This window comes from Tachypleus tridentatus, chromosome 8 (assembly GCF_004210375.1).
Source record: "Tachypleus tridentatus isolate NWPU-2018 chromosome 8, ASM421037v1, whole genome shotgun sequence".
Taxonomy (NCBI): domain Eukaryota; kingdom Metazoa; phylum Arthropoda; class Merostomata; order Xiphosura; family Limulidae; genus Tachypleus; species Tachypleus tridentatus.
The window spans coordinates 136,051,663-136,112,610 of record NC_134832.1 but is presented as its reverse complement, the minus strand read 5'-3'; the positions used below and the strand labels follow the sequence as shown (position 1 = coordinate 136,112,610).

The following is a 60,948-nucleotide window of genomic DNA, read 5'->3' as shown; positions in this document are numbered from 1 at the left end:
GTGACGGTCAATCCCACTATTCGTTGGTAAAAGAGTAGCCCAAGAGTTGGCGGTGGGTGGTGATGACTAGCTGCCTTCCCTCTAGTCTTACACTGCTAAATTAGGGACGGCTAGCACAGATAGCCCTAGGATAGCTTTGTGCAAAATTCCAAACAAATCTAATCTTACCACTAAACCATGCGACATGTTGAAAAACCCTATTTCATAACTAGAACTGTGAAACAGTATTCATATAATGATAGTTCTTATTATCGCTTTTGATCCGTTGGTATAGAATATTATTCTCTATGGTTGGTTTCCTTCATAGACACACACAAACTTACTACAATAAAAAAAAAACAACTAAGTAATATTCATATCCATCTAAAGACCCATTAATTTAACTTACTACTTCTTTAATGAATAGTTTAATTATTTGTTGCTAAACATAAGGTTACACAATGGGCTGTCTGTGCTGTGCCCACCAAAAGTATCCAAACTAAGTTTTTAACGTTTTATGCCCTTATATTTGATGCTGAACCACTGGTGAACCCTTAACGAATGGAACGTTTAGACATATTATGAGTTGTCAATTTAAATGTTTCTAGATTCGATTCAGACAGAACAACAACTGATGTTTGAATCTTAACTACATCAACAATGGTAGAGCAACATTCACGTGGGTCCGGCATGGCTACGTGGTTAAGGCATTAGACTCGTAATTTGAGGGTTGCGGGTTCCAATCCCCGTCACACCAAACGTGCTTGCCCTTTCAGCCGTAGGGGCGTTATAATGTTACAGTCAATCCCAATATTCGTTGGTAAAAGAGCAGTCCAAGAGTTGGGCTCTTACACTACTAAATTAGGGACGGCTAGTTTTGCGCAAAATTCAAAATAAACAAACAACACCATTCATGTTTATAATTTTTACCTTGCTATTGTGGTACGTTGAGTAACAAGGTCATTCAGGACTATTTCTCTTCTATATGTCCACGAATCCTTCACGTTTCCTGTGAAGGAAGTTTGAATGTTTCTAACGCTTAAAAGTGTGTAATATGTGAATCTGTCTTCTTCAGAAGTAGAAAAAAGCGAAGAGTCCACCAATCGAAAGAGCTATGGCTTTATAATTGTTTATACGATTGAAAAACTTCTTTTTAAACTACGTTAAATGTATTACCACGAATGTTGTTTTGTCAACTAGATCTCAACTGTAAATGTATAGCATGATTCAGGGACGTTTACGAGCACATACTCGTAAAACAGAAGCTTTTATTTTGTTTTTGTTAAGCACAAAGCTAGAAAATGAATGTGTGTACCCTGCTCACCACAGGTATCGAAACCCGGTTTTTAGCGTTATAAACCATCAGACTTTACAGCTGAACCACTGGTGGAAACGTTGTTAAGCGCAAAACTAGACAATGGCTCTCTGTACTTCGCCCACCACGGGTATTGAAATCAAACCGGTTTTTGGAATTACAATCCTTCATATTTTACGGCTAAGCCAGTAAGGGGGGAAGGGGAAAACAGAAGCTAAGAAGGTCATGTCAAACACTACGATTAACTCCGCCGAGTTGAATTTTTATTTGTAAACTTAAATCGGTAATGATAAAACACCTGCGTATAAGGGCATAATACGGTTGTAAGTAGCGCATACACCTGTTCAACTGCTACCTTGAATGTTCACGTCCAACGAAAGATTTATCTCAACGCCCAGTTCTTGGTCGCACGTACTGTTGCCTGTAGCAAAATGTTCTATAAACCTACAATTCATTGTGATGTAACTCTGCTGGTGTTCCTACTTCATCTGGGGGTTATTGTCTTACGGGGTAAACCGTGTGCTTTCATAGAATTTGGTTTTTAAAAGATCTAGGAAAAACATAGAAATAAAAAGGCAGTAGAAGAGTCGGAAAGTAGTGTGGGAAATTATTTTATTGAACACTCAATCACGTGATCAACAGTTAGGTTCTCGTGAGAGAAATACGTTTTAGAAATTGTAATTTTAACTCGTCTGTTAGAAGGTGTTAAAAACTCGTATGTCTAAATAAAATATGCGATTCGTTGATGTAGTGTATAGTATTACTTTTATTATATCTCCTCTTACGTTGTTGATTTTGTTCCAAATACTCAGATAACGAGTGTCTTTCCGCATAGTTTAATAGGCTTTAGTTTTCAGGCTGGAATAGGTTTTGAGTTAGCATCTCTAAAAGAAATTAATAAAACATGACCTTTAACTTGAATTTTCACTAATGACATATTTTTCTTTTAATTTTGTTCGTTTTTGGATTTCGCGCAAAGCTGCACGAGGGCTATCTGCGCTAACCGTCCCTAATTTAGCAGTGTAAAACTAGAGAGAAGGCAGCTAGTCATCACCACCAACCGCCAACTCTTGGGCTACTCTTTTACAAACGAATAGTGGGATTGATCTTCACATTATAACGGCCCCATGGCTGAAAGGGCGAGCATGTTTGGTGTGACAGAGATTCGAGCTCGCGATCCTCAGACTACGGGTCAAGCGCCTTAACCACCGGGCCATGCTGGATCCTTTCCTTTAGTTAGAAAAAAAATGATCCTATTACTCAAATAAATACTCTTTACACGTTCCCATGATCTAATACTTTAAGTATCAAGTGGAAGTTTCTATAAGTTATGTTGAAGTACAATAACGTATTCAGTTTTACTTCTGTAGTTGGTAACTATTTATACGTGCGGCAAACTCACCCAATTAATTGCCAAATGCAAATTCACAGTTAGACTTAAGTTACATTTCTTCCGAGACCAAAAACGTTTGTTTGTAGTTAAGCGCAAAGCTACACAAAGGACAAACTTTGCTTTGCCCACCACGGGTATCAAAACCTGGTTTCCAGCGTTGTAACTCCGTAGACATTTTGTTCTTCATTAATTCGCCCTCGTTAAGGGGGGTATTAATATAAATATAAATGTATCATATTCTTAAATAATATGTTAATAGTATTACGTAACAAAAATATTTGTTTGTTTGTTTTGGAATTTCGCACGAAGCTACTCGAGGGCTGTCTGTGCTAGCCGTCCCTAATTTAGCAGTGTAAGACTAGAGGGAAGGCAACTAGTCATCACCACTCAACGCCAACTCTTGGGCTACTCTTTTACAAACGAATAGTGGGATTGGCCGTCACATTATAACGCCCCCACGGCTGGGAGGGCGAGCATGTTTGGCGTGACCGGGATGCGAACCCGCGACCCTCAGATTACGAGTCGCACGCCTTAACACGCTTGGCCATGCCGGGCCTAACAAAAATATACACAACTGATTATAATATTCATATTATAATACACTGTCCAGATGAACAGTGATGAGACACTTATAAAATAACAAGACATTAAACATTCACATGAAGTATCACTGTAATTTCTCACACAGTACGTATCCCTGTAGACCATCACTCACCAAATGGACATGATCCCTGTAGATATTATAAAAGTCTGATAAATTGTCTTTGAACTTTAACCGTAAGTAATCAAAATATATTTTATTTTTTAAGTCGAGCTTTAAAGAACTTTAGAAAACGTGCACGAACAACACATGTCAAAATATTAGCGCGTGCAGAATATACCACAAGTTTTGCATGTAAAAAGCGGAACAGCTTACTATGATGTGAACTTAAACCAATTAAATATCCAACGAAAACCACCAATCGTTTCTCCTGATCCAATGAAATACGACCCAAAACTACAATACTCTAACAAACTAAACACAAAGTTCACAAATCCTATGGATTGGGACATTGAAGAAAACAACAAATGAACTATTGTTTCTCGAGTACGAATAGAGAAAGAACACAGCCCAGTCGGATGTCTAAACATGTGAACTAATTTAACATTTGTAGTCACCACATGATGCCAAAGAAGATAGTCTAAATTGCAGTATTGATAATTGACAAAAGAATCAAAATATCCCTTCCAAAGAGACGACCAATCACTATCAGATATTCTAAAACTCATGTGGTGATAATGAAAGATATTCTGCAATTCACAAAATATTCTTCTCAGAGAAAGACCCTGAAATAAAGTAAAATCTAAACCATCATTGTGTGTAAAATACAAAACATGAGTAAAATAACACACACATGAAGGTAACACAAAGTAAGTAAAGATATCCAACCTGTGAGTTTACACTGAATAAATTTGACAGAAACGCTTAGTAAAAAACTTAATAACCAACTTAATAACAGCCGATTCCCAGAGAAAACGAGGTACAACTTTATAAAGTAAATGTAGGAGCCAGTGATTCCCGCAGCAACAAATTCACAAAAATAAAACGTCGCTCCACGGTTGTTCACTAGCTTAAGATTAAGAAACAAAAGTTGTTCCAGAATATCAAAAAAAAAGATCAGTTGGTAAATGGCAAAACCCACCCGAAAGAGTTTCCACCCTTTTAAGTTCTCAGCAACATATGGAAGCAAAAGTCTCATGAAAAGTGGGACTGTTTGACAAGATAAAACATCAACATGACGCTGCATATCACAATATAGTCCAAAATAAAAATCTAACAACGACCGTAGTACCTCACGACACTGTTCAGAAAAATAGTTTTGAAGCAGTTTCAGCCTATAAGTATATTTACGAAGCCTAATATCTACACAATTGAGCCCACTCTCACGAACTAGTTTAACTAATACCTGATAACGAACACTGTGAATACCACCATCCCATAGAAACTTTAAAAATTATCTCCGTAATGAAACAAGAGTAGACTTTTCCATATGTAGAACCTGAAGAGGATACCATTATATAAAAGCCACTAAGCATTAGCCAGCAGCACCATACCCTTAAAAGATAAATCTCTCAGTCACCAGTACGTTTGAATGCGTGTGACGTGTCGACAAATATCATGCTAATTTATACGATACGTCACAACATTATCAGGGTGAAACTGGATATCAAGAACGTTAAATACTGTGACTCCTTCAGAACCTCCACTCCTCGAGAGACCCCACAGACCCCACGCTTATCATAATTAACCAAACTACCCGTCGCGCTCATATACAACTGACAAATTGACAAATTGAAGCTATAGAAGTGACATAACGGAGTGTCAGAAATGTATCGTCAGCGTGTTGATACACCAGGTTTGTACCTGATGAAAATGGAAAACCAAAAATCATAATATGGAAAGGTTCCACAAAAAACAATGTACGACAAGCCTACATAGGACACCCCTGGCGGAGATCTCGAGTAATACTAATAAAGTAAGTAAAATATTTATTATATTTTACAATACTAGAAACTCTAAAATAACAAATAGTTATCCATCTGAAAAAATATCCCTAAACCCATATATCAATCAACGAGAACAAGTAACCATGTCGAACACCACCAAAAGCCTTCATTTGATCAATGTCGAGCAGAATCTCTCCCTGTTATGTTCGGTCGAGATAATCCATCAACAGCTTCAAACGACAACTACATCCCTACCCTGAACACACCCATTCTGATCCTTTGAAATGATACTACCTATAACTCTAGACAATCCAGTAGCGAACATTTTAGTCAAAGTCTTATAGTCACAATTAAGAAGCGTTAAAGTACGATAGTCCTGCGGTAATCTATCTCCTCCCTTGAGAAAAGCCCCCCAGTGGCTCAGCGGTATGTCTGCGGACTTACAACTCTAAAAACCTGGTTTAAATATCCGTGATGGGCAGAGCACATACAGCCCATTGTGTAGCTTTGTGCTTAATTCAAAACAACAACAACAATTCTTGAGAAGTAAAATAAGTACACTACGCTTTTCATACTATCAAGTAAGACAACTCGTAAGAAAATATCCTGCAAATCCACACAAAATCCTCAATGAAGGAAAGCAGAAAACATCTGCAAAATTCTATAGTGAACCCAACTTCTCCTTGAAGATGCGTTTTTTTTTAAAGATGCTTCAACTTTCCTAACTTCATCAATACTGATGTCAGTACTACACATGAAACAAAGTCCCTCAATTTGGTGGATACACAAGACAATACCTCTACCAAAGTTAAATCTTCCACACCCTCGCTCCTATAAATCGTAGAATAAAAGTCATGTAGAACAGCCCCAACAGATTTAGAACCACAAACTTGTTTGTTTGTTTTGAATTTCGCGCAAAGCTACTCAAGGGCTATCTGCGCTAGCCGTGCCTAATTTAGCCTAATTTAGGGCTAGAGGGAAGGCAGCTAGTTATCACCACCCACCGCCAACTCTTGGGCTACTTTTTACCAACGAATAGTGGGATTGACCGTGACATTATAACGCCCCACAGCTGAAAGGGCGAGCATGATTGGTGTGACGGGGATTCGAGCCTATGACCCTCAGATTACGAGTCGAACGCCTTGACCCACCTGGCCATGCCGAGCCTGAATCACAAACTAACACACCCTTCGGAGAGAAATGTTTCCAATTTTCCTGGCTTGAAGGAGTTCAATAGGTAGAAAAACTTATGTTAATGTTCGCCCTCTTCAAACCACCTTACAAGATACCTTATTATACCTTACAAGATACCTTATTATACCTTACAAGATACCTTATTATACCTTACAAGATACCTTACTATACCTCACAAGATACCTTATTATACCTCACAAGATACCTTATTATACCTTACAAGATACCTTACTATACCTCACAAGATACCTTATTATACCTCACAAGATACCTTATTATACCTCACAAGATACCTTATTATACTTCACAAGATACCTTATTATTATACCTCACAAGATACCTTATTATTATACCTCACGAGTTATCTTATTATTATACCTCACAAGATACCTTATTATTATGCCTCACAAGATACCTTATGTATATACCTCACAAGATACCTTATGTATATACCTCACAAGATACCTTATTATTATACCTCACGAGATACCTTATTATTATACCCTTTATCATTTGCACATCTAATTCCTCCAACTCAGACTCTATGATGGGACTGAAAAGAACAGGATGAAAACAAAATATGTTCACGCTCTATAGCCCGATTGAAATATACCCTATGTGTGTTACCAGCACGATCGTCGCGAGCACCATAAACTACAGTAAGTTGTTTGATAGCATCCTTCAACCTCACATACCAATGACATAGGCCAAAGTCGACTTCGTTGTATTAAAACATGAACCATTTCAACATAATCTAAATCCCTCAATAAACTATGATTAAAGTTTCAAAACCCAGGACCGCGAGAAACACTATTAAATTGAAAACCGGCCGTCATGAGACCTCGATTTGTCTGGGGAAACCAAGACCTACCAAAATTACTCCTAAAAAGGCAACACATTAGGACTAACCTGGATTTTATCAATCCTCACCATAAAGAAATCTAAACATATCTGACATGGAAAGAGTACTTAACAAGGCATTTAAACTGTGATCACGATCATATTTGACTAGAGATTTATCAAACACAATGTCCGTGACACAATTTAAATCCCTTACTACCGCCAAGTTTTTATCTGCTGTAAAAAGAGTAATTAAACTACTGGGGAACTCAACTCACTCAGAAGTACTGGAAGGAGCATACTCGTGGAACAATACAAATGATAAGTCGTTAAATGTACAATTAATAGTAACATCTCTCCCCAACTGATTCACATAATATAAACTAAGAAACTGAACAAACACTGCCAGCCCCTGTCTACCCCCATACTGCATTAAACAGAAAGAGCGACATTGGCCAAAGCTTGCTAACCAACTAAAAATGGTCATTTGTAAGAAAAATATATCTTGGAAATAAATTATGTAATAGTCTGAAATACAATATGTTAAATATTTTCACAATTTTCAAGCATCCTCAACCGCATTATGTTCACCACCCCTATTGTAAATCAAATAAAATTATGTTTCAAAGTTACAGTCTATCAGTAGTCTTTTTCACACGAGATGAACGAGTCCCAGACCGTGAAGTATCAGGAAGCCCCAAACATCTTTTCTGTTCGCTAGGTGAAGATACCACCCCCATACCAACTACTTCAGTGTATTTCCAACTCCGTGTGGTAGAGACGTCATGCTTAACATTGTTCAAAAGTGAATAAGTCGAATGACTTTCTGCTTTCTCTCTCAACGATAGGAACACAATCAACTTACAAACTTCCAGATTATTCCTGAACCTCCGTAGGACGTTCTTCACTAGGTTCAGTAGACGAAAAGTATGATTGACTTAACCCAGTATCTGTGGCAACAGGTCCATCAATATAACCAGTTTCAACGTCCGTATGTACGTATGGCCCACCTCCACAACCTCAGAATCTAATAGTCCCTCCGACTACGGGCTCTTCCTCAACTTCCCGACAATGTGACCTCGCCGATGACAATGATGACATATCAGTTGGGGACAATCCTGGTACAGGTGATACTTAACGAGACACAAATTACAGACATATCGTCAATGGTCATGTTCTGTTTTAACAAAGAGACGTTTACCCAAAGGGTCCAACACTTTGATCACATGAGACAAAGATGTATGGGAACCAGAAAAAGACACATGCACAAACTAATACCATTATAAATTATCTCGTTCCGTTTCCACACAACAATACTCTTAACTTCCTTCACACTCAATGTCATTTAATTTAAAAATGAGGCTGTCATCAGTAACGTTTGTTTTGTTTGTTTGTTTTTTGGAATTTCGCACAAAGCTACTCGAGGGCTATCTGTGCTAGCCGTCCCTAATTTAGCAGTGTAAGACTAGAGGGAAGGCAGCTAGTCATCACCACCCACCGCCAACTCTTGGGCTACTCTTTTACCAACGAACATTATACACCCCCACGGCTGGGAGGGCGAGCATGTTTAGCGCGACGCGGGCGCGAACCCGTGACCCTCGGATTACGAGTCGCAAGCCTTACGCGCTTGGCCATGCCAGGCCCATCAGTAACGTACTCTGGTACATCAAAAAGGAAAGAGTCAACGTACTGCTGGCTGCCCTTTGAGCCGCATAATTTCCACCATGAATATTCGGTCCAGAATCTACCACAAGTTCAATGTCTTCGATTAAAATAAATGAAACTTTATAACCCTCATAACAATACAAGAAATGGAATCAGGATCAAACTGAAAAAGCGCTTGTACAGCATCATCTTGAGTAACATGAGGCACCTACAGCTGAAACATCTGTAGAGGTTCGGAACAAAACTAACTAGGCCCAAGGACCTCTCCAGTCAAGAAAGAAAAAAAAACCTAAATAAAAGAACAGTTAGCGACTCGCGAAAAAAAAGCACAAGCCTAAACTGGAGCATAATGAAAACACGTCTTCTTAATCTGCAGACATTCCGCTGTGCAAATCGGCTGAGCGACGAGACCCATAAATTTTATACTGTACAGCTACATAAACAGCAACCTACAGGAATGTCGTAGATTTAGGACCACACCAGTGATTGGAGAAAATAGTCTGTATACCACCGAATTGTTGTGTATCTCAGCAGACAAATATATATACATTTAAATACTACATTCAGCCTTCAGGTGGAATTACTTTAACAGGGCAATAACAGCTATATTCATACATCCAGATGGATCAACGTAAAATTAGTTTAATGTAATGTGATAGCAACGATGAATTTTTAATTTCTAAATGACCTCAGGATAGTTTCAGAAGAAATGAAAATATCAGACTGTGAATTAAAGGATTCATAGCTCGCGATCCGTTTGTCATAAAAACGGCAGTACGCACTTTGAAATTGTGGTTGAGTTATAAGAGTGACAGCCAAATCCCACTAGATGATCAAACAAGAATATTCCAAGAATTTGCAGTGGATGCTCTTTACTACTGTCTCTCTCTAACCTATCAGTTTAAAATTATGGACTGATAAACACAGACAGCTCCTACGTAGCGTAGCTCAGTGCAAAATTCCGAAACAGACAAACTCTTTCTTAAAGTACCAGGTGGATGCTTGTTGCTGCATTATAAAGGTTTATAGATCTGTTGCTTCCGTAAGATGTTAATTTTATGAAATATGCGAAAATAAAGAAAAAACGTAAAGCTTTATTTCTTATTCATAATAAGGCATTACTTATTTATTATGTACCTATTTAATATTTTAAACTAAGTGATCAAAGATAGCTAATATGAATGTTTGAAAGTTATAATTAAATAACATATATATATATACTCTTCAAAAAAAGAAACGCAAAAGGTAAAATTTGAGACAAATTGTCAACAAGTTCATTCCGGGTAGTTCTGTATGACATGTGTGAAACTTTGCACATTCACTGCTGAACATCCAAAGTCTGCAAAGGCGAAGTCCACGCTCACTAGGTGAAGTTTAACGTCACTCAACGTCAATAACGAGTATGCCCCCCGTGAGCATCAATAACTGCTTGGCATCTCCTGCCCATGGAAGCGATGAGATGACGAATCACATCTTGTGGAATGGCTGTCCACTCAGCCTGCAAAGCTACTGCAAGCTGAGGTAGAGTCTGCGGTTGAGGTTGTCGCCGTCGCAGACGTCGGTCCAACTCGTCCCAAAGATGTTCGATGGGGTTTAAATCTGGTGATCTGGAGGGCCAGGGAAGAACGTTGATGTTGTGGTGTCTCAAGAAGACAGTGGTGAGTCGGGCTGTGTGAGGACGGGCGTTGTCATGTTGAAAAACGTCGTTGACGTTCACCATGATGGGTTGCACATGTGGCCTGTGAATCTCGTCGACGGTTGCGTACGGTCTGATCGGAAATCCTACGCAGCCCTGGTATGGTTGAGGCAGTAGACGTCGCAGTGGTGGCCCTATCCCGAAGGTGACGTAACCGGATGTAGCGATCTTGTGCGGGCATGGTCACACGAGGTCTGCCAGATCGTGGACGGTCACGAGTTGATCCATGTTGTTGGTGACGATTCCATAGCCTTGTGATGGTGCTTGGGTGGACATTCACAGCTCTGGCAACATCTGATCGAGATTCGCCTGCTTCCAAGCGACCAATGGCGTTGTTGCGTTGTGCTTCAGTCAGTCTTGGCGTAACTGTATTGCGTGTCGGTGACTTAACACTGAGCTATGGAAACCGAGAACCCGTCACTTTTATAGGGATTTTGCACATGTTGCACTTGCAGAACATGCAGATCTCTCAAACAAATTTATTGGACATGAAACGGATTTTGGCGAAAAATCCGTTGTTTTCCTCCGTTTTCAAAGTGCACAACTTTTATTGTCATTTTGGTCTGACAATCAGTGCCTTAACACGTGTAACATCACATACTCTGAGCTTGTAACGTTATTACATATATTTCTCTTTAAAATAAAAAAATATCCCTTTTGCGTTTCTTTTTTTGAAGAGTATATTATTTTCGGTGTTTTAGTTTACATTTGCGGTTTTAAAATTAGCTTACCAGTATACTGGAGACTGGTTTTCAGTATAGAGTTCTCTTGATCTGTGCTAATGTAGCGTACTAATGCGCTGAATACTATTTTCGCAAGGTCTTACTTAACGAAACTGTTATTTTCTGTCCCCAGAACTCAACAGATTCGGCTTTTCTCCAAATATTTTTGGTAGTGTTGGTTTTATATTAACTTTAAAATACTCAGTTACACAAGAGACATTATGAGACTTTGGGTAATCTAAAAATACTGGCAATAGCTGATGACAACGAGAAGGAGCTTGCACACTCGACGCTAAGTGGAGGCACTTTAATATTTAAGGTGTTGATTTAAAGAATGTAACAGTTTTTAACTGAAAGGAAGGTATCTCGTGCTGTGTTGATTAAAGTATATTCTAAATATACGTAGTTTTAGCGAGTTCCTTAATTTAAAACTAGTGTGATACAGCTAGAACTTCTAAATTCAATTAGGATAAGTAATCTAACATCGATGTTGAGTAGCTCTTGATGTTTAAATCTAATGAACAATCATCACTTAGAGCCGAAGTGGAAGGGATACAATATATTTGAAAGAACGCCATCTCAAACCTGTGTATAGCGCAGGAGGACAGGGTACGTCATTAATTCTATGTGAAGTTTCAGGCTAATGAAACACAGCCATTGTTAGAAACACCAATAAAAGATTGTTGTCTTATGACGAGCGTTTCCTCTAGCTTACTTGAAGACGGTTACTATAGCTATGCCATCTGATTGTGAAATAGGTAACCAGCTGCCTTTAAGTCCAATGTTAAACAGTAAGAAAATAACATTTATATGCTCATAATTCTGTTCGTGAAGCGTCATCCAAGAAGTGAGAGGAATATCCGATATATTAAATTCCAACAAACAAACACAATCTGTTGTAAATAACAAACAGAAACATGTTCTAACGCTAGTGACGGCGGGCCATCGTAACAAGGAGATATGTATCCCGACTTGTAATTTGCGTGTTCGAATCCCTGTCGCAGCAAAATATGCTCGCCCTTTTAGCTATGGAAGCGTTATAATGTTACGGTCAATCCCACTATTCGTTGGTTAAAGAGTAGCCCAAGAGTTGGTGGCGGCTGGTGGTGACTAGCTGCCTTCCCTCTAGCTTTACATTTCTAAATTAAGGACAGCGAGCGCAATTAATCCTCGTGTAGCTTTGCGTGAAATTCAAACACAAACAAACAAAAGAAAACTGGGGACGATAGACTTAAAACTATTTCGAGTGACATCGTTTTGTGCATCTGCCGAAGAAACGTCACTTTAATATGATGAGCAGGTGGCGCCACTAGACGATATACTAAAAAATCATCTTTAGCGTTGTTTTAATGGAGCTCTTACAGAAAATTTCAACGGAGAAACGTCTTATCTTAAGGAAAAGTGCTGTTTAATTGGATAATAACCTAAAGTTGGTACGAAAAGAAAGCACAAATGATATTTAAAAGGTGGCAAAACGTAAGCGGTAAGAGAACAGCTATTAACTCTATTGAAGGAACATAGTCTGAAACTGAAGTAAAATTTGTTTGTTTGATTGTTTAGAATTAGGCACAAAGTTACACAATGGGCTATCTGTATTCTGCCCACCACGGCTATCGAAATCCAAGTTTTAGCGGTGTGAGTCTACAGACATTCCGATATGCCAATGGGAGGCCTGAAGTGAAATAATAATAGCTTTTAACACTGACAGAAGGGCGCAATATCAAGTTAACGTTTGGCGGGAAAATATACCCTAAAAGTATTTGGAAAAGACATCTTATTCTCATAGTGTAGGTAACGAAGAAAAATAATGTCAAGCTTATACGAAAGGAAAAGAGCTTCTAACTTTAATGTATAAACACAACTTAAAACTGACGTAAAGTGACAGCATTTTGTAAAAATTGGTGAACCTAAAGCTGATGTCAACCGGATGTGATGAAGTACATCAAATAAACTATTTCATATCGATGAAATGACGTCACGATATTTTTAACATCGGAGAAGGTATACAGTTTTCCTTTACATAGAAGAATTGCAACTTTAAGTTTCAATTAGGAACATTATCTGAAAGTAATAATGCTCCCCAGTGACATAGTAACAAGCCTACAGGCTTACGACGCTAAAAATTTGGATTTCGATACCTATGGTGATCAATGTACATAAACCCCATTGAGTAGCTTTGCGCTTAACAATAACTAAAAAAATCGAAGATAGAAATAATATAAATAATGTGATGTTTTGTTCCTGGTGTTGAAGATTAATGTATCGTTTGTAAGGGTAAGTTAACACTTTTAATTCCAATGGATAGATACTACAGAAAACTGGTATGGGGAAGTTACTGTACGCAATCGAAAAAGAAAAAGCAACTTTATATGGGCTGAACATAAAAATAACTGCTTTATTTTAAATGTACGCTGCTAGTTTATGAATAAAAGTAAGGAATTATAAGTAACAATATGTCAATCACGCCATGTCTGCTGTATTAAGTGCCATGTCGTGCTAACGTAGAGGGTTTCTTCTCTTCATAATAAGCCCGGCATGACCAGGTGGGTTAAGGCGTTCGACTCATAATCCGAGGGTCGCGGGTTCGAATCCCGGTCGCACCAAACATGCTCGCTCTTTCAGCCGTGGGGGCGTTATAATGTTAATGGCGTCAATCCCACTATTCGTTGGTAAAAAGTAGCCCAAGAGTTGGCGGTGAGTGGTGATAACTAGCTGCCTTCCCTCTAGCCCTACACTGCTAAATTAGACACGGCTAGCGCAGATAGCCCTTGAATAGCTTAATGATAATTTAGCATTTGAGTGCTAACTTAAAGGAGGAACTGCTGTTTTTAATGGTGAGGATAATATTTTAAACCTAGCTAAAATGAATCTTAAATTAATGGGAAAAAGCAGTAAATTTAATGTTTCTCATTTCTTATTAATAATCCTAAAGCAGGAATACTTCTTTCAATTTTAGCAAAAGGATGCCAGCTGATGTTAATACAGATAATGAATTGATGTTAATTTCAAGTTAACATGCATAATATGAAACTTTACATGACTTTATTGAATTTTTGTCAAGAGTTCATCACTTTTCTAGCGGGAAAAATTACAAAATCTAATTGTAATATCACGGGGACTCCCGGTGACACAGAAATATGTCCGCGGACTCACACTGCTAGAAACCGGGTTTTGATGCCCATGGTGGGCAGAGCACAAATAACCCATCACGAAACTTGGCGCTGAATTACAAACAAACAAACAAAAATGTTATGGAGAGCTCGTTACATCTCATTAGAGTGTTCTACCTTCATTTCATGTTATATGGAGAACCGTGTGTTTCTGTAAATAAATAACACAGACCTCGATTTCATATTTCACAAAAGTTCTTTTAATTTCAAAGACAGGTTGTTCTATATTTCTATATCCTCATTCATACTGAATTTTGTTTGGTGAAATCAAAGCATTTTCGTCTCAAAACTTGTTTTTGAATTTCGCGCAAAGCTACTCGAGAGCCATCTGCGCTAGCCGTCCCTAATTTAGCAGCTTAAGACTAGAGGGAAGGCAGCTAGTCATCACCACCCACCGCCAACTCTTGGGCTACTCTTTTACCAACAAATAGTGGGATTGACCGAAACATTATAACGCCCCTACGGCTGATAGGGCGAGCATGTTTGGTGCGACCGGGATTCGAACCCGCGACCCTCGAATTACGAGTCGAACGCCTTATTACGCTTGGCTAGTTTCAAAACTACATGTTGTGGTTTTGTTTTATGAATTGCGTTTGGAGCGTGTCATTTCAATGACCAGTAGTAATCAGCCATCATGCTGATGTTACACCTTCCCTGATGCCTCATCTTCATTTCCCTGATGTCTTGATGAAACCTTTCCTCTTACTCTTCACTGGCGTCACGTAGATTTTTGGGTAAATGATTAGTATGTGAGTGTGAGCTTTCAAGCTCATATTACAACCCAACTCTGAATTTATCGAGCACTTTATTGGTAATATTTTCGTAATTTGTGTCCTTGTTGTTTCATAAAGATTTGTCAACATCTTTAAAGGCAGTCCACACCTTTTTTTTTTTTCAAATGACCTCATTGTTCTTTCTGACCTTTCATCCGAAGTCAGTTTTCTAATCTGAAGCCCAACAAAAACTTGTCACAAATATAACAGAATAGGTTTTATGTCGTTTACACAACCTCTTGTTGCCATAGCGACGAATAAATAATATTGAAAAGAAAAAAAAAAAACTCAAAACGTAAGCACAAACGAGTACTATCCAGAAATGATTAGCGCTGTGTTTATTTGTGGGTTCTAGAACGATTTAAAAGATTCTTGTATCGCGATTGGTCTAGAAAAATTTATAACCAGCAGTTGTCAACATTTCATGTACAATAAAATGTGACCCAAATTCAGTGAAAATGGATCACTTATATAAACGTGCATATGACGTTTTATGAAGAATCTATATGTGATGGAATGAAATAAACATCATTTTCGGATTTAGCATACAGAAATCACTGTAATATGTGTTTAAAATTTCAAGATAATGAGATCGTTGCAGATCTGTATAATTGATGACTGTAAACAAATATCATGTGTGGTGTCACAACTGTTGATTAAACAGATGCTCAGTAGGTTATAATTCACATTATAATTCCCACAATTATGGTACTGTAAAAGGAAGAGAGATTTCTCTCCCTCTCATCAGTGACATTATCTGATGGCAAATATTTAATTGAGACTTGAGGTAAGAGAAACATATTATAGATGATATTTTACAGTGTTTTGAATCTTCAACTGGGTGTGCAACGGTTGGTCACGTGAGAAATATTCTATTGGGTATGTGATACTTGATGATTCTATGGATTCTTTTGATAGCGTATTGTACTTGGTAGCAATAGGAAATAGTTATGGATGTGTAATACTTGATGACATTATGCAATCTCAGTTGAATGAAAAATCAGTACGCTATGAATCTTCTGCTAAGTATGTGACACTTGAAATTATTATGGAACCAACTTCCATTTGATGCTTTATAACACTATCAAAACGTCCTATTGTGCAATAGTTCCTGGTGATATGCATCATCAAGTTGATATGTGATACTTAATGGTTCTTTAAATCATCTACTGTATCCACCATTACTGGTGATACTATCGATTTTCTAGTTGATGTGCAATACTTACCAATGTTGGGGGTCTTCTACTGAATGTGCACTACTCAATAACATTTAAATCCTTTGATACGTATACAGTACTTCCTAGTGTTAGGGATCTTCCACTTTTAGTTGGATAGCTGTTGGTAACTGTCAGTTATTTAATGATATGATATATTCTGTATTAGATGTGCATCACTTGATAGCACAATAGAATCTTTACTGAATGGATAATACTTAGCAACTTTATCTACAGGATAGTGATAGCTGGTGACACTGTCGGTTACTCAGAAGAAATACAATACTTTCAGTAATCTTATAGATCCTCTTTTGGCAGTGAGAAACTTGATGGTATTATGGAACCTCCATATGATGTACCATACATATTGGGATTATGAAACTTTGCCAAGTTTAGGTATAATTACAAATGAATTGCTTGAAATGTTTCAGAACAATTGCATGGTTGAAAATTTCATCAGAGCGAGAAGTAATATTTACCACACACACAAAAGGCGACTTGCCATACTCCCTAAATAACAAATAAAATGAAAGTAATAAATTAACACTTAATCATAATTAAACAATAGCTGATTCAACATGCATGCTAATGTTAGACAGGAGAAAATTCGTTAAGTCGGCATCCGTGTTAATGTCACATTTGAAAAAAAAATGTGTTAAGTTGGCATGCGTACTCACATTAGGTTGGAAGGCAATGTGGAAGTCAACATTAATCCTATCAACTACTTGAAGTGGATAAACCAACATACATGCTAAAGTCAAACTGGCAGAAGTACGTTAAGTCAGCATGCATGTTGATACCAGATCGGATAAAAAATGGCAGAATATGCTATTGTCAAACTGAATGAAAGGTGGTAATGGTGATTTGGAATGCATGCTAATTATACTGGTAGAAAATCACTGAGTCAGGATATAGGATAACCCGTGAAATCAAATGTTAACTTTCGTATTTGTGAAGAAGAGAGTCATCACGAATGAGAAAATCAGACTGAAGTGGAGAGTCAACAGAGTCAACATTACAACAAATTAAAAACCATAAACGGCAGGGATCAACATTAACCCATTAACAAGCATTTCTGTTTTAAAGATTTAAAATAGGTTACTAACCTTAATGCGTTAAATAATTAATTAAACAAAATTGCGTTATTAGTACTTGTTGGCTTCTTTATCACTAGCGTTTTAAATTACTATTGCAATTCAAGAGTTATCTTTAAAAAATGGTTACTTTAATTCCTAGTAAGCGGTTTGTAAAATAATCAACAACAACAACAGCATGAAAAAGTTCAAGTGAAATTCTACATTTTATGTAAGACAAGATTTTTTGTTTTACGAAAGAACGCTGTTGATATGATTACGAAATAAAAATATCATCATATCAACAGTTTTTTCATATAATACATGAATATGCTTTCGTATATTAAGCCTTAACGTAACGTGATACATTTAAGCAACACCTTTTTTTCGAATAAGCCTAAAGTTTGGCACAAAACGAAAAGTGCCAAGTGTGAAATTGGCGACCCCTGGTGGAATAAGACAGATGTAAACTTGGCTCGCTTTAACATTACACTCATTTAAGTACGAACTTTTTTTCTTCTTTTTTAGGAAACATATATCTGAGTTGCTTTTGTTCCAAATCGTGTTCTTTTAGAATCAGCCAGTTTCACACAAAACTACTGGCTACCTAAATCCGGGCCGTGTTGATCTTGTATCTTGATAAACGTTTGAAACTGTTCCAACTGCGTAGTAATAATACATTTAGCAATGACTCAAGCCACATGGACTGACAATAATGTATAACTTTATTACACTACAAGTAAAGTGCAATAGTTGCATATTCTGGACGTTGTTAATTATTTATGTTTTACAATTACGATTAAGTTTTTCAGGTGTCTTACTACACACGGTGTTAGTTCTACATGTTTTTCACGACGTTGTACATCCGTGCAACGTTATTTCTATATATAACATTGCTGTAGCTAATTCACATCATATCAAAAAATCAAGAAAACAAATGGAAAACCGCCGTTGACTCGGAGGTGTGACAAGGAGACTTGGAGATTTAGTCAACTTTAAACATCTATTAACTGCCTTTTTAAGAGCATCAGCTTTATCCAAATGTTTTGTTTACAGTCGAGAAAGTTCACTTTCCCATTGATTCCACTTTGTGGATAAGAGCATCCCTCTGAATTGATTTTAGATAATGTTTTTGAGTCTTTTACTGTCCTAAACGCTTTGCTAACAGGAGTGTTTCATCTTCTTTAGAGGACATTAAAGGATCTCATGTTTGAAATTTTGTATCATTTGACTCTACATATCCTTCTTCAAATATGGCCGTGACATCAACTTATAGCCATAAGTATCCTGGTAGCGTTACGCTGTTGAATGGTCGGATATTTACTGTAAACCAGGCGCTACACTTCTCGCATCCGTGGCGACCCACGGCTACAATTCAACATATACAAATCGTTCTTTAATCGTGTCGTTAGCTCTCTCGAACAGTCCTTATATATGTGTTATTGCATGACAGAGCGTGTTCACTGAATTTGTAATTTTATATGGAAGAAATACGACTTCAATATCCTTTTTGTAAATGCGTATGACAGTACTTATAACGTGATATTACGGAAGTGAATATGATTATCACAACAATGAAAGTTTTTTATATAGTTATGTTGGACATAGAAGATTATTTAATGTAAGAGTTGTATTTAGTTCATTCAGTGATCTGATATTTAATGAATATTTAGTTTTCATAACAAATGTGTTAAAAGTTAATTATTTTAAAAGCGATAGTTAAGACAAGTTTCGTCACGCAACTTTGTAGTTGTACGTTACGTAATCTTGTTGACGTCATCTTTCTCAAAAGCCCCGGCATGGCCAGGTGGATTAAGGCGTTCGACTCGTAATCTGAGGGTCGCGGGTTCGACTCCCGGTCGCACCAAATATGCTCGCTCTTTCAGCCGTGGGGACGTTATAATGTTATAGTCAATCCCACTATTCGTTGGTGAAAGAGTAGCCCAAGAGTTGGCGGTGGATTTTGATGACTAGCTGCCTTCCCTCTAGTCTTACACTGCTAAATTAGGGACGGCTAGCGCAGATAGCCCTCAAGTGGCTTTGCGCGAAATTCAAAAACAAACAAAAAAAAACTCTCAAAATCTCTGTGTTTTTATGTGATTGTTGTTGCCAATACAGGGCTAGACTTCCAAGATTTTTCTGTCGAGTTTATAAATACGTGCAAATACAGAGAAGTGAAATACAGTCAGATAAAAATGTTGTAAAAAGTGAAGTTAACAGGCGCATGACTGATTATCGTTACCGGATGACAGTTTAAAGTGAGTTTAACAGTTGAGATGGAGATAAGAAAAATAACTGTCTTGTTAAAGGGTGTTCTAAAGTAATTGAACTCGTCTGTGTGGACTTTGACTGAAAGGAGAAAATTAGTTATAGTTCGGAGTACAACTGTGATAACCCATAGTTAATTCACTGAATCTTTTGTGATAAGAGGTGAGAAAAATTCGTTCTTCGTAATTGGATTTTAAGGTAACTGAATTAGCCTGTGTGGGCTCTTGCCAAGAAAAGAAAAGTATTGAGTTTTAAGTGAAACTATGATTTCATATAGCATAAAGAAGTTTTGGACATACATTTGACTTGTTTTTAAAATAATATTTCAAAACAAATGGATTATGTGCTTCCATTTATTGTATCCAAATCTATGGTGGTAATAACAAGCTGTCTTTTCTCTTAGTCTCACATTGCTAAATTAGGGGCAACCAAAGCAAATAGCTCTCGTGTAGCTTTGCGCGAAAATTCAAACAAACCGACTCCGGCCCATTCACATAAAAATACAAACCTTGACAAGTCACCAAAAATGTGAATTTTCGCGAAAGAGAATAAAAATTACTTGTAGTTAGTAAAACACTTAGTTTCCATGAGAATCTTACGATGTTGCTATTGTATTAATACGCACTGCCTTGTAAAGGAGACGCGTATCCTTGTACTCCTGTTAATCCAACACAAAAAATAGTTCAACCTAAAAATTGTAACAAAATATTTCCAACTGCTTTGTATCTAAAAACAAGTGTGAAACAACACATTTATATTATAAATTATTTCGCGCAGAGCTACTTAAGAACTGTCTGCGCTACCTATCCCTAATATTAATGTGCTATACTATAAAGGAAAGGCAACTAGGCAGCGAAATCCACCTCATCTCTTGTTATACAGATTAGAAAGACTTGACGACCACTCAAATAACAATCATAAAGAATGGAGTGTGGCATTTTAAGGTTGTTTTTGTAAGGTAGCGAGGTGCAAACTATGAAATTCGAAATCCTCAGCCCAGCACTAACTACTGAGCCATGAGCCACACTCAGCCCCTCTCTCTCTCTCTGGTGTTTGAGTATATATATTTGTATACCCAGGAGGGTCAGGTACACTAGACCTCTTCCTCCTTCCATTACTTTGTTGGAGAGGCCTGATTAATATATTACGAGTAAATATTGAATGGCTGGAATAATATGATAACTTTAGTCCGGTCCTTTTCAGGACAATGTCCATTTATATTGTTCTTTGATTGTTTTTGATAAGTCTAGAACGTAGGTGACTGTTTTATTTTAGCTCTATTTGGTTATTACTACTATTATTATTTTAAATAATTTTATATTAATGATCTGATGTACAAATTTAACGGGGAGAGGTGTTTAGGTCTCTCTTCATCATATATGCAATATCTGTCTACTTCGCGTAACAACTCATTTTTTCGCCAATTTTTATCAAAATATTTTATTGTACTCTGTAGAAGTCTATCTGGTATTGTTTGTGTATTTGAGTAATTATGCATGAACTTGGATGAAGTGGTTTTAGGTACTCTGTATGCTGATGTAATTAGTGTATTCTGTAATGTTTGGAGTTTGGTTTGTATTTGATTTACACTTACATTGATCCATGCAGGAGCTGCATTGTCTATTACAGGTCTAATGTATGTTGTATATTTTAATGATGTTTTCTGATGTTGTTTTGTAGTTTTTACCAGTTAGACTCCTAGCATAGTTTATTCTTCGCCAAATTTTTCTTTTTATGTTATTTACATGTTTTATCCATGTAAGTTTAGAATCATATGTTAATCCTAAAAATTTTGCAGATGTAGCAGTTTAGAGAAGCTTTCCGTTCATGTAGATCTGGGGTTGAACTTTTTGATGTTTCGTTGATTTTGAAAATATTACTAATTGTGTCTTCGCTGTGTTTATTTTAATTCTATATTTTTCGCAATATTCACATAATCTATTTAGTTGTGGTTGTAAGTTAATGGCTGCTATTTCTAGTGTAGGGGCACTTTTCCAAATTGCTACATCATCAGCGAACTGTGACGCGTATCCATGGTCTGGGTCTTTGAGTGGCATATTATTTAAATACATGATAAAGAGAATAGGGCTAACCACCCCTCCTTGAGGGACGCCAGCTTCTGGAGTGAAGAACTTCGAGAACATTCCCTCTATGTTTACTCTATATTTTCTATTTTCCAAAAAAGTTAGATAACCAGCGAATAATTCCACGCGGTAGACCCATTTCATTCATTCGGAACCTTAGACCATCGTGCCATACGGTATCGAATGCTTTATCGATATCAAGGAACCAGGCGACAGTGCATTCTTTTTTATTGAAGCTGTTTATTATAGTTTCAGTTAATCTAATTAAGTGATCCGTTGTTCGTCTATATTTTCTAAATCCGTTTTGCTCTTCTGGTAATTTTGAATTGATCTCCAAAATGTGGAGAGTCCGTTGCTTATTTATTATTCCTTCAAGAATTTTACCTACACAGCTGGTCAGGCTGATCGGTCGGTTACTGTTTGGTTTATTGGCTGGTTTTCCGTCTTTGTGGAACATTAAAATGTTAGCTTGCTTCCAAGAAACTGGGATGTATCCAGAGTATAGAGATAAGTTAAATATGGCTAATAGGTGATCAAATAATTTTGGAGTGCCTTTATGGAGAAGTATATTTGGTTTATTGGCTGGTTTTCCGTCTTTGTGGAACATTAAAATGTTAGCTTGCTTCCAAGAAACTGGGATGTATTCAGAGCATAGAGATAAGTTAAATATGGCTAATAGGTGATCAAATAATTTTGGAGTGCCTTTATGGAGAAGTATTTTTTGTATTCCATCATTTCCCGGCGCTTTGCTTTTTAAATTTTTGATTGCTTGTTCAAGTTCATTTAGTTTGATATTTTTGGTGAGTAGTTGGGTATTGTAGTCATATGTATTATTAGTGTTGCTGTTCATAATGTTGACTGGAAAATGTGGTTTATATAATTCTATGTTATTTGTTACGTGGTTGTTTATTTTACTGTAGTAATAGTTGTTCATGTCCGAGTCATTGTGCGTTTTAAGTGTTGTAATTGATGTTTGAAGGCTTCTGCTTTTTCTTTGTTGGTTTGTGCTAAGGTGTTGTTATATTCCAGTGTTGGGTATTTTCTTGTCGTGGGTTCATTTGTGAATCTTTTTAAGTGTAGCCAGAACTTACTAGATTCGGTTTATTCGTTTAATTGGAAGCACAAGTTGTCCCATTTTTCTTGTTTTGTCTGTTTAATTTCTCTTATTTTATTTCTAATGTTGTTAATTTGCGTTTTTGTTTCTTGTTCTCTTGTTGCCATGAATAGTCTTCATAATTGTCTTCGTTGTTTTATCATTGTTTGGTTGATTTCCATATATTGTTTGTGGTTGTATGTTGTTTTTTTTTTTGGTACCGTGTTCGTAGCTGCTTTTAGAAGGCACTCCATGATTATTTGACTGTATGAATCAATTCCAGATTCGTTGTTCGCTGTATGTTTAATTTTGTCTGGTTGTTGTCTAACACTTTTTGAAATTTTTGCCAATTAGCTTTTTTGTAATCAAATTTGTCTTGCCTACTGATTTTATCTTTATGGGGGGTGAGATCGAAGACACACCATATTGGGAGTTGATCGCTGTCAACATCTTTTCCCACATTAAAATTTATTAGCTTTTGCCTAATATTAAAAGAGGTGAGACAAATGTCTAGGATATCATTTAAATTTGTTGCATAAGTAGTATGGGTAAGTGTATTATCATTAATAAGGGATATGTTATCATTATCTATGAATTGTAATAAGTGTCTGCCATTGGAGTTTGTGGAATTACATCCAAAGTTCTTATGTTTGGAATTCAGATCACCTATTACAATTGTATTTTGGTTGTGGGAAAAGATGTATATTAGATTTATGTCTGTACACTTAGTTGGAGAACAGTATAATCCTGCTATTGTTATTATCTAGTGGTTTTCTATAAGAATATCAACCATTATTTTCATTCCTGCTGTTCATTTGGATGATAACAGATAGGTGGTTTTTATATAGTAACATAATTCCTCTGTCCTATAAAAACTGAGAATTGTTTTTGAATTACGCGCAAAACTACACGAAAGCAATCTGCGCTAGAATTCTTCATTTAGCAACTTGTCATCACTACCCCCGCCAACTCTTGAGCTACTCCTTTACCAACGAATAGTGAGATTGACCGTAACATTATAACTTCCCTACTGCTGAAAGGCAGAGCATGTTTGGTGCTACGGGAATTCGAACCCGCGATTCTCGGATTACGAGTCGAACGCCTTAACCACCTGGCCATGCCGGGTACTTAAGGAAAATATCAAATATCACTTTCGTTAAGCTTTCAAGTCAAAATTGTTTCTGAAAGCCTCGTGCATGTGGCACATCATTGGAGGTATCATTACTAGTAACACTAAAAAAAACAAACGTGTTTACAACTTCAGGTATTTCTACTGTAAGGTTCTTCACAGCTCATTTCATCTACGTTTATAATGGCTACTGAATTGATGCGACTAATTGTCATCATTATGCTGTTGAAACAACAAGACAAAGCTTGACAATTTCACAACCCGCTGAACTTTCTAATATTTTTTGCAATTACATCTTGAAGATGAGTAGCCAGTTTCACAACCGCATCGGATCATACAAAGAGGTTTACTTGATGTGGATAGCTAAACTGTATAGATTGGGTACAAGACGTTTTAGCCAATCTACTATACAAAATACTGGAGGAAACCACAACTGTGAAGTTTTCTACCATTGAACCCTAAATTTATAGTATACTCTTAGAATATTTTGTTGCTGCATAAGCAAGGAAAGTTTGTCAGAACATAGGTGGCGCTTATAGAAACTTTCTCCATAAATTTAATAAGATACAGCTTGGGGAGTAATCATTCGATTTCATATCTGTCACGACTTTTTGTTAACTGGACTCTTTCGTGAATACTTTGCCTTTGTCTCTAAAGTACTGGCTGGTCTTTTAATTTGTTCTTTAAAAAAAAGCAAGATGCTGTATTATAGCTTCTAATTACCCCATCTTTCCACGTGCAAATTTCGTTTTGTTTTCCCGCAATAAATGGGCCTCTCAGTGCGCCCGCAGTAAGTTTACACATTTTTACAATGCTAAAATCCGGAATTGAAATCTCCGCTGTGGACAGAGTTCAGATAAACCTGTGTGTAGCATTTCATAAAGAAACAACAAGCAAGTCATAATCGCCTCTGGCATGGAAGGGTGCACCCAACTTCAACATGCTGATGAATTGATGATTATTATTCTAATTTTCCATAAACAGAACATTCTTGGAACAAAGCACCATGTTGCCTGTGAAAATTATATCACTTTCATTACTATATTGTCTCCGTTTAGAGGACAATGATACTTTTGGTTCATGGGTGGTTTCCCTAACTATCGCATGACAACTACACTACTATATCTTAACAACACATACTCCACGTACAAATAAATGTTAGGTTAGTCCATAAGACTACCCCGTAAGATGAAACCTGAATCACCGTCAAAAACATGTAAACTTGTTTTCCAAGCAACTGACAAACTAGATTGTTCTGAACTGACCAGAAGTAATCAACTAATACAGCCTTGCTTGATTATGGTGGCCGTGGTAATCAAATTGGTTACCGGAACACTGTAAAGCTCATATTTGAATAGTAATGGTACTGCCTTTGTCACGTTTTAAGCTGCAGTGACGTCTCTGAAACAGAAGCTAGGGTGGAGGAGAGGTCTCTGAACATTTTAATGATAAATATTCGCTGCAAATTTGTTAAGTGTTACTGTTTGTCTTCTTACAGTTTTGAGGCTTATTACTTTTACTTGGTCAACAATTCGTATGTAGTATAAACACGAAAAATGCAACCACTTATTTCATACTTACATCACTGAAACCATTTGACGCAATTTCAACAAGATGATGGAAGCCAATATGGCGTATGTATGTCTTTGGGTTCTACTAGAATTTTACTTTCATTTACTTTTTAGACGTTGTTAGCTTTGTTTCTAATGCTATTTGTTTAAAATTAGTTTTAAAATCTACTAGACTATTGGTGGTTTAAATTCATTTCTGTATTACAGTCACCTACCAGAATATCATGTGGAACAGTTCATGGGACAACGGATCCAGTGGGTTTGCCATGTAAATTTCAATAAGTTTTCCAAATACTTCTAAGACAATAACTGACCGGTTTCATGTTCAAACAGTCTAATGTGTGTGTATATATAAAATTGATATATTCTCGTAAAGTGCTGTCTATTTAACATAACTTGCAAGTCTCCCTTCCGTTTGTAAAACACTATCTGAAACAGGCTCAGTTATTACCACAATCTACCAATCGTGGACCACAGTCGTAAACTCAAGAGGTTCAGCTCGATTTCAACTCTACACCATACAGTGAAAATCCCCCATTCTCTTTTCTGAATATGTTTCTCTTTTGCACATGGTTCTAAGAATTTAGCAATGTGTACCGAGCCGGGTAACAACATTTTAATCCTCTGTGTAGAATTCTAATCACTTTAATTTTACGTGCCGAATATTAGTAGTTTAATTCTGGTCCCACTGGTTTTTAGTTCAAATAATCTCTGTCATTTTTATGAGTTCTTAGTTCAAATGCACTATGTATTAAAATGCTGCATAAAAATCACCACAGAATGTGAAACAAATCACGGGATTACACCGTATTTATTAGTGTTTTGTTTTCTCAAACAACTACATGAAATCATGATTTAAAAAAACAAAAAACAACAAAGGTTTGACTTAACAAAACCGTGTCCAACAGTACTTAACATGTAGAATTAAAACAAGTATTTTATACAAATACAGACCAATGTACAGGTCAGATAACTGCTGCCAGGACTCCATTTTACCGCTAATTTCGATTTAGATTACATTAATACAATATAGGTAAATCTAGATACTAAAAACACGATAAAATCAACGTTTACATTTGAACAAAGTATAAGACCAACATGACTATACGTCTGGATTAAAGATATTTGTTTACTATACAAATAGATAAGTTAGGTGACATTAACATACAAGATGACAGTTTTTAATGTATCCATTTTTCTTCAGGGGGAGTCAGGGGTTGTGCTATAGAGCATCAATTTCAAGATCCAAAAACTTAGCAGAAAACGAAAATACTGATACAAACATGCGAGGTTTAACTTGAAATCACGTGTTACAAATGAAAAATTACAATCGAACGAGTGGAAGGAAAACCATTATTGGCGACTTGTGCAACCACGTACACAAACCAGAAACTTTTTTTTTTTTTTGATAGTGGGAAAGCATTTTATTACCTTTTAATTACCTACGAAGAACAAGATGAGAACCTTCCATACAAATATGGCAGCAAGTATTAGTAAAACTATACATGTCTTCAAAGTGATACATCGTAAGCTGCTTTTTACTACGTGGAAACAATCATTTTTCCCATGTTTCAAAATAAAACAGATATTACTTGGCCGAACAACAACAACAGCCACAGGCAATGACTAAGAGAACTTACTATTTATGAGCAGTTATATTCCACAATCAAATATGAGATATTTAACACGTATTGTGTGATGTTATCTCAATAATCCTTTTGCCGACAGAATACTTCAACCCAAGAATTATCGAATGTTTTAACTTTTCGTATACTAGCGCTCACAAGTAAATTAATAAATTACTCCAGCACAAAAACAAAAATACGTTGGAATTTTAATGTTTAATTGCTTCGCTGGTTGAATACATTTCACGTAATTTTAAAATTTGTAGGGACATACGAGTAATGGGTGCGTTGTAGCGCCATCTTTGTAACGTATCTAACGTGTGGACGGACATACATTCAAATAGTGACAGTTCAAGTAACGCTCACACTAGAAAATAAAGGGGGATTTATTTAATTTTTTTTTTTTACAACTGTGTTAAACCTAACGAGTACGAATAAATCAATTACTTACTCCATGTAACACGTTAATAGTTTGATAAGTGCTTTTTAAGAAAAAGAAAAATTATATTTTGTATTCCTTTACGTTTTATATATTAAAAAAATTAAAACAGAAACGTACGTTGTAAAAATGACTTACGTTTTAAGAATACCTGATTACAAATATAAACAAGCTACAAACTTATATATAAAAATATATAATTTATAGTTAAAGCGGTTAAAACACAATAAAAAATACAGGAAATCTAAATAGAATCTTTGAAAATATTAGTTAGCAATAAATCATCGTAAGCCTAACACGTGCTCATGCCATCTGATATTACTGAAAAAGTTTATTTATTCTGTTTTAACTATTTTAGACAGAGAATAAACATCGGGTGTATCAAGTAGATTTCAACAAGTATTTTAGCATAAACGTTAAACTCTGTTATTGCACGAATTCAAAATGCATCTCCTACCGGAATCACCATGTATTAAAATAAGCACCCTCTATTATTATTCATGATAGTTAATTCGTCAGAAGCTGAAATTTAGAACTTTTGCTGGACACTTCGACCATAATATACCAGACAATGTTAGATTGGAATTAGTCTTAAAATACTAAATTATAATTATAAACTGAAATCGTTATAAACCACGTTGCCCTTTTACACAGAATTTATATACAACGTATATGATTAAACAGCAACTTGTGAAGGAACCTAAAAATATTTCCCACCAATGAACTCATTTGATTCTTTGTACCCTTCTGCAGAAACTTCCTAGTAGTAAAGATGATAACTAACGAGTCATTTATCCTATCATTATTACAGACCTACCTTCAGTTCTAATTTCATATGTCTGAATAGTTATTTACAAAAACTTGGAGGAAACTTAACATTCAAAATTACGATTTCCTACACTAAGAGTACACGAAGAGTACATTAGTAACTAAGAGTTACTAATGAATAGTAGAACCAAGTTCAAGATAACTGAAACAAATGATAAAGACAAAAGCCCACAAGTACAAAGTCCGTTAGAAACAACTGTCACATGACAATACGTCTTCAGCCAAAAACCACTGAATATCATTACTTATTATCCATATAAAGCTCTGAATACAATATGCTGTTTTGAAACGTTTTCAAGACGCGAAAAATATACTCTCCAATATACAAACGTTACTATTTATTAGACACTACTATTAGACTCTGAAAACTAGTCTCACCTGGAAAATCTCTTTATAATCCGTGCTAATGTCACCTATGGGTGAACATACAGCAAATACAAGAAACGGTTATATTTGAATAGACACTAAAATATTTCTGAAAAAAACTGATTTAATGACCAATCATGGACTTTTCCAGATGATTTTGTACTTTTAAGACGCGTAACATCAAAGCACCTTAAAAAAAAACGCAATGTCTTTTTAGGAAAATCCCAATATATTTAGGGTTAACGTTCGTTCAATGTACCCACTGATTTACTGGCGTTGTAGTAGAGGAGCATGATGTTACAGTGTTAGTAGTAGTGCTTATCGTATTGACCACTTCGAAGTTGAAGTCAAGGTTTCCATCTACACTCAATTCATGTCGAATGACCTGATCTACATCACACTCGAGATCGCCATGCAGTATGTCCATGTTCAGATCCAGATCATTTGGTAGCACATTCTGATGGGGTAAAGACACTAACTGTCCAGGGATTTGACCAGGGGAGCTGCCATCTAAGAAATTGTCTACATAGAGTTGATCTGAAGTCAATGCTGCCATGTTGTCTTGAGATAAATCCAAAGAGACGTCAGACTGTGGGAGTTGCTGCTCGTTAGAATGGCCAGTAGACAAAGCTTGAATAATCGCTAGCTTTTTGGTGAGCTCTTCCTGACTGATGTGCAAAGTAGGCAATTCTGTTGTAAGCTGCTGTTGGCTGGTTTGTCTAGGAGATAATTGCTGTACAGTAGACATTTCTGTCGAGTGTTGGTGTTGAGTGGCGTGACCAGAAGATAGACGCTGTAAGGTAGACAGTTTTACAGGAAGCTGTTGCTGTCTCGAATGACCAGGAGACAAATGCTGTATTGAAACTTCTTTTGGGACTTGTTTTTGGCTAGAATGGTCAGCGGAAGTACACTGTAAATTTGAGAATTTTATCGAAAGCTGTGGCTTGGCGAGACCAGGAGAGAATGACTGTAAGGCAGACAGTACAGTTGGAAGCTGCTGCTGCTGGTTAGAGTGACCAGAAGGCAGACCCTGAAAGTTGGTGGTCTCTGTTAACTGAGGACTATGTTGTGGACTTTGCTGATGAGGTTGTAAATTCGTTAGGCCCTTGTCGTCACTCACTGGAGAGTGAAATGCTTTATAATCACTGTTTGGTTGTTTATTGTACTGGTAGTTGTTCAAGCCGAAGTTGTTGGAAGAGCTTAAGGGGCTAATGGCCGGGGACGAATCCCCTGGTTGATTTTTAGACTGATAGTCCATATCTCCTTCCCCGAGTTTCACTGTCTCAGCTAAGGAATTCCCAAGCTGGTCTGTACAATACCTGTCGAGACCAGTAGACGACTCCATGAACAGCCCTAAGTCAGGAATCCAAGGTATTGGTGACAAGCGCGGGACTTGGCTATCATGCATGTCAGTTTCCACAGCAGGGATAGGAGAGAGTCGTCCACACGAACTTGCGTTGGACGACGCTCGAGGACGAAAGTCTGGACTTAACTGAAAGCCAAGGTGTGATGGAGACTCGGGAAAAGTATCCAGGCCTTCAGAAACTGTGGAAGGAGGGCTTATAGAGCTGGTGTCCGATCCATTTCGCAGTGCTTCCACTTTCTTCCTCACTCGGCCACGCTTTTTCTCGTACTTTTGAGTTTCCATACTGGTAGCCCTCCGTCTCGTGGACTTCCCAGGCTTGGCGTCTGGGTTAATTACCCACCACGAACTTTTCCCAGTACCTTCGTTCTGTATCCTCATGAAACGACTATGTAAGGACAGGTTGTGACGAATGGAGTTCTGAAAATACAGACAAAACTAACATCAGCACTCACATAACACGACTTTTTTTATTGTATACTACAAGTAATGTTTCAGACACTTGTTTTCCCAACTTCTAGTAGTTAAAGTGTTGGCAATCAACTTCATAGTCATTTCTTTGTTTTCAAACACAAGACACACGTAGTTTCATTTCAGTTAATCGATAAGCGTGCCAACGATATTTAAAGCACTTTTTCTTTTTTTATTTTTTATGATGGTGACCTTTCATAGTTCACATATGCAAGGTGTTTATTAGTTAGTAAAATAAAAAATTAGATATAAACTTGAGTTCAAAATTCTATTTAGGTGTTTATCACGCACAAGCCTTTCTTGTTCAACCATTTACGAATGTTCTTGACAGTCGAAACGATATTAAGGCTACACAGACTTGCAATGCTTTTACCATCTTGAAATTGTTACGTTCTACAGTAATACCTGTATGCCGTATCCTAAAATATCTATTTTTCTCCATCACGTACAGATTTTTTAAAAACGTCCTACGTTATTTTACACAAGTGAATCACTTTCACTGAATTCGTGTGACATTTTGTTATGCTTAAAATGTTGACAACCGCTGGCTATAGATTTCTCTAGACCAGTCACGACGCCAATCTTCTTGTCCGTCGTTTTGGAACCCATGAGAAACGCACACAATCCATTGTGGTGAACGAAAAAATAATTTGATCTGAGTAAGAATTTCTTCTTCCCGATTTGTAAAACATCCTTACGCGATAGAAAGAATATAATATTATTTTCGAAATTTGCGTAGCAATATTATGTAAAATCCGTTATTAAAACAAACTTTTACGAAATTAAAATTCGCAGGCCTGTGTTATCGATATTTGAACGAAACAATACAAGCACATTTATAAAGCACAAAAATAACTTTTCATGCTGAAACGTGTGCATTGAAAACAGTATTCAATAGCACTAAAAGGAATCTAAACTTGATTAATAAGCTTTCTTAAACCACGGTACAATCGATACATCAGACCTCTTAGAGGTAGAACACATGATGATGGCTACATCATTATACTGAAAAAAACAGAACTTGTATATTCTAGAAGTACCAGGTTAATGTAGTCTAATTATATCAATAAGCGTACTCCCAAGTAACGTAATTATCAGGTCACTGACATAACACAGACAGACATACTTGCACAGTATACTGACATGCGCCATTTTCTCTATATTTCAGTTTCATTAACATCATCAGCTGGTTTTGTTTTTTTTAACTTAAATAATAATACTAATTCACAAATTTGCAAATATTAGTTTATATATACACAGTTTATCAAACATCGTACGATATTCTTGAAGTTACGAAGGCACCTAACTGATAACGTATCATATCCATATCATTTTAGTTTGTTTTATTTTTATGGTGTATTGATTTAAAGCATTAGATAGTTTTCAGCTTATTACATGAAAGTGTCATCTATATGGTTAGCTTAATTTTTTACTTGTGATTAATATATTTTGGACTCAGGAGGTAAAAAAAACCCTTACGACTGATGTATTTGATCACGTTCAAGGTCTCATAGACTAACTTACTCTAATCTTACGTAAAATAATTTCAACTTGAGGGTGGACTGATGAGCAATAAAATCGAATCGAATACACGCGCACTGCACGCTCGGTATTACTGACGCAAAAAATACAGAAAGTGTCACACGTTAATTTACTCTAATCCTGCTAAAATAATTAAGTGTTGATGGTACAGAATGCTACCTCTTGTTTATTAACAAATCTCAGGCATTGCCTGATGTTTAACTCAGCGAGAGAAGCTAATTATTTTTTAATTATTTACGTTGAAGGCAGAAAAATGAAAATTCCGAGTCCCATGTTCTTTATCCAGTTCTAACTTTTATAATTCTGCTTTCCTACCAAACAAATCTCGAGTTCAGTTTACATAAATGGCATCTTTCCAACCAGTCACGTGACCACATCATCTATAGACAGGCACACGTAATTCAAAGCTCGTTACTGATCAATGTTGTAAGTGTATTTCCAATTTTCTAAAGATCGTTTTTCGGGAAATTGAGATAAACACAATGATACTGTTTGTTGTCAATAAAAATGGGAGGGGTTAGCATTTTTCTTTAGACTTTCAAGAACTTTTCCAGAATCTGCTGATAAAAAACGCCGACTTCTAGCACTGAAAATCTGTTCAGGGAATTTTAGGATATTCTTGACTTATTGCAAAACATGTTCTAAGCCGTTTTAACCCTCAAATAACATAACAGCACTGATTGTACATCGGAGAACAAGATAAAATGTGGGTTCTAATTTACTGAAGAAATTAAGTCACTTTATGTCTGGTTACTCACGTGGTAAAGAGCTGTAACAATGCTTGGAAGCTTAAGAGTTGAATAAAATCATAAGTACTTACATCGTTTTTATTTGAACAAACTCAGTGCTGTTATAAACACCACTAAACGTCATAACCCACGACAATAATTATTAGTATTCTTTCTACAAATTAACGAGGATTTAGACTGAAGTTAAAAAAATGTTATCAGCAATATAACAACCAGCTTTCATGCTCGTTCATTGCATGGGTTCAGATCTGTACTCCCTCATACACTTTTGATGACAAACAGTCCACTTAAATGTGACCTTTAAGACAGCTCCAAGCATGATTGAAACACTCAGCAATTGCTTTCAGTGGTGGGTAGTACAACTAGCTAAATGTTTTGGCTCTGACTGAGACCAAGAGTGCAACACAGTTAACCTTTTTAAAGTCCACGATACAATTTAAACTGAAAGATAAACTCACACTTTAACAGTCACCGGGGACGGGTACTTTTGGTTGTGGATAAATAATAAATAGATTATGAAGAAAACACGTTATATTATGTAAAAAATGTATAGTATGGACAGCCAAAATATGTATAACAAAGAAACTTATAAAATACTATTTGCAGAGCATGCAGGTCGAACATTTTGTCCATCTCTTCAGGCATGGTTCCGAGGCCTCTTAAAAACGCAATTAAATAAAAGGAAACTTTTTTTTAAAATAGTGATGTAAGTGGAATAAATGTCATTTGTTTTCTGTAATAATTTATATTCTACAGATAGAAGGCCTCGACAGTCCGTGACATATAAAAGGTTTAATATAGGCTATAAAGGCTCTTTTCTTCCAACAGATTTAGAAAAGCCATTTTCATCGGTTTAACCATCAAACACTTCGCCCCCTTCAGTGAACAGCACTTAATATAAGAAGATCCCAGGGGACACTTTAACATCCTGATCCAAACACTCAGCTCCGAAAATTAAAGTAAGGATGTTCTGAATAAAACCAGGAAGTATTGGTTATTTGAAATGTGAATGACTCACAAAAACCAACTGAAGTGTCAATAATTGGGCTTAGAAAGATTCAAAAAGCCACCTTTTAGAAAATTTCTACTCCACCACTGGTCTTTCGAGTCAAATCTCAAGTGGCACTGCTAGTGCTACATGTATGTTTAAAAAAAAATCCATAAATTGTTGGCTTTGAATTAAGAAGTTTCATTTATAAATTATTATTATATTGGCTTCAAATGAAGTATTGAAGGAAAAGCAACAAAGTATGTTTACAGTATATCAACATGACAACTGATAGTGCATGATTTAAGTTTTTATGTATATTTATTGAAGATAAAATCTAACTGGAAAGAACAGTCATGAAGCACGTCGGTCTATCTGCATCATATTTAAAACTTGCACACTACAGTTAAAGCTCGAATCCTAACAGTAAATAATAAAATGGAGTTTTTGTTTGCAGAAAACGGTACATACGCGTTGGCAATGCATAGCAACAGTTTTATTTCCAGATGTGGGGGCTGTAACCTCAACAGTATTATGGAAGACAAAACTGCTGTGGTTGCATGTATGAAAGTATAAACAGATTCACTTCTCGCATTACGTAATTACACTTGTTGAATCGTTTCAGCTGTTTCATGATATCTACACCACTCATTTAAAACGCTAACTATGCTTAATAAGCAACAGATGACTCTGAGCACGAACTGTTGGAATATAAAAAAACAAAACAAAAAACGCTGTCATTTAAAAAACAAATAAACCCGGTCTTAAAAGATGCATTACACCTTGCCCTTATAGTGCACATCAAATAATGTCTGTAAGTCCAATAACTTTATTAGAAAATTAGTGATATCGTATCAAACCCAGTTTGTAACGTTTAAATAATCTTAAATTTCGAACATAGAACAATATTACACGTTAGTAGCATTTCAACGATTAGAACAGTTTATGGTGTTATACAAAATACACGTATCGTGAACGTTCTAGAAACCTGGTATCACATGGCTATAAATATCTAATCAGAATGAATAAATACAGTAGATTATTACCAAACAGCGCCACCTCATAGGGTTACGAGGTTAACATGGGACTTTCACTTCGTAAACAAATGGCATGGGTTGTGACAAAGTTAGCATTCCAACGTGGTGCCAACCACCACAATTTATAAACCTAGCTCAGAGTTCTGTCAAGTTATGCCACATCAAAATGTATCTCAGAACGTATTAACACTTACCGACAGAGAGGGAACAACATTTCGACCTTCCTGGGTCATCTTCAGGTTAAGAAACGTTCTCTCCTTATCAATAGAAGTGTTAATACCCATACCACCCGTTCTGAGATACATTTTTATTTCAGGTGGGTTTCTCGTCATCAAGAATAATGCCACATCACTGTTTCTACTTCTCTGTGGAAGAACACTTACGATCTCTGCCAGATTTATGCACATAAAGAAAGAACTTACAATAGCAGTATACAACATTCCAAATGAAAATAACAATTAAAACCACTAATAAAAAATGAGGAGCACTTAAGAAAATGTAACAAAATATTGGCAACATTATGGATAACGTAAGCACATTAACACCAATTAGAAAAAAAGGCATGGTGAAGGGCACTGTGTCCAGAAAACTATACACTGGCTTGATGATGCACAGACAGAACAATCCATGAAAGACTGGTTTGTTACAAAACCAATAAGGTAAAATTACCTGCCCAGTATTATAATGGATAAAATCCAAATAATATGTAACCGAGACATGGCATCATCATGTTGTCAGTTATTTTTTCAGGGCTGGCAACGTATCAAAACCGTTGGCGACACAATCATGTTGTAATTTATAAAGAAAATTATGATTACAGCAGCGTATCCATATTTTTATTTTCAACAACAAAGTACGTCCATGCAAATACTTATAGCGTCAATACAAGACATCCGACAATATGCAATATAATTCTTAGTCAGCGAGTTATACACATTGTGTTAAGAAGACTGAAGTCTATTGCACGTACATTGTCGCACGGTAAAGATGCGTTACCATACATGATACATTAAAGACAGCTGCTTCACCACGTGGGAAAAATGAATAATTTGTTGAAAGATTTTTCACCGAAACTCGAGCGCTTTCGAATAGTTAACTATTCTTCTTCCTGAAGAAAGAATTATGTTACACACATCACAAATCCACTCAATGTGCTACTAACAACAATGCAGGTAAGCTGCTTTGTGCAACAGATATCCAGAATACAAGTTATCCTAGTTTCTGTCCGTACAGTAGCATAGAAACCAGCTGCAAACATTTTATATATAGACTTTAACTGACGGATAATCAATTTATTTGTGTCGTCAATGATGGTATGCTTCGCACAGGTTCAATCCAGAATTCATGCTCAATTTCAAGCATTTACACCACGTGGTACATTCTGAAGTGACAGTCAATATGAGAATGTGCGAGACCATTATACCATTTTTCATGTTGCGAGGTCAATCATTAAATGCCTGATTTGCTAACAACAGTCTGACAGAAATGATTGATATTATGCTATACCGGTGATTTTTGCCTTTTTGTTACCATAATATCACACACTACGATTATTCTTTATTGTTTTGTGCAGAAAATATGCAATACTAGTTTTAATTAAAGATGGCAACAATTGTATTGTATACAAACCTAACTTCACACCCTCTTTTATTTATATACTAAAGGCAAAGTTAATATGTATAGTTTAGTCATCCTAAATCACGCATTCATAAAATTAAGATATAAATCCACTCTTATCAAAATTAGTATATAGTTTAAGTAATTTTTTGTTGGCCAACAATAAAAGGCAAGGAAAACCAAAACCAAAAATAAGTGATATTTTATACAAAATCTTTTGAGGTTTAGAAGAAATCTGTTGAAATAATCACTACAAAATTCTCATTTTGTTTGCAACTGCATTAAATCTCCGACATAATTTAAAAGGTTTTATTTGTCTGTTCCATAAATAAGGTATACTCTTAGTGCGTGTGTGTGCGCGCGCGCGTTTTCTTAAAGCAAAGCCACATTTGGCTATCTGCGGAGCCCACCAAGGGGGTTACCAGCTCTGCTTCAGTACTTGGTAATTTTCTAGGCAGGTCTAAACCTGTAAAGTATTCCTTAGTTAACCTTTTGCAAAGGGTCACACATCAAAGGCCATAGCATTGCATTTGTTGACCTGAATTAAAAATTTTGTGGAACTACAATTTCATGAATTTATCTCCATATGTTTGGTATCAAATTTTATATTATAAGTCAAACCTTAATATTATATATGAATGAATTCCCTTATTTAAAAAGGAAATATTACTAAGTCACGTGGTATGTTGAATGCAGCACTGTTGAAGATCAGATGTTTGTGATGTCAAAATACCAAGTCCATAGTTTCATAGAGATCAGGAACCCAATTTATCAATGTTAACAAGCTAAAATGTAAAAATAAGAACCTCATCTTTTTATTTTGCCGAGATATGGTTTATGTACGGAATCAAATACACTGGCCCCATTAACCTCTTTCCACTTTTGGAGACAGTCCCTTATATTCACTTACTTCGAAACATAGTAATACATGTGAATAACCAACAAACAGCTTAGAATTTCCACTTACTAGTTTTCTCAGCCATTTTAATCTGTGAAAAGGCTACCATGTTCTATCAAACCAAGATTTCAAGGAGGTAGGTTGCGTTTTTAGTCTCAAAAGTTTCATATTTTTTAGAACCGAAATACATTTTTGTTACTAAGCTTAATAAATTATAGTGGAAATCTGTGGTATTAGTGTAGTTATTTGTTTTTTTTATTCAAATATCTATAAAAACCTTAAAAAAGTTTGTCTGATATCCTCCACATTCAAAATTTTAAAAAGGCTTAGCAATCTATGTCCAGCTGAAACCAAGTTCAAAGGTCACACCTAGAAGAGATAATTGTTTGCTTTACTTCATTTAACGTTCTATATTTTAAGAAAAGTGTGACAATTCATTTCTAAATAGTAATAATATATATAATTGAAATGTGATTATATATTACAAAATACTATTCCACTAAAACTCAGGCAAGACAAGGAAGACTAAAGGTCAGTTTTATATCATAGGATACGTAACATAAGCTAGGCATGACTTGAAGATCAATAAAATAAAAATATTTGTAAACATATAGTGCTATGAAACTTCAGCTACTTGGACTAAACATTTGTATTTTTGTGTTATAATATGTAGTCATTCTAGCATGGAAAAACAGTTTTTTTTTTTTTCTTTTTTTATAATGGTCACAAGGTCGATCAAGTGAAAGACCCCATATAGTGAAGGTATAGAAAATAGAAAAAAATACAGTCTTACTGAAAACAAATGTTTGAAATGTATTCAGGTTTTAAGGACTATGCAATTAATATTTCAGATTTTTGGGATGAATAAGTTTTGTTTTTTTTAAACTATAACATGAGATCACTTTGCATGCAGACTAGTATTAAAATGGACTCAATACTTTCACAAACAAATCTTTCGGAAAAATATTTCATTACGAATCCGATTTTCTATGCACAACAAAAGTTGTAATATTTACTAAACGTCTACCAGAGTATATGAAGATATAGAAGCTGTATCAAAATTAATTGTACAAATACTTAACTCATACAAATGTGTAGACAAACTCGCACATATTGTACAGAGCTTGTTGCAAAAAGGTTAAGAGTTAAAATCACCATCAGCAGTAAGGTTACCAAAATAATGAACTAGAGCACAACAGTGACAGAAGCTTTTTTTTTTTTTTATCATCCTGTTAAATACATTCACCAAGACTATTTACTATTCCTTACTGTAACATTTTTGCAGCTCTTTTGGTAAGAAGTTATTACACGACCATTATTTCTTTACTGTTACTTTCATTAACAGTAGTGGTTAAGATGTTCAATGCATCTAGTTTTATTATTTCCGATTCTTATTATTATTATTATTATTATCATCATACATAACACTAGCAACATTTCCTCAACTGGCAAAATCTACAGATATTATTGGATTTACAGCCAAAAATATTGTTAATAGCAACAAACTCAACTGATGAAATGTCAGTTTCTAATCTTTACAAGCAAAAATATGAACAATAAATTTAATTGTTTATACCAATTACCAGTGTGATTTTTTTTTTAGTTTGAATCTATGTAGACATCCTGTTCTATTCTATTAGCCCATCAAGGATGTCCCTTATAGCTCCCCACTATAACCATTCCTTACTACTCATATTCATCCAATCATTTCTTGAACTCAGTTAAATATTCTGCCTCAATCCCTCCTGAAGGCAGCTAATTCCTAAAGCCAACACCCAATTTGAAAACTAATACTGGCTAAACTGCAGACAACTCCCACACTGCCAAAATTTGAATTTCTGTCCCCTTGTCCTATTGTTTTCACTTTTATACACAAGAAAGTTTGATGAATCTATATTACCAAAACCCTTAATGATCTTAAGTACCTCAATCAAATTCCCTCTGACCATTCTCCTTTCCACAGAAGACAAGTTTAGAGATTTTAGTTTCTCACCATAGGACAATCCCAGTGACTCTTGTCTGAACTTTCTCCAACAATACAGTGTCCTTCTTGAAGAAGGAAGCCTAACATTGTATGCAGTACTCTAAACATGATCTTACAAGCAGTCTATACAGTGGAGCATCTCTTGTCTCATATTCATTATTTCTACCAATGTTACCCAAAATCCTATTAGCCCTATTGCAAGCTACATACAATATTTAGATGACTTACGGTAATTTTTCAATCAAAACACCAAGATGTTTCTTCAACCACAGCATTTAATGTATTCTCATTTAAATTATAACAATATTTGAATTGTGAAAACCTACATACATCACCTTGCATTTAGGGTAGTTAATCAGCTACCATGTACTGGTCCAACACAGCAAATGATCTAAAATCACCCTACAAGTCTAATGAAGAATTATATTTTGCAATTTCATCACAGACAAAAAAAGATAAAATGTTGAGTCATTAACATAAGCATTCTGTCCAAATGCTCCACAATACTATGAAACTTACTTAAGCAACAACCAACCAACCTATCAAAACAAGACAAAGCAGCAGCATCACTAGTGCCAAATGAAAATTTTAAATACAGATATTAAAATTACAGAATTTTAATAAGCTGAATTATAGTACATTTTAGGCTAATTGTAGGAAATCTTAGTTTTACTTTTTTTTACCACTCTATATTGTATTCTAAGTGAGAAACTGAAAAAAAAATTATAAATCTGAATAGTCTTATTCATTAAAAACATTTTTTTGGGGTGGTTTTACTTAGATATTTTACACATATATTGATAATTATAAATACCATTAATACAAAAATATTAATCCAATTAAAGGAATGTTGACTTTAACCTTGATGGAGACAAAATTAAGTATACAATAAGAAGCAACACTTCAGTTTACTGTATAGGACTGATTGTATTAGAAGCATGTTTGAAGATGTACTAACATTTAATTGGGGATTTAAAAGTAAAAGGATTAGTATAAGTAAAATGAAAGTTTAACATACTTCTTGTGCATGTAAAGAATAATTTTATGATGAAAAATTATCTCAAAACCTACAAACATTAAACTTTTATCAATGCATGTCTAAGCACATCTTTCTAAATAGAAAAAAAGACTAAATATGTATGTTAACATGAAGATACAATAATAATGAGCATAGGACAAAAAACCCAGAGGACAAGTAATAACATGAAATTTTTCAAGTCATTTTTTATTATGCTGTTCTTCATCTTGGCTGCAACCATCTTGTTAGGATCTGGGTCATGGCTGTGTTCGGTCACAGAAAGTAGTTGCTTTACCTCTAACTTTGTACGAGCACAACCTTTGCACGACAGTGCATTCCTCTGAGAACATTCCCAACGTACTTGTGTACTGCTTGAATTCTTGGTGTATAAGTAGACTTCTGCACACACTTTGGAACTTCCTTTAACATTCTTTATGACCTCCATGATGGTTAAAGAGGGACTAATATTTTTGGGTAACTTGGAGAGTATAACCAATTTTTAAAAACACCACAAAGCTTACAAAATAAAGTATAATGCCACCATATAGTACACATCACGCAATAGTCACTCAGGCAGACAAAACAGTGATTACCTAGAGTATTCCAACACAGAAAGATAAAAGAAACAGAAAAAGTGGGATCTTTTTCCTATTTTCCACATTTAATAAAGGGTTTTCACCCTACTTTGTAGTTTATCTGAGGGAGTTTCAGTCCATCCCCAATAACAATATTTAACATTTAAGGAAAACTGTCAACTCAACTAAACTTGAAACAACACACAAACAACACACACACACACACACAAAGAGAAACTCAAACCTAATGAAATCTTTATCAACCCCTTCCTTAAATTTACTACATCTTCCACACTGGAAGGCAGCCTAATCCAAAAATAAATTTTAATTTTTTTGTAACAGAATTGCATCCTTTGGATTAAGTAAAACTAAGCCTATCTTCCAAAATTCATATTTGTAATCACTTATAATACCAGTATTAACTAAAAGATATTGTGCATCTAAACTATCAGTTCCTTTAATCTTATATACTTTCACCCAATCAGTTTCATGTTTCTTTTCATCAAGAGAAAATTTCATAGGTCTTAACATTATGCTCATGTAACTTTCTATCACAACAGCTTTGAATTAAGCCTTCTCTTAACATTTCAATGTTTTTTTCTAAGGTAAGGAGCCCAAATGAGGACCAACTAGTAACATACGTAATGAAATTGTAATCTCTTTGTACTATATCCAGTACTTCTGTAAATACAATCTCAAGTCCTATTTGTCCTACCATTAGCAACAAACACTGCTTGGATAGCTAAAAGAGACCAATCAACTAAACCACCAAGGTTCTTTCTTTCCATAATAGTATCAAGGTTACTTCCACAAAAGTTATAATTTAAACTATGATGACCAACATGTATTACATTACATTTACTATAATTAAAACCCATCTGTTAAACTCGTTAGAATTATTGATTTAATCAAAATAGTTGAATTCAAATGAGCAATAATTATATTAACAAATCTAATGTTAACTAAATGGTAAAAATGAATTATAACAAAATTAGTAATTACAGATTACAGTTTCCAATTATTTCAACTACCTTTGTAAAGAAGATACTGCTATGCTTTTGTTAAGCAAAGACTATATAAACCTCTTTATATTAACGTTCCACACTTCTGTAAATACAACATTTAATTCTCTTGGCCCTACTATTAATAAAAAGCACACTGTTTGGACAACAAAAGTAATTAACTAAAGCATCAAAATGCTTTCATTCCACAACACTTTTACGGTTATTTCTATGCAAATTATGCAAATAACAAAAGATTGAAACTTACGTGATAATGCCTTCTAAAGTAAAACTAAGAAAATTTTTTTTTTTTCTAATCAGTCGAGTGTTTAGGTGCCGCAGCTCACCATATGACATGGTTAATGCTTGCAATAATCAACATAATACAACATCACAAGCCAATCAACAACACACATCTATAAAATGCGACTGTTGAGTGGCATCAAATTACGACTGCTACTACCATGCAAAAATAAACTGAAAATTAATTTGGCAATAAGAATTTGATACTGAATCAATAACACTTAACAATCACACATGCATATAATCTGTGATCAGAGATCTCTTGTCAAGACTTTTTTAAAGTATTAAAGTAATTTGACCACAAACTTAAAAAAGAAGTTTTAGGACACAAGAAAATGATACACTAATAATTCAGTTTGAAAAAATACACAAAACAATTAAATAGTAATGTTATGAAACAGAATTGATACCAAAATAAGTTGTAAACTTAATACAAGCTATTTAATATGTTACAAGAAAAACAAACTCAACAATTTAACCCCAGAGGTCACTGTCATCTGTTAAGTCATAACCTCATGAAGCTTGCTCTGAGCAGTACACAAGTTGCATCTTTCTGAATGACAAGAAACAATTCACCGCTTATAGAACATCATGAATGTCCTATTGAATAAATACACTGTACAATGAGATCATCACAAATTGATGCAAAATAAAATTTGCTTAATCAACTACTGCTAACACTGGTCAGCCTGAAAGCTGAAAAATGAGCCAAACTGATAACAAGGATTCAACTGCACTTCCCTGTAGAAATGAATTTTTACTGTGAGACTATATTAAAAGAATGACTCTTTATAGATGACTAACATAAATACACCGCAGTCAATGCTTGTGAGGACCTTGCACCAGGCACTAATGTGACAAAACTGTATTATGTTGTGGCAACCAGGCCATTTAAACCTTTTGCAACAGGTCAAAAGCTACAGCATTGCATTTGTTGACTTGAATTCAAAATTTTGTGGAACTACTATTTTATGAACTTATCTCCATACATTTGGTATCAAATTTCATATTATAATCCAAACCTTAATATTATAAGACTTAATCCCTTAATTTAAAAAGGAAATATTAAAATAACACACCTAGCTATAGATTTTAGTGAGTCATGTGGTATGTTGAATGCAATACTGTTTAAGATTTGGTGTTTGTAATATCAAAATACTAATTTATAATTTTGTACAAATTAGAAACTCAAATTACCAATACTGACAATCTAGAATACAAAATAAGAACCTCATATCTCTATTTCACTGAGATATGATTTGTGTACTGAATCAAACACAGTGGCTCCATTAAACATTTTCCATTTTTGGAGACTACTAACTAAAACATAGTAATACATATAAACAACCAACTAACAACTTAGAATGTCCCCCTAGTGGTTTTCTCAGCCATTTTAATCTGTGAAAAGGCTACCAATTTCTTTCAAACCAAGATTTCAAAAAGGTGTGTATTTAGTCTGCTTGAAGTTTTTTTGTTGTTTTTTTTAAACCTAAATACATATTAATTATTAAATTTAACAAAATTATAGTGCAATTCTACAGTATCAACATAGTTCTGCAATTTTTTTGGTTATTCAATTATATACGTAAAATCTAAAAAAATGTGTTTGATATCCATCATGTATGAAATTTTAAAAGACTTAGCAAACTATGTCCAGCAGGAACCAAGTTCAAAAGTTGTAGATAGAAGAGAGAATTGTTTCTTTACTTCTATATTTATTGTTCTATATTTTAACAAAATTAAGCTTAATGTATTTCTAAACAGTAATAATACACACACACACACAACTGAAATGTTACTGTATATCATAAAATATTAATTCACTAAAACACATCCAAGACAGAAGACTAATAGTCAGTTTTATATTATTGTACACGATAACATAACTACATGTGCACATGCACCGTGTCAATGCAAGATATACAATGGTTAGCTAGACATGACCGGAAGGTTAATATAATAAAAAATAAGTAAATATAACATTATGAGACTTAAGCAACTTAGACTATTGATTGATTGATTTAGTGTTTTATGGCACAAAGCAGCGAGGCTATCTGCGCAGGACATTCGGTAAAAATGTAAAGACAAAATAAAAAAAAATGTAGTAATAGACATAAATGGAAATGAAGGTAAAACAAAAAAAAGTATAAAACCAATGTTGACACCTAGTCTACAATGTTAAGATAGAAGGCAGAGTATAAGAAGTTGTAAGGTATTTACTCTAGCAAAAAGGTAATGATCATAACCCGCCATGAAGACTAACAGGTAAGTTCAAGAACCACCGTCAATCACCTGAAGTTGGTCTTTCCAGTCCTGGTTCCGGGTCATGTGTCATAGCAACCAGTATCAAAATGTAAAAGAATAAAAGTTTTAAAAGACACTCCGCAAAATCGTAATAATGAGTAGCCAAATGTCCAGTAAAAAGATAAAGTCAAGTAAATGGAGTAAAATTTGTAAAAGTAATTGAAGATAAAAGCGAAATGGCAATTAAAACAGAAAATGGCGTAAAAACCAATGTTGACATCCAGTCAACAAAGTTGTAAAGAACTACCTGTAGCAGAATGGTTATGATCATAACCCACCAGGAAGACTAACAGGTAAGTATAAAAACCACCGTCAGTCACCTGAAGTTGGTCTTTCCAGTCCTGGTTCCGGGTTATGAGTCAATATGGCCAGTACTAAAAAGTTTAGTAGTAAAAGTGTGAAATGATATGCAGCAAAAGTATAATAACAACTCGCCAGGACGACTAACGAGTAGTTCAAACAGTAGCGTTAGTCACCTGAAGTTGGCCTTTCCAGTCCTGGTGTCGAGTTATTTAATGTTCTGGCCATTGTCCAATGTCAAATTGAAGGAGAGAGATTAAAACTGTAAAAAAGGAACCACAATTAAAAAGATGTAATGAATAAATATGCAACACTTAAATGAGATTAAAAAGATTAATGGCCATTAAAAAAATTAAAAACATTATCAAGGTGGACAGAGTCACCATCACCAATAACTCTGTCCAATGTTACAGACTGACCCTGGGAAAAAATATGTTTAAAATATTGCCATCGTTGAGAATTGTAACGATGGCAAGAAAGTAAAACATGGCTGAGTGATTTGAGTGTTACACAAACTACACATTGGTGCATCAGTTCCAGATAAAAGAAAATGATGAGTTAAAAAACTGACCAATGCGTAGCCTAGTGAAAACAACTTCCTCCTTCGAACTTTACGGAAGCTAGATGGCCAAAGTCCAATTTTGGGTTTGATTTGAAAAGTTTGTTGTCACGTTGCTCACTCCAAGTGGACTGCCAGCTGGCACGGAGCCGAGCCTTGAAGACAACACCATAGTCCATGTACGGAATAGGCATAGGAGTGATGGTGCTGAAGCAGACATATTTAGCTGCCATGTCTGCAAGCTCGTTCCCACGAATACCAATATGGCCTGGTATCCAGAAAAACTGGATTGAAGTAGCTGCTAATAAGAAATGGTCCAGTCGGTTTCGAATATCAGCGAGAATAGGATGTGAGCTAACGTGTAGCGATTCCAAGGCAAGTATAGAACTAAGCGAATCCGTATAAATAGTGCAGTTGGAGTACTGCTCAGCTGCAATATGATCCAGGGCAAGAGATATGGCATACAGTTCAGCAGTGAACACAGAAGCTGTAGAAGGGATTCTGCGCACAACTACTGACCCATAGCAAACCATAGCAGAGCCCACTGAATTACCTGATTTGGAACCATCTGTATAAATGGGAACTGAATGATTGTTTGAAAGATATTCATTGAATAAAAGACGGTACTTCCAATCTGGAGTATCTGCCTTTTTTAGGTGACTGAAAGAAAGGTCACATTTGGGGGCTGTAATAAGCCATGGTGGGATGGGCCAATCTGTGTAATCTGCAATGTTATCCCAATTCATCCAATTGCGCCTGGATGCGAAGGCCAAACGGAGCAATGACAGATCGTCTGTTCTGAAAACGTACTGCCCACCGAGGAAGGAAAACACATTTCCAGGTGGGATGCTTTGGTAAGGAATGAAGTTTCAAAGTATATTGTAAAGATAGTTGCAAACGGCAAAGGTGTAGAGAAGGTTCATGAGATTCAATGTATATACTTTGAACTGGAGAGGTACGGAAAGCCCCAGTGCAGAGTCGAAGTCCTTGGTGATGAATGGAGTCCAGCATCATTAAGGCCGAGGATCTGGCAGAGCCATAGACCATTGATCCATAATCGATTTTCGATCTAATAAGAGCACGATATACCTTTAACATTGAACAACGATCTGCCCCCCAACTGGTAGAAGAGAGAACACGGAGGATGTTCAGTGCTCTTGTGCATTTGACCCGAAGCTGCTTTAAGTGTGGTATAAAGGTCAGTTTACGATCAAAGATAAGCCCCAAGAACTTGGTCTCCGGGACCACTGGCAGCAAAACTTCACCAATATGAAGTTCAGGATCAGGGTGAATACCCCGTCGACGGCAAAAGTGCATGCATACATTTTTGGAGAGAGAGAAATTAAAGCCGTTAAGCCAGAGTCCACTTCCGTACACAATTGAGGGCGGTTTATAGTTGCCGCTCAATATATCTCATGTTTGACGACTGACATGAGATGTGAAAGTTGTCGACATACAGCCCATTCGCAACAGTGAGAGAAAGTTGTTCAGTGATGGCATTCATCTTTATACTGAAGAGTGTAACACTCAATACACAGCCTTGAGGGACTCCAAGTTCCTGTACAAAAGAACGGGAAAGTGTCGAACCCACACGAACTTGGAATCTCCTGTCCATTAAAAAATTAATAAACATGGGTAGATGGCCACGTAACCCATATGTATGGAGGTCTCGCAAAATGCCATACCTCCATGTTGTGTCGTAAGCCTTCTCTATGTCAAAGAATATTGATACAAGATGTTGGCGGTTGAGAAAGGCTTCTCTGATAGATGTTTCAAGACGAATTAGGTGGTCTGTGGTGGAGTGCTGTCGACGGAACCCACACTGGGTGGGCGAGAGGATGTTGTTTGATTCAAGGAACCAAACAAGACGAGCATTAACCATCCTTTCTAATGTCTTGCAGAGACAGCTCATCAAAGCAATTGGACGGTAGTTTGAAGGAATCTTGGGATCTTTCCCTGGCTTAGAGAAAGGTAAAATAATAGCCTGGTGCCATGCATCAGGAAAAACATTCTCCTGCCAGATACGGTTGAAAAGAATCAGAAGAACATCAAGATAAGCAGGAGATAGATGGTGCAGCATGTCATAATGAATATCATCAGGTCCAACAGACGTACTGGCAGACCGATGAAGGGCCATTTTTAGTTCCACCAGGGTAAAGGGACAATTATAGTCAAAGAAACAGTCAGTTCGAAAGGAAAGAGGTGATCGCTCTGCCCAAGTCTTGATGGCCAGGAAGATGGAGGAACAAGCAGAAGTGCTAGATACCCGGCAAAAGCTTTCACCTAGAGTGTTAGCAATGTTCCGAACATCAGTCACCTCCTGACCATCAGAGAGTAAGATTGAGAGGGGGACAGAATTGTAGTGCCCATTAACCTTTCGAATCCTGTCTCATATGATCTTGGAACTGGTGGTAGAAGATATGCTGGTTGTGAACTTAATCCAAGATTCCTTCTGGCTTTGGACGTCTTACCCACCTGGCATGTGCACGGCCCGTTGGAAAGCAACCGGTTTGAAAGTGTGGGATATCTACGAAAAGTATCCCAGGCCCGCTTTTAAGCCTTCCGTGCTAAGTGGCAAGTAGGATTCCACCACGGACGAGGATATCGTGGAAAACGTGTCGAGGTTTTAGGAATACACTGAGCAGCTGCATGTGTAATACAGTCAGTTCCCACTGCTACACAGTCATCTATTGATGGCTGATTTACGATGGCAGGATCAAGTTCTGCAAGAGCAGTGAAAGTGGACCAGTCTGCCTGATCCAGCTTCCACCGGGGGCACGCGGGTAGGGTGGCATCGACCACGGCCAGTCTCTCTAACAAGGATCGGAAAATGATCACTGCCTAGTGGATTACTGTCAACCCTCCATGAAAAATGGGAGAATAATGAAGGGGAGCAAACTGAGAGATCAAAAGCAGTAAAGGACTGACTAGGTGCATGAAAGTAAGTGGAAGAACCAGTATTGAAAAGAGAAAGATTGTGATCAGAGAGCATTCGCTCTACAGATCGGCCCTTCCCATAAATAATACCACTTCCCCAGAGGGGATGATGTCCATTAAAATTCCCTAGGATTAGAAATGGAGATGGCAATTGTTCAACGAGAGCATCAAGATCTGATTGATCATATGTCTCTCCAGGGGACAGGTACAGAGAACAAACAGTGATGGTCTGACCCAAGGAAACACGGATGCACCTCGCTGCTAAAACTCCTTGAGTGGAGAGACCAGTGAGAATCTCCGACTCGGGAACGTTCTTCAAATCCCTTTCAACAATAACTCCTCGTGAAGAATTCAAGGTAGCATGGGGTGTAACCTCAATAGGTATATCCCCAATTGCCTTTGAATTCAAGAGGAGTTCACTGTGTTGGGATGTGGATGTTTCAACCAATATGTCACCAGATCAAAGTTTCTTTACTGACTTTGGAGAGCCAGCAAGTCCCTCTAGTCCCTTTTGAATAAAAAAGGGGACATTTGCCCTAAAGGTTTTTCCGAAAGAGAATGTAATATAAGAAAATGAGGTACGTGTGTTACTGATGTTGAAGATTGCTGTTCTGAGTATTCAAGACGTGGTCGCTTACCCATTGACTTTTTTTTTACAATTTTATTTAAATTTTTTAGAGGATCCATAGGAAAAAAGAAAAAATTTCGGTACCCACTGACCCCACCCACCATGGAGTCCTACAAGGGGACGCACTACAAAGTCACGCAAGGACAATGCAGCAACGCCAGAGTTTCGTGAGCACTATACATAAACACCAGCATCAGACACAATGTCCACAACACCCGTTGAGAACTTCCAACACTGGTACTTGGTTGACTCTAGCCCAAGTGGACCAGCCGATTGACCCAAGGGGGGGGGCCACCCAAAGGCCGCCAGTCTACAGGAATTTGAGGCCAAAGTGGTGTGTTAGGGTTGGACCCCTCAACCACCAGGATCCTCTCCTCCCCTTCACGGGTCGCCACGCACGGCAAACACGTGGGTGGATGTTTAGATCTCGGAGAAGGTAACCAGATAGAACAGAACCTTCCCTGGGAGGTCCCCTCACCACGTACAGGAATCCACACAGAGGGGAACTTAGACTAACATTTGTATTTTTGCATTATTACATGTAGTCTTTCTAGCAATAAAAAAGCAAATTTATATATATTTTTACATAATTGTGACGAGGTTAGTCAATTGACAAACTCCCCATAGTTATAGTATAAAAAAAAAAAATAATGTCTTCTTAAAGCTGAATTTTACAGAAAAAAGAAAACTTTGTAGTCAAAGGAACTATTAATACTGATTAATTTTGCAGGTTCACATTTTTTATAAAAACTTAGTGCTAATAAATGAAACATAGAACTTAGTGAAGAAAAAGACCTTTCCAAGTAGCAATCCAAACGTTTCAGTTTTTACGTTTTCCGCTAGGAAAAGTACTGTGACGTAATAGTTGCCAAACAAACCGCCAATGCCAGTGTGTTGAATATAAATAAACACGGCCAGTGCATACAGAGAAACAGAGATGGAGTCTGTTTTGACTTTGTGTTCTGATCAGTGTTGAGTAGCGCCATATCAATTCGAACCTACTCTGAACGAACCTAGAACAGTTACTTTTGACACAGATCTGACAAGTTCTAGTGATGAGGACAGTTCCATGAACGAGAGTAGCAGAACTGTGAATGATACTGATAGCGCCCAGGCCAGTTGAGAGTCTGTCATACCTCCAGTGGAAGAATGGTAAGTCTAAGTCATGACAACAAATATGGTCTATTATTTCACATGCAATTTTGAGAATCTCAAAACCTGTCTGGGGTTTATAAATTATTGGTATCACAGACTGGGTTTTATTTGTTTATACTTTGCCGACTATAGTAACTAATACTCGGCCCTTCCACAATCACTGTACTGGGTATTTTGATTTTAATATTATTTTGCAAGCTGACCTATTTGAAAATATTCTCCTCATATTTATGAAATGGTCATATATGGATTCAAAACAATATGTATAAAAGTTCACAATAGCTAGGAGAGAACAGTGACTTTCTACTAAGGTTATAAGTTTGTAATTTTGCATTTTCAGGCTATATAGATACTTAGCTTATTGCAGATTTGTCAGGTGGATATGGAAAAGACTAGGAAAACTGAATAGTCATTTTGCCAGCCTGTGTCGGCATGCAACGAAGCATGTTCGGCAACTATTACGTCACAGTTGTAAAACATCACAGAAACAGCTGAACGACCGAGAGGAACTTGAGTTCGAGGACGTGCATATTTTGTTTCATTTTTTACTCCAAGAATAAAGTGTTTGAAAATATGGCAACCACACAGGAATTATACCTAACTAAAGTACAGTTTCTAAGGCAATTATTAAATTTGTTGAAAATTCACCTTTAAAAACAAATGTTTGAAAAGGTATTTAAGAGGTTTAGAGATTACACAAATAATATTTGAGATTTTTGAGATGAAGAATAGTTTGTTTTTTTTTAAATCAGAACATGAAATCACTTTGCACTTGAAACAGCAATGAAACACAGCACTTTCACAAATAAATCTTTAGCAAAAATATTTCATTAAAAAAAATTCAATTTTTTCTGTACAAAAAAACTTGTATTCTTCACCAAAATTTTTAAGATACACATGGTGCATCAAAAGTTACAGTGCAAATACTTAATGTGTGTAAATGTGTAGACAATTGTGTGTATGTTATATCGAGCCTGCTATGAAATGGTTTAGCAACATCGGCTAGCTCGATAAGAAAACATCACGTATTCCCTGGAATTGTTTATTAAAAAACACACAAAAACTACTTGCAAAGTACAATTCATGAAAACTAAGACAAGTGACATTTACATGCTAAAGGGCAACAAAGGCACTCACTGAATACACGTACATTCAGAAACTTATTTTCAATATTAAACTTGCACACATGTAGATTGAACCTATATGGTAACATTTGCAGAAGGTAGACTAACAACAAACTACAAAAAAAAAAAAATTGAAACCTACATGATAATACTTGGACAAGAGAAACTAACGACAACAAAAATCTCTTCCTCTTCCTGAACTGGCAATAAAATGAAGAAGTAATTATGTTCAACAGCTCTATGTTAATTATTGTACATGTATGACACTGTATCCTGAGCTAATTAGCATCTTGGACAGAGCTCATGACTAAGTCACATCCAAAACTATAGTTGAAGTTTATATGAGAAGAGTGCACAAAACATGTAGCACAACAAGTTATTATTAATAGATGTTGTGTGTGTAATGTAGTAACTGTCTAATTATGTAATATAAATGACATGATTAAGTGCCAGCAGATACCACATCTGAAGGAAGAAATAATGCTAATTCAATTCCTCACAATATGTTTTTTACTTCAAGTTTGTTTGGCTTTTGGAAAGGGACTTGTAATTAAATGATCTAAAGCTCAATTTCTGTCGATACTAAACTTGCCAAATCTGTTCTTGTTATGGCAAAGCTGCTAAGACTATCTCCTAGCAGTATTAATTTTGAGCCATTAACTGGAGAGGAGGCACTTGTTTGGCAATCAACTGCCACCAATGTGTTAACTTTGTCATACATATCATGGTTTCAGTAAGCCCATACTAACTGTACTGCCAGAAGCAAATTTTTCTATTTCTCCACCAATACAACTCATCAGAAGATGAAAGTTCTTTTGTAGCATCCTTGCAGTCAAAAACACTTAAAAATCTTAATACCATAAGCAAACTTTAGCAACTTATTAGCCATTCTTTCTTCTGTGTGTCAGTGACAAACCAAAAAGGTCCTAAATACCAAAACCTGAAATATCCCATTCAACATTAACTTAGTTTAACTGAATCACATTTATTTTCATTCTCCATTTTCTTCAACTTATCACCTTAAACAACTATGTCTGGGTTTCTTGGATAATATGTTTAAAATCAGAATACCTGGTTTTTTTGGGTTTTTTTTTTTTTTCTTTTATTATAATGTATTTTCTGACCATATGTTATTTTGACCAAAACCTGTCTTGTATCAATAACTATCCATTCAGCCTTACAGCTTGTTTATTTTTACATTTTGTTTTAAAAACTATCACTACTACTCCGAAATGTCCTATTGCTTTAATATTAATTTTACCATTCTATGCATTGAAAAGGTAAAAAATGTAACACTTCCCATTTACAAACAGGATGAGAAAAGGGAAACTCAAATCTTAATCAACCTCTGAATAAAGAACGTGGATGTTTATAAAATCTAGAATTAAATTATCACATCATTTTAACACTGACTTAGAAAAATTATCAATAGTTTCCAAAAACAGCAGCAGAAAACAGTTATTATTTATTGAATTATTCAATACCCTAGAGACATTACAATTTACATAGAAACATTTTTATTTCACAGATATATATGTTTAACAGTAACTTTGGCAATTCCAATGTTAACCATGTAACTATTACAGGGTATAAAAACAATTCTCTTTTATTCCAACAATGACATTCAGAAGCTGAATATTGAGCAACTTATCATTGGTTGGTTGGTTTCCAATGTTTGTTGCTTACAAAGCGTCTTAAATGTCTGCTGTTTCAACTTTACTCAGAGCAAGTCATGCAACACACAAAGCAGCATGGACAAGAATGACTTTCATCCGATTTTCCGCCGATTTCAAACATGGACCAAAAGCTACCAAAATGACACAGAACATGAACCAGGCAATCAGCTATGGATCTGTTACTGAACGTACAGTTCAGCATTGGTTCCAAAGATTTTGGCATGGAGATAAAAAGTCTTGAAGACCATGAAGGTTGTGGAAGGAAGCCATCCTTAGATGAATACAAATTAAGGGAAGCAGTTGAGACAGAACAACAGTAAGTGAACTTGCAGAAAAAAGCTAGGCACAAGCAAATCAAGCATTGCCAACCACCTGAGTACAATTGGAAAAATGAAAAAGTTGGATAAGTGGATTTTGCAGGAGCTGACTGAAGATCAACAAAACCAGTGTTACGAGAGTTGCTCTGTGCTGTTATTGCAGAACTGAAATGACCCATTTCTTGAACAGATAGTGACATGTGATGAAGAGTGAATTCTGTACAACAGTCAGAAACAATATGCACAATGGTTCAATCACAAAACAGCCCCAACGCCCAAGTTTCACCAAAGAAAGGTTGCCTGTGGCCTGCATCATTCACTACAATTTTTTTTAATCCAGAGGAAACAATCACAGTAGACAAATACTGTGAAGAATTGGCCAAAATGCATCAGAAGTTGCACGAGAAGAACCCAGATCTGGTCAGTCGAAGGGGTCCTATTATTTCATGACAATGCTTGTCTCCATGTGTCAAGGATGATGCTCCAAAAAATTGGATGAATTGGGAATTGACATTCTGCCTGGTCCACCTTATTCTCCAGATATTTCCCCAACAGATTTTCATTTTTTCAAGAACTCTGAAAACATTTTGAACAATAAACACTTTCAAGTCCAGGCAGCTGCAGAAGCTTTCAGGGAGTCCACTGACCACAGAAACTCAGATTTCTAAAGCAAGGGCATAAACAGCACTGTTATACATTTGCAAAAGTGTGTTGAAGCAAATGGTGCTTACTTTGATCAAAGTATGTTTTACAACAATAGTTTATACTTTTCCCAAACTTCGCAGTTCAAAAACGACTATTTCTCGACAACCTAATAAAACTAGTTCAGATAAAGATTTAACTGGATGTTTTTAACCCTTAAAGAGCAGCCACCATCAACTAATGATGCTACCTACAACATTCCTGCTACTTAAAGGTTAAACAATAAAACCCATATGTACAACTAACAATTTTTTGATGAACATATCATCCAGTCAGGTGCCATCACCCTTTATAATAGTTATAAGGCACTGTTAATAAAAACCTTTTTTTGCTACTACACTCTAGACAGATTTGATAAAATAACTAGTACTTTCTATAAGCTGACAAAATAAGTTTACATTAAGTAACAAAGTGTACATGTACCATAAATAGCACATTTGTACACATTTTTAAACAAGCATAACAGCCAAAAACTAAAATATCTAGAAAAAACTATTTATTAACAGTTCTACTTATCTGTGTGTGGCTGAATGTTTATTTATGGATAAAAATCAAACTATTGATAGTACAATGTTTCTTCATGTAACAATTACAATAATTGACAATATTATAAATAACAAGAACATCATAACCACACTTTGAAGCTCTATCAAGCAACACAGTTATTTTGCACTGAACAAATATCCACATACACTAACCTTATAAATTGTACTCCTAACTTAATGAAAATAACATACATTCTCACATCAAACAAAATAAGAGAAAGAGAGAGAGAGAGATTCACTTTTTGAACACCCTGATTGCAAAGCTTAAAAAAAAAAATGTATTCCAGAATCAAACAAGCTAACTGACATCTTGATTGGTACTTTAACAGCAGAGCAGTCATAAGTAAACTTTACTAATTATTTTTATTATCATTATTTCTACTAAAAATAATGCAAGTATTTAAAACAAAAAGAAACATTTTATTTTGTACACATATATTTATAGCTTTATTTTCCACAACTAATATTTTTAATTTATATTTGTACCTATACTAACAGAATAACAAATACAAACCTTCCATCCAGCAGAACTGTTACTATCCCCTTTATCCTTGAAGTAAGGAACATTCTGCACCATCCAATCATATATCTGAGAGAGAGTCAAACGTTTATCTTGCGAATTTTGGATAGCCTGTGTAATAAGATCTGCATAAGACATGTTTCCCCATGCATTGCGACGTGCTGAACTTTTTTTAGGTGGCTGACCTCCAACTGTGATATCAGATGGTGGTGATCCTTGACTCTGTTCATTGACCACTGTCATTCCTTCCGTCTTTTCTCCATCTTTTTCATTTAAGTTATCTGGGCGGGGTAAAGGCCACGTATTGGAACGTGCCCTAAACTCGCCCTGAAGTTCAAACACATTATCACCTTCTACACCTTCCATAGTATAAGTAATAAAACACTACAGTATTAGCAAGAACTAGTTTCTCCTCTTGTCAATACGACTTAAAAATACATATAAAGCCTTGAGCAGTAGCCTTAGGAAGTAACATATTTTATTTGTAGCACCTTTTTTAAAAAAGTAAAATTAACTTAGATCTGCGGCTCTTTCCTGTCGGTATCGTATTGTTCATTGTGCATTAGACGTAAAAACTAAATGTTTCCTTCGCATATACCCAACAAATGAGTACGCCGTGACGAAATGTCAATTTTAAGGAAGTGCTACTCACTCAACTGAAAAAAAGTTGTTTTATTGCGCAATGTCAACATCGTCAAACTGATTACAAAGTTTGGCCTTGAAGAAAGAATCCAAACATGAGATAGCTTACGGTCGTCTTAGGACGAAGCATGGCGTCAGTCTTACGACGATATAAAACCTTCATAATTCCTGGTATCATAATTAAACGCCAGATAATTACTTCATATTACATAATCTAATCAATTACGTAATATAGTCATTACAAGTAAGAATTTTCCTGGCAAAACAGCAGCTACTACTATGCCTTGGGCATGTCTACTTAAAACACATCACTCAGCTACAGCCAAAAACAGCTCGGGTGACACCATAACGACGTTAATGCCAACAACTACTGGCTCACGTTATCTGTTTACGGGCTTTCCAGCCTTCAAAATATTTAAGATTGGCACTTATTCTTACCTTGTAATTTTCGTGGTGTAACCTAAGATTTAAAAATGCTAAAACATACGTCCACCTTCTTATTTAACACACCATATTACTCCACCACTACTAACATCGACAACATACAAATCCTCACAACACTCGGCACCTAACCACGCTCTTTATAGCGTTGTATGACGTCACTCAAAAACGTTTATGTTATTGGTTCATTTCATTAAGCTTTGCAATTTCTTAAATGTGTGTAAATATTAAACTTAGCTTCAGACAAAATGATGACCGAGTAAACAAATTCCACGAGTTTCAAAATAGATTCATCTGCACCAAAGCTAAAAGTATCAAAGCATTTTAAAACGGAATGAGAGAGAGAGAATAAACGACATTTTTGAAGACAAATAGTTAACAGTTTATAACCTATAAAACTGCGTGATAAAATAACTATATTCGTGATTAATAATTGCGGCAAGGTTTGTGAACTGCGGAGTCCGGATATATACGTTCACAGACTTATATCTCGTACTCACAAAAATCACATTTTGCCCAGGACAAAGAAAAATGTACTTTTGAAAGTACTCACTTTAAAAGGTTTTATTTTAGTTTTGTGTTTCATTAATAAGTCCCTCAGAGGCATAGCGGTATCTTTGGGAGCTAATAATGCTACAAATAGGGTTTCTAATTCACTCTATGCCTTGGAGACAAAGTCACTCGCAGTGTATACTTGTAACTGACGTTTCTCCCAACTACCAATTTACAAAAGAGATGTAATACGTATCGAAGAAATGAAAAGAAAAAGTACTTATAGTTTTTGCACATGCCTAGGAAGAAAAGTCATCCTTCAGTCGTTTAGTGTACAGATGGCGCTTTTCTCTCTGTTTCATTGTTAGATAATATTTTTTCTTGTATGAGTAGGGTGGCTTCTCTTTATCTAATACGTAATAAGTAGAAAACGAATATATTGTTGTTGTTTTTTAACCCTAGAATTATCGATCCAGTCCAAGTAACTTCATTTGCATTTTGAATACATTTTTGAACTTTTTGAGCATAAAGGTGATTTTGTGTCCATGACTGCTTATTAAAAGGTTTTAATAACATAAGAATCGTGTAAAAATTAAACAAAAGTACTATCAGTGTTGCAGTTAATTTCGCTAATTACTGCTGGGATTTTCTATGTATTTTTACACACGAGTAATGTTTTTTACTTAATTTCTTTGGAAGCTCTTTACACTGAATGTTGTAACAAACAAGAACATAAAACTTACTCAAAGTGATGCAATATGTGGTCCCCTATAGTAGTGCACGGTTTTTAAAAAAAATAGGTGGCAAGGGTTAAACTGTTAATATCAAAAGGATAAAGAACAAGGATAATGTGTTCCTTTGTAAAAAAAAAAATCGCAGACTTTTAACACTTAGTTCAAACCGCTTGTGTGTGTTGAAGATTATTTTATACACATAACTATCTCTGTTAACATAAATTGCTGGAAACCTACAAAGTTGGTATTCATAGGTAGCAAACTGAACAATTATTTCTAACGTAGCCAGCAAATTTCTGGAAAAGTTAACTTTCAAAAATTACTGAATGATTGTTTTTTCTCTCTCTGTTTTTAATATTAGTTGTTTCATTTTCAGTTCATTTTCCACAAAGATACCACTCCCGTGTAAAGTAGGGAGAAAGTCAAATTTAGTTCGCAAAATACTCCTGTACATCCTGTAGTTACTTCATAAAATTCGCTCTAAAATAGCAAGTTATTTGTTTATGAACAGCACACCACTAATGTCAAATTAACATGACGGAACTCTGGTTCTACGTGTAAAGAAGGGGAAATGCCCCACTTTTACAGCTAGTGCTGTGAAACATAATAACTTTAATTTATGCTGTTCAGTGCTGCCTATTTAATTATGGGGGAAAAACGCTCTAACTTACATATGTGGGGCGGCAATAACAAACCTACAATTGCACAGTATTTTTAGTCCGATGTGGCCATTTTCGGTTGAATTAACTTTTCAAGAAAAAGTTTTCTAAATTTAATCATAAACAGAAAATAAAATTATTTAAGAAACTAAACTGGAAATCAATATATATCAGTGTTTCATATTACACCGTTTCTCTTTCCTAAGTCGCCTGAAAATTTATTTAGAACATTTGGGTTTTGAAATCCGTTTAGGAAGGGAATCGTGATCTCTCGCTTGAAGTATTTTGCATATATAAATATGTTTTATGATTCATGTGCCTCCCCTGGACAGCGATAATTTTTACAGTAGGTATACGGACCTACAACTCTAAAATCCAGGATTAGATTTCTGGATACAGAAGATAGCCCAATGTGGCTTTTCTCTAAAACAAACAAACTTATGATTAACGTCATCTGTATTCATCAGTTACAGCTGTACTAATACTTTCACATATATCTGATTATTTTTTTTTCAAAACTTCAGACCTTTACATCACCTTTTGTCCTAAAGTCACTTTTACGATAATGACACTTTCTTAAATTGATATATAAATATTTGTTCATAATTCCTTTTGACGCCGATTTTTACGATCCTTCAATTAAATAATGAACTTTATTTTTCGCATTTATAGTAGTTTTTATATCAACGTGGCTTTTCCATGTCTACATCTTAGACTCTCATAAACTAAAGTTGTATTTTAGAATATTTTCATTTATTTTACTTCTCCGGTAACCAAGCCATTGTTTACCATTTTCCAGTTAACTTTGCTTTCCGTGTCAGCAAGCTAACATTTTTATACATAACTGATAATTTAACATTTTGTAAGTAACTTATATAATCACAAGAACTAGTAGGTTCATTTCGTATTTCTGTTACTTTATAAATGGTTTTCAACCTAGTGATATTTCAAGGTAAGCTACTAAATCACAATTAGAAGAAATTCGAGATTGAAACGTTCTTCTCTACTTTATTTTAATAAACGTTTTAATACCCATACCAGCAGTCCTGAGATACATATTTACTTCAAGTGAGATCATCGTCAGCACAAAACTTTCTTTTTATCTTTCACTGAGAAACGTTTGTTTGTTTGTTTGTTTGTTTTGGAATTTCGCACAAAGCTACTCGAGGGCTAGCTGTCCCTAATTTAGCAGTGTAAGACTAGAGGGAAGGCACATAGCCATCACCACCCACCACCAACTCTTGGGCTACTCTTTTACCAACGAATAGTGGGATTAATTGTCACATTATAACGCCCCCATGGCTGGGATGGCGAGCATGTTTGGCGCTACTCGGGCGCGAACCCGCGACCCTCAGATTACGAAGCGCATGCCTTAACGCGCCAGGCCATGCCGGGCCACTGAGAAACGAGATAACTTTCTAAAACGAAATAAAGGTCAAAATCCCAGTAAGATCTAATTTTACTCAAGATCAAAGTTACTTCTAAGCTCTACCAGAGCTTTCCAGAGTGTTATGGCATCAAGAAATCACAACTAAAATGAAATGGAAAGCATATCTCTTAACTTCTATTTGTACTCCATGGAACCACTATGTTAGAAGATTGATGAGACCAATTATCAAGCTAGTTCACTAGATGAGAACAGGAAACCATAACTCTTGGGTCATAGGACACAGTATCTAAGGGCAGGATTATAATAATTTAAGACTGGATGTACCTTTTCTGTTTGGAACTTGCATCTAAGTACAGAACCATTTTTAACAACCTAATCATAGCGCTTATTTTGTGTTCTAATGTCATCTTTTCAAATTGGTGTTGGGTGAACTCATGTACGTCCAGAATCATCAATCTCAGCCACTATAAATTATTTTGAGGATACAGAGAGTAACATTTCTTAGCTGAACATGAGTAAGTTGAAAGCTAAGCCTGCTAGATACTTGTTTAGTTGTTCTATGTGCATTCATTACATATGGAAAATGCTCTTCTCAGTCTTTTCTGTTTTGACCAATAAGCAATTACAAACTTTTTTTGCTATTCTACATTCCCTGCTGTAAAAAAAAAATCAAATAAAAGGTGTTAGTATGAATTATGAGTTTTTATCACACCTGACACTTTACACAACTCAGCAAATAGTTGGCTATTAAAATTGCTTCCCTAACCTTTGTGGATATCCTCTGACGCTGTGAAACATACTTTCCACTTTTTGAATAACACATCTGCAATTAGCTGTATTAGTGTATCGACCAATGAGAGCTTTAACCAACTTTGTGAAATATTTAATGGTGATGAATATGTAATGATGACCCCCCTTTTGCACACTCTGTAAATGGGCAAGCAATATCTTTAGCCATCCTACATGCATTTTGTGCAGTCACAGATTCAACTCCTACATGGTCAGGGTCAAGACATTCCATAAATGATACTGTGCAGTTAGACAGTCAAACTTGATTTTTTTAAAGCAACTCTACCCAAATAGTAAATCTTTTACCATACAAACATTGGCAACATTGTTTCAAAGAACAATCACTGCAAGCAACTCTTTTTTTGACTTACGCTATTTATGTTCAGGAGCCTTGAGCAGACACAATTACTTGTTCTATCGCGTTCTGTAGCTGTGATAATATTTAGTTGTCTCTACTGTCACTGGCCTCAATAGACAGACCAGCACCGTAGAATCCATTAAAGAAAGCTTTAGGGATCTGATTGCTTTTCCACATTTCTTGCTTCATTTAAAGCATAATTATAC

The 60,948-nt window shown here is 35.8% G+C and overlaps 1 protein-coding gene and 1 long non-coding RNA gene across 2 annotated transcripts; one reads left to right on the top strand and one right to left on the bottom strand.

Moving 5' to 3' along the window:
• The first annotated feature begins 19,505 nt into the window (after positions 1-19,505).
• On the top strand, positions 19,506-30,133 carry LOC143223583 (uncharacterized). The gene is made up of 2 exons (XR_013012971.1): positions 19,506-19,951; positions 25,874-30,133. It is a non-coding gene; the product is annotated as an uncharacterized LOC143223583 (long non-coding RNA).
• LOC143223581 (uncharacterized) lies at positions 26,450-56,475 on the bottom strand. The gene is made up of 2 exons (XM_076451708.1): positions 55,232-56,475; positions 26,450-30,707 (listed from the first exon to the last, which is right to left on the bottom strand). The coding sequence occupies exons 1-2, from the start codon at positions 55,601-55,603 to the stop codon at positions 29,175-29,177; spliced, it is 1,905 nt and encodes a 634-aa protein (XP_076307823.1). The 5' UTR covers positions 55,604-56,475; the 3' UTR covers positions 26,450-29,174.
• Between the last annotated feature and the right edge of the window lie 4,473 nt (positions 56,476-60,948).

Excerpts from the sequence above, each read along its gene's own strand:
- LOC143223581 (XM_076451708.1), bottom strand. The coding sequence starts at position 55,603 with ATGGAAGGTGTAGAAGGTGATAATGTGTTTGAACTTCAGGGCGAGTTT. Across the intron at positions 30,708-55,231 it reads ACAGTTCTGCTGGATGGAAG|AACTCCATTCGTCACAACCT; the intron begins GTTTGTATTTGT and ends CTGTATTTTCAG.